Source organism: Amphiprion ocellaris, chromosome 14 (genome assembly GCF_022539595.1).
Source record: "Amphiprion ocellaris isolate individual 3 ecotype Okinawa chromosome 14, ASM2253959v1, whole genome shotgun sequence".
Taxonomy (NCBI): Eukaryota; Metazoa; Chordata; class Actinopteri; family Pomacentridae; genus Amphiprion; species Amphiprion ocellaris.
Window position 1 is genome coordinate 10,670,603 of NC_072779.1, and position 61,149 is coordinate 10,731,751.

Genomic DNA, 61,149 nt, shown 5'->3' on the forward strand with positions numbered 1-61,149 from the left:
GTCTCGACGGGTTTTCTCCAGTTTCTGGAGTTTCCACGAGGTCTGAGGCAGAACAAGTTGTCATGAAGAGGTGTTGAAGTCGGCCAGGATGGACTGACTTTTTACAGCGACTAGAAGGAAGACCACTAGAAGAGCAGGTCTTTCATCACCATCCATAAAATCCATGGAGTCGGCTCCAGAGAAATGAAGGGAGGTCAACTTTTATCAACTTCCATCCAGATGTTCAACTTGATATCTTTGACATTTTTAGCACCAGAAACCTTTAGTATCACACTTTATTATCATTTATTAGGACTTTAATGGAATCCACCAGCAGATTTAGTTTTTGTTGAGACACTGCAGTATTTAAAACTCTTCCTTCTATTTGACCTCATCTTTATTAGTTTTAGTGAAGAAACTTATTTTAATTGTCCATTAGTCTCTTAAAAACCAAATAATAAATTGGATTAGTCAAGAGCTTTAAATTTCTTACTTTGTCATATTTTAAAAAAATACAAAAAATATAAAAATAAAGCGTTGTTGAAACCTAGGGCCAGTAACCTCCTAAATTAATCAAATTAATTAATTAACTGTCAGAGAATTACTGGACCAGCTCTCCATCTAACAGGTCCGGTTCCTGCAGCCCAGAAGGTCTAACCCAGATGGGATCTGAGGAACGTTTAAGCTGGTTAGCGAGAAAATTCGCCTAGCTTCTAACTGCCTCCATCCGGACGCCTATCCTGCTTCCTCTGATAACTAACTCAACTGAGTAGCCACTTTCGAATGGTCAAATTAATTACCAGTCATGTCTGTTAACGGCAGCTTTTCTCTTAACGGATCTTGAGACAATTTGACCTGTAATTGGCGTTATATAAATAAAATTGAATTCAAATTGTATGTATCTTGTAATGTTGGAGTAATTCAGCCATATATGTTGGAAAACACATTTTCTTTGTCCATTAATCTGTTGATTGTTTTCTCCACTAATTCATTTCTTGTTTTGGTTTATAAAATGTCAAACCCAAATATATTCAGTTTACTGTCATAAAAACCAAAAAGATTTACATTCATGATGCAGGAATCAGACAGTTTTTCACTTTTTATCTTAGTTTAGTCAGAAAGATAGTTGATAATGTGTGAATTGTTGCAGCTTGTGAGCCGTAGAAGGTTTTAATCTTTGGGCCGAGTGTCAGAAAACATTTCGAAACCAACATCAACAAAACACAAAGATTTGAACATCATTTGCATGACAATGTCAAATTAAAGGACATTTATTTCCAACGTAAATATGTGATATTCATCCTCTGGAGCTTTCTCTTCACATTGTCTTCCACCTGGACTGGTTTGGTCGGGAGCATGTGCAACAAACATTTGAAAAACTGCACTTTAACATCAATGAATGACACTGAAGTTTAATCTCTACATAAATGAGTCTGGATGTGCTGCTCTGTCATTAACTCCTAAGTTTAGGGAAAGTTCAAACAAAAGAGGACAGTTCAGATAAGACTTGAGAATGACCTTAATTTGAACAAACATCTCAGACTTTCTGAGCTTCAGCACCTCTAGCAAGATATTTTAACAACAAGCAACTCAAGAGATCCAGAAGTTGGAGAGAGTTAGCTTTAGCTGAGCCAAAGAACATGTGGGATGCTAACCTAGCAAACATTTCAGACTTTTCTCTGTGAATTCTGAGAAATAATTTCCTATTTAATGACAGAGCTACACATCTTAACTCAGTCTCATTAAAACAGACTCTAATTCAGTGTCATCCATCCATATTAAAGTGCACTTACCCATAATGTTTGTTGCATGAGCTCCAACAAAACCTGTCCAGGTAGAAGGCCACTTTGACAAACAGGAAGCGGACGATTCCAAGCAGATTTCTAGAAGGGGGAACCGGACTGTACTAAGTGTGGTCGAGTATAGAGGGGTGTTTTGTGGGTTTTTAAGGCTGATAATGATTATTAGTGAGACATTTGGAGTAGATATTCATTTGCAGTAAATGAAAGTATTTAAAATCTTGGAGTTAAACTCAGAAGAGCACAAACTCCACCAGAAAACTTTGTTGATACGTTTTTGTTTTGTTTACCCTCACATGTTGTGTTGTTGTAAACTTGCTCTTCAAATAAATACTCGTCTAACCGTCTGGAAACTAGTGTTTGGACTGTTTTTGTGTTGCTCCTCACCTACTTCAGACAGCCGGGACAAAACAACGTTTTGTGGACAAAAGGCTTTTCTATGACGTTTTTAGAGCGACATGCTAAATTATGACGTTTATGTGATATTTTGGACATACTAAACTATGACATTTTTGTGATATTTTGGACGACATACTAAACTATGACATTTTTGTCACATTTTGGACGACATATTAAACTATGACGTTTTTTCCACATTTTGGACGACACCCTAAACTATGACGTTTTTTCCACATTTTGGACGGCATACTAAACTATGACATTTTTTGATATTTTGGACGACATACTAAACTATGACATTTTTGTCATATTTTGGACGGCATACTAAACTATGACGTTTTTGTCATATTTTGAACGACATACTAAACTATGACATTTTTGTCACATTTTGGACAACATACTAAACTATGACATTTTTTGGATATTTTGGACGACATACTAAACTATGACATTTTTGTCATATTTTGGATGACATATTGAAGTAAGACGTTTTAGTGACACTTCGGACGACATACTAAACGGTGACATTGTACCAGTATTTTGGATCTAGATTATTATGACATACTCAACTGCCATGAGCGGGACTCGAACCTGCATATCTCACAAAGCCCTGTTTATAAGCCACCCTCTCAACCAGTTCAACTACTTGAGCACCTTCTTTATGCTTCTTGGATGACATACTAAACTATGATGTTTTGGTGACATTTTGGACGACATACTAAAGTATGACACTGTGGTGATATTTTGGACGACATACCAAACTATGACGTTTTTGTCATATTTTTGGACGACATGATGTTTTTGTCAAATTTTGGACGACATACTAAACTATGACATTTTTTTTCACATTTCGGACGACACTACACTATGACATTTTTGTCACATTTTGGACGACATACTAAACTATGACGTTTTTGTCATATTTTGGACGGTATACTAAACTATGACGTTTTTGTCATATCTTGGACAACATACTAAACTATGAAGTTTTTGTCATATCTTGGACGACATACTAAACTATGAAGCTTTTGTCATATTTTGGACGACATACTAAACTATGACGTTTTTGTCATATTTTTGGACAACATACTAAACTATGGCGTTTTGGTGACATTTTGGACGACATACTAAACTATGACGTTTTAATGACCTTTTGAACCATATACTAAACTATGACTTTTTTTCTAAATTTTAGACGACATAGCAAACTATGACAGTTTTTTTCCACATTTTTACCATATACTAAACCAGGGGTGGGCAAACTTTTTGGCTCAGGGGCCACATTTAGTTTTGAAATTCGACAGACGGGCCAGGCCAGCATCAGATGGATGGAAATTGTGCAAACTAATATGAATTACATGTTAAAGACATCACTGACAAAGTAAAGAATACTCACATTCAGTTTCAGTGGTTACAGTGTTGTTGGTCACCCTTCCCTCCCCCCCAAACTTAACCAGCGGACATGAGAGTGGTAAAGCAAGTCCTGGTGACCAGCATCAGTTTCTTCAAGAAACTTAATGAACTAACGATGCTGAAGCCCTCTCGTTTGTATAAAGTGAACGAGTTTTACGACTGGCTTCACGACATGATCAAGATGCAAAACAGACTTACAGAGCGCATCCTGATGGATTATGCAGTGGAGGAAAATCACATCCAGCTCAGGGTTTTCCTCCTTCACCTTATCCTGGATTCTTTTCAGCAGCCCGATGCTTTTTCCTGTCAAGTTTGGCGATCCATCCGTAGTGACACTGGCGAGTTTACACCAAGGCAGCGTAGTTAGCATGCTTCGTGGAAAAGTGTCGGCTGATATTAAAAACCGCAACGGTGTCATTGCAAATAAGACATACAGTCTTTGAACGGACTTTAGCGAAAAAAAATTTAGTAGTCCACTCCTTCTGAAACACTCGACACTCACTATCGACTTTTCTTTGATCCACTCACTGTAACAGCAGGGCTCAATGCAGTTGCAAAGTGGAAGAAGAGAGAATAAACCAACAAAGGTCACTTGTGTCTGGAGAGCGCCATCTAGTGGGGTCAACAGAAACGCCGAGTTCTGCAGGAGAAGGCCAAATGAATGTGGTCTTTACTGTAATTTTGTCAATTCTAATATTGACCAAATTATTTCGGCCCTTTGGGCCGGATTGAAAAGCCCAAAGGGCCGTATGTGGCCCGGGGGCCGTAGTTTGCCCATGCCTGTACTAAACTATGATGTTTTTGTCACATTTTGGCCGACATACTAAACTACTAGAAAAGCACTCAGAGAGCGCAGTACTCCACCAAAGCTGCTCAGTTGACTTTTCCTTTCTGACCGTTGAAATATTTTATAAAAAATGGCCTTGTGCTGAGCACAGGCATGTGTTATGAATGTGCACGTTATGGATGCCGAATTGCGTGTAAGTTACTCTTAGAAAGGTCTGTTGATCAGTTCATCACTTTTGGCAAGCCCTTGTTTTGCTAGGGTTAAAATAACCGTTCCCTCCATGCATTTATTGTTTAATGTTACAGGCGGCTTTTATTTTGTCACCATTCCAGCGGCACAGGAAGTGTTTATCTAAGAAGCGGTTTCTTGACATGACGAAAACGCTGCCGAAAAGTCCGAAAATTCCCTAAAGATGAAAGAAATCGGTTCCACGCTGTTGCTGTCTAGCAAAGGATGTGCATAAACTTAGAAGCACCTAACTGGAATGGGGACAAGCTCTTATGGTGATTCCTGAAGAAAGGAGTGAAGGACAGACTGGTGAATATGTGTTAAAAATAAGGCTGACAGCTGAACGTAAATAAAGGCTTTGGGAAACATCAGAAGCTTCACCAGTGTCTGGCTGGGGTTTGCTACATTGCATGACCTAAATATGTAGCGGACGGCAGGAATTGATAGGACTCAGAAACACCCCACAGTTTGATAATTTGTTCCTTGTATGATTTCCAACTGATAACTCACAGTCAGTTTGTAGCGGGATCGCAATCATGTGATCCAGCAGGTAACTGACACAGTGTTTACTTGTTGTCATGGTTACAGTGACACTGTGCCCTCAGCTATATCTGGCAATGGGAAATCCTTCACAACGCCGTGGATCTAGATTATGAGCTGCATCACTGTGAAAATTTAATGAGGTGGTCCTTGTGTCATTTCTGACTTCCCTTGAAAATTTCATCCAAGTCTGTTTGTCTGTTTTTGAGTAATGGTGCACACTGACAGACCGACAGACAGATTCACAAATTCACAGACAAACGTACGCCGATTGTCACATAACTCCGCCGTTCTGTCGCGGAGCAATAAATGCAGGTATAACAGCAATGATTAAATAATATATTGCTTGTCTTCTTATGAAAAAAATAGCAGTGAAATAAGCATGCATTTCTTCTTTTGGCCACTAGGTGTCGCTTTAGCACAGTGAGTCAATCCAGCGAAGAAGACGAAGAAGAAGGTCCTCGTTATTGAAATACAGTGTGTAGCGACCAGCTAAACTAATGGAAGTATCCCGGTAGCCGCTTGTAAATCTCAACATTTCTTATCAACTTATGATCTATTTATGACACACCGCACTCAGAAAGACGCTTAACGTTTGATAAAGGAAACTAGGTGGGAAAATGTCAGAGAACCGCTAGCTAAGTTCGCTAACGTGAGGCTACTGCAAAGGGATGCTAGTTAGCTAGCTTGAGCACCGCAATCATGAGCGAAGAAGACAACTCGGCATCCGCAAATAAAGACAAAGACTCGACTTTCCTGCTCACTAAAGACGGACAGAGGTACTACGTGAGTAAAGGCGGAGTCGTGGACAGCAGAAATGTGATAACGCCCCACGAACCGGAGAACAACGTCTCCTCCTACGACATGGACGATCCGGACGAGGAGAGCGACGTTCTGGACACTTCGGATCCCAGAGACAGCGCCGCCAGCCCGGAGGAGCTCAACGACGAGGAGACCTCGGAGGGAGACAATGCCCCCAAACAGTGCACCTACGAGGGATGCAAAGAGACGACGACTCAGGTGGCCAAGCAGAGGAAACCCTGGATGTGCAAAAAGCACCGCAACAAAATGTACAAGGACAAGTACAAGAAGAAGAAGAGTGATCAGGCCATGTCCAGTGGAAAACTTGATGTAAGATGATGCCTTATAAATACTAGGGGCAATACTTTGAATCCGTAATGACAGGATGGACACATTCCTTACAGTTATTTAAGTACACTTTTTTTGCACCCAGGCGTGTGTGTGTGTAAATGACCTGAGAAGAAAGAAGTTAGAGCATGGAAGGTTATTTATATAGCTCATTATCATACACTACATTATCATCCAACAATTGAAAAAAAAGTTAATGCTTCTACTTTTACCTAATAATTGATTGCCCAAATGAATGGTACATGCTGGACACCTCCTTACTGGGTTCAGTTCATGGGAGGTTGACGAGAGATTGATGATCAATTGAATTGAATAATTTTATAAGGATGATTTTTCTCTTCAAAATGTATATGTAACATTTTGAAGATGAACCCTTCATCTGCCCTCTGTGAGTCAATCATCTGTTCATGTCACCACATTAGTGGTCTGACCAGTATTTTCAAAGAAAAAAAAGAAGGGAACCGTTTGACGTTATTCAACGTTCTATGCAAATAAATGTTAAGAAATAAAACTGTGTTAAAGTTAATATACAAAATACAGCAGAGAAGCATTGAAGCAAGATGAAAGTGCATACAAACTTTATAGTATGCTTAAAACTGACTAGAACAGCAAGAAACACAAAAAATGTGTCAACGATAAAGTATACATAAAATGAAAAAAAATAATTCAAATTAAGAGACTAAAAGTGCAAAATATAAGTACAGGCAATCTAGGCTAGACTTTATAAAATTCATCTGATTTCTTAAGAATAGTGGCAAAAATAACTGCCTTTTACTAACCCTTAAAATGGGGCAAATCGAAGTTCACATGAGAATTGCTTCTAGCAGTGGGCAGCAAAATGACTAAATGCTGTTTCACGTCGTCTGGTCAGAACTCACTTCCATTCTTTCACTAGACAGATAAAACTCTAGGGTGGTTTGGGGTGCCAAAAACTTTACCTCAAGGTTCATTCAATGAAGCTTTAATACAAATATTTGCACAACATAAACCTGCAATCAGTGTGTAACAGCTGACTTGACAGATGTGTAGAAAAACCTAGAACATAATTTACTGTCAGGCCCTGTGGTAATGACGTTACTGCTGCCGTTTTAGGTGTGTAAATGCGCAAATTGCTGTCACTTTAAAGATGAATTTACCCAACTACTGCTGCTGTAGGATGCTGCATGTATTTGTTAAGATCAAAGTAAAGATTCTGACACACAACCAGCTGTGGGGAACAAACAGGACTTTGGCAGGTATATTAACATTTTTGCAAAATCCTGCACTAAATGTTTTCTTAATAAACAGAAACTTGATTGATGAAAATAACAACAGATGTATCCATTGACAGGGTTTGTGAAAGGAGGGTAGATTGACAATATTTTGTACTGTATATTTGGGGAGGGGATGGGCAGATTGGTTTTAATCTCCTCTAAAGAATGCGTGCTTACACCCTCACTACCAGGGCTGAATTCATCCGTTCCCTGGGCCTGTTTTTACACACTTTACTGAGCCACGGTACAAACAGCACTTCCACTCTTAATTGCCTGTTTTTGTTCTGTTTCCCCCTCTTTTTTTTTGTGCTAACCAGGAGAACTCTGAGGAGCGGCCTGTGTCTGTTAACAAACAGCGTCTGGGTGCCATGGGAGACCGTCCTGCCAGACCTTCTCTGATAGAGCAGGTCCTCAACCAGAAAAGACTGGTAAGGCATGCAGCTGCTCAGGGTCACTGATTGTGACATAATGCTGAAGCAGATGGGCCAGAAATTAAAGGATAAAAATATTTAAAACGTCTTTGCACGCCTGACCACAAGCCTCCAGAACAGTATGTCTTGCTGGTCATGTATTTACATCATTGTCATTAAAAAAAAATGCCCTCTACTTAAAATACAGTGTCTGCTGTTATTATGTTTGTCCTGCCCCTCCATTGAGGTTTCTATTTTATCACCTGTCAGTGTACTTATTCTCAAGTAGGCGGATCTACACTACTGTTTTTTGCATTTTGATTTTTAATTAGAATGTCTGTGTCCTTCAGTCTCTGCTCAGGAGTCCGGAGGTGATCAGCTTCCTGCAGCAACAGCAGCAGCTTCTGGCCACACAGAGCCGTAGCCAATCACAGCAGCAGTTCCAGGGCTGCTGACGCTGGCGGGACAGTGTTTGACATCAGTATTTGTAATGCAAAGAGAGCACTGAAGAAACACACAGTCTGGCGCCTGATGTATAAATGGATAACAACCGCACATTGTAAGCACGAATTCGTCCAATCAGACAGCCACAAAAGAAGAAAAAGGTAATCGAATGGTGTTTTGTTTTTTTTACGTGTTGAGACTTATGCACTAAACTAGGTTAACTTATAGAAATGCATCTCAAAATGTGGATTTCATGAAGTAGCACACTGACCATGTAATTTAACCATATCCGGTGCTGTTTGGGGGTTATATTTTTCTAAATACAAGCCAACTCTTTTAGCCATTGTCAGTTTACGTTTTAGTTGTGAAGTCCTTGTCTTTATGTTAGTTATCTTGATAATAACGAAGGCCAAGGTTTAAACTTGTCCGGTCAAAGTTGTTCGATTTAGTTCTTGCCCAAATAATCCTGAGGTCAGTTTGATCATTGCTGAAAAAAACTTGAGTTTCACTGTGTTTAAGTATCTTTTATATGCTACTTTTAAGGCCATTTCACCTTCGTTCTTGACTAATGTTTGCTCTGTTTTCAATGTTTTCTCTTTAAGTGTTGTTACATGTGACAATCAATTGTGTAATGCACGTCTTTTCAGCCGAGTGGAGCTTTTAGGACTTGTTTTTAACACATGGTTTTGTATGTCTGTTGCACAAACAGTAAATCATGACTGAATACAAGCTAAATTTTGTTGGGATGAATGTTACGCATGTCAGCTCTGTTTGCTTTGTATTTAAGTTCCAGTGTGTGTCCCCTACTGTGAATATGAGATTAAAGATATGTTACCATTTAGCAATTTCTCACATTGTGTGTTTGTATTGCAGTGTAAGCTTTTTTCTTTGATGAGCTAAAGATAAATATATAGAAAATTAAAACCTGTGATTCATAAAGAAAAAGACAACTTTAATATATCAAGTAAAAAGCAAACAGTACACGAAGTCAAACATTGGTCAACACATTGAAATACTGTTCTAATAATAATATTTATAACACATAATTCTTTGAGTACCTACAAATATATCCCATTCTGTCTTGTGCAGTTAACATGTCCCATTGGAAACAGAGGAGGATAAATGCTTTTTTATACTGAAATTAAGGATTTTTTTTTTTAACTACACAAGCTGCAAATGAAGCTAAATGAAATTCAGTCATGGGAGTTGTATGACATGATGTAACTAAACTGTAATATATGTGGTTGTATTTTGTATTGGATGTCAAGAGCGGGACCCTCGGACAGAAAATCTGGATGTAGCAAAACATACAGAATCTACGACTACCTGTGTAAAAGACTGAGAACACACTAAAAAAGTGTGTGCGTGTGTGATGATGTTACGACACTGATGAAATAGGGTTGTGCGGGGAGCCCATCTGCGTAAGGACTTTGTCCAGCCACTGCAGGGGCCCGTGCAGATGCACTTCAATCCAGCAGGGGGTGCTGGTGACATCTTGACGGTGGTATTCGGCTCCCCAGCCCTGAGGAATGGACATGAGCATAAATCTCAGCTGGGTATGTTGGCAGCTCAGTGAAAGCATTAAAAGTAATGGTCGCTAAGTGAACAAGTGTAATCCCACCTTGTATATAGTGGGATATGTCATGCTCGACAGCACATTAAGATTTACATAACGGCATACTGAGTTACACTAAGTGGATTTCCAAACCTCTTTAAAAAAATGGATGATCACAAACTGATTTCTGCCACTATTACCCTCAGATGTTTACTTTTAGAAGGAAGTGTAGTAACCTTGACGAAGCTCATGCGGATGGTGCACATCTTGGTGAGCTCGTAGACAACCTCGAAGCCATGGTTGACGGACTGGGCGAGAAGCTGAGCAAACAGCTGGTTGTTGAAGATTTTGAGGCTGCAGCCGCTGGGGATTTTGCACACGGTGGTGGCGTGGAAGCCGTGCTGGAAGTTACAGTTACGGCTCTGGACGAAGATGCTGCTGTCACTCAGACACTCCGCGTACACCTCACCGCCCACGTAGTACAGGTGTAAACCTAGCAATGAGGGGGGGAAAAAACTCTTATCTGATAAAAAATACTAAATAAATCAACTTCAGCATTGCGAAAACAAGTGGAGTGCGTTTACTGTGGTGCAAATGCAAACCTTAAAATATCACAACATGTCAAAGGAGTGTAAAAACAGCATCCATCCAAGAAAAGATGTATGGCAAGTGTATAATCAATGACATAGCCAATTCAATCACTGCTTTGTAAACAAACTGAAAAAGCAGTGTGTTTCTCCTATTTTGCCACAGGGCATGTCTGAGTGGTGAGTGGTGTCAGTCGTGTCTGTGAATTGGGGACCAGCTACCCTCAAGTCTTTGTGCTCCCTCCATCGTTCAAAACCACACACATCCTCACAGTGCATAGCTTATTGTAACCCACAAAGACGCTTGATGTCTGTCCAACAACAGCAGGCTTTGTAAACTCTTAACAGGAGAAAAAAAAACACTATTTGGCCTGAAGGACTCGTTGAAATCAGACACACTGAGTCCGACTGCTTTCAGAGGCGAACACACACGCACTGGGTTTCGATTGCAACAAATTTGTGAGTAGATTTACTTCCGCAAACAACCGTTGCCTCAGTGCTTGCTCTCACTGATGCATGTTGGGTACAGTTTGAATAAAATTCATAAAGAAGTTATGCAAGAGAATATGTTCTGACTAGGGCTGGGACTTTAACGCATTAATTTCGATTAATTAATTACAACGAAAATAACGCGTTACTGCTAATAGCGCAATTACTTGCACCCTCCTCAGTTCCCTCATTTCTGGCACACCGGTAACTCTGATGAACACTCCAGCCCAGTAGGTGGCGGTAATGAACCTAAAGTCTGTTTGTAGCCATGAAGAAGAAGCACAGGAAGCACTGAGTGAAGATGAGATTGAGCTTGTTGGGCAGAAATTTTCCTTTTAAAAATCTTCCCGATGGCAGCTTGGATAAATCCTGGTTGTGTGTAAATTGTACAACAAAGAGTTTTCTGATCACTGCGTCACTTCAAGCCGACGGTATCACCTCAATGTAAAACATGTTGCTGTTAGCACCAGAGCTAACGTTAGCTACGAGTCATGCTAACGGTGTAGCCATCCCATAATAGACCACTTTTCTAGATAGTGCTTGAGTTTACAGAAAGTCTTAAAATGTTGAATAAAATCGCTATAATTGCACTTAGATTTGCAGTAATCTGTGAATGTAGCAGACAGATGAAAAATGCAGATGAATAGAAATGAAACATTTTTGTGGTTTAAGTTTTTACTCCTTCGAGGCTCTGCCTCCTTGGAGGAGGAATAACCTAAACAACAAAGATATCTCTTTTAATAACTTAATTATAAAATTTTTGTTTATAAAAAATTACATAAATAAAAATTGATATTCCTATAAAAAGAACCATCAAAATTACACCATTTATAAGACCCAGAAAAGATGAAAACAGAATGAATCTCTGGATTTTCAACTTTCTGAAGCTCCTTGAACTACTTATGCTGATTTTATGTGCCATACATTGGAAAAAACAACTAAATTCAGGCTTTAAGCCATCTAAATCACTTTTATCTATATGTCCCATTTTCCTTTTTTTTAAAAATAAATTTTAAATTCTAAACACCTATATGTCTATTCATTGATTCAACTGTCAACCACAATTTTATTTGACTTGAAAAACTTCACTTATTGTGTCAAATATTGCTATTTGTCAAAACTGCATTTAATTGTGATTAATTAATTGCAAAGCCTGTAATTAATTAGATTAAAAAAAATTAATCACGTCCCACCACTAGTTCTGACACAAAACACCCGCAAGAGCTGTGGAGCCTACCTTTGCCTATGTGTCTGCGTGTGTGTTCGATGGTGGAGTTGCGGTTGACGTTGGAAAGGAGGCCGAGGCAGAAGCGGTTCTTGTTGTTGGACGGATCTGTGAAGCCATCGACCAGGACGCTGCGGGATGAGGCGTGGAAAGTCTCGCCGACCCGGTTGTTGAGCTCGTAGTAGGCTATGGAACACCAGTACTCGGGTTCCTCGTAACAAACGGGCCTTAAATCTAAACAGGATCACAAAGGGTTGATTTTGAGATGCAAATCCAACATAAACCTCTATAGGCACATGATAACAAGGCTGCTTATGCCTCCTTTGAGGAAGATGCAATGTTGCAATGCATCTTTAAGCACATCTGCAAACTGCGAGCTTAAACAGCCCACAACGTGGTGAAAGTACATCAAATGGATAAATACTGCTTCTATATAAATGTATATCTCTGTATTGTGTGAGGTTGTGTTACCTCTGTGTGGAGCGGAAAATGTGAGTTTAGTGGTTTCTGTGGAGTTGCTGGGCTTCACGTCCTCCTGAGTGTTTGTCTCCATCATGCTGTACGGAGGTGGGGGAGTCTCAGCTGGAAAACCACGTCACAAATCACACAAGAGAATAAAAATCTAATTCATGTGCCCTCATCAGAAACTGTGAGGTCACACATAAAGTCACAACCTGCTACAATCACTGTAGGAATTCCGCACAAAGCGGCGACACTTAAGGTATCAGCTTGCATGTTCGGATTCGTACCTGCGATGTGATACGGGCTGCCAGGTTCTGCCGAGCTGTTGGGGGAATTGGGGTAACTCTGCGAGGTGGGAGACTGGGCGAGGGATGAAGAGGGGGAGGAGGAGGAGAAGGAGGAGCAGGGCAGCGGAGGGAAGGAGTCCGGGTAGGTGGCGTTCTGGGGCATCAGGGGCTCGTTGTGCAGGGAGGCGTTCCTGAACTTAGCCAGTAAACTGTGCTGAGGGTTGAACTCGCTGTGGCGCGGAACCAGAACGGGTGGCAGCACTGAGGAGACGAGAGCAAGAAAAAAATAAAAAGGTAGAGAGCGCACAGAGACAAAGAGAGAGCAAGAGCCAGATGCTGCTATAAAAGATCACATTACCGCAAATGCTTATGGCTGGGGAGCATTATTAGATCAGATGCCCTGTATCTATTTAGGAATTCACATAAGCTTTGAGTTATGATTCCAAAATTCAATAATGGTTTTATTTTTACGGCAAATTTAGCGTGTGTTCTCTGCTGATGTGTGCACCTGGAGTCTCCACGCGTCTGTAGTGGTAAGGGTTGACACAGATGTCCTTCTGCTTGGAGCCGAAGGGGAACTCGCAGCACTCGAGGGCTTTCAGCTCGTGGTGGGACTGCAGGTCGGGCCAGCGCCACACCCGGCAGTAGATGACGTGGGGCAGACCCTTCCTGTGGGACACCTGCAGCCTCCCATCCAGCGAGCGAGGAATGGTCACACACTTACCTGAATTAAGAAAATGAAATGGTACAGTGCTCAATGCAGATTTAGAAAACTGGAGTCTTAATCATGAGAGTCCCATATCTTGCATTTTCTAGAGTATGAAAACTCTATCAAGTGATACAGTTATTGACCTTTCATGCACTTTTAAATGGAAGTCTGTTGTGCTTTTGCATTTACTACAGTATCTTAGTTAAGCTAATTACTGGGAATATCTTTTTGTGTCAAAAGTGTATCTGCATGTAAGTTAATAGTGTTACATGTGAATATGAACAATTAATGCAAATTTATTTCATGTCAACTTAATGTGTTTAAATGATAATCAGACTAGTATAATTTCCCATTTCAGGCTTTAAGTAATACATTTTTTCCCCTTGTATTGGTCCAGCAGGTTTCTAAAATGACATCTTCTCCACTATGAAACAACTTCTTTCCTGACTCAGTCGGTGGTTCTCAACATTTATACCCTCTAAACTCCAAAATCGAGCTCTTGTGAACTCCTTGTAACCCCTCATCGCATGTGGCATAACTGCAAAGAGTTCAAATACTCACATTTTTTTCACAAGGAACAAGCAAATAAACAAATTCCAAATATTACAATTTTTGCATGCATTCTTTCCTGTCATTGAAATCATCTAAAGTCAGGAATTACTACGTAAGCCACTCCTATGTGTGACACTGTGATACTCACTGGGCTGTCCAGGGCAGCTCAGGGCTCTCTCCAGCTCTTCCATCGCCCCTTTCTTCTTCTTTAATTTCTTCACTAGAGAATCTACAGCCTTTTCTGCCCACTTCTCCTCCTCATCTCCCTGTTTCCAGCCGAGCAGACGCTTCACCGCCGGGCTGGTGAAGGAGAATAGGGACGTAATGGAGGTAGAGGAGTTCATTATGAGATGGATAAATGGGTGGCGAGATGAGCTGATGGGTGCTGTTAACGGGATAAATGTTCCCTTGAGGACAGGAGTAAGGATGCAAATAATGACTAGCCAGGACACAGAGGGGTAAGGATAGGATAAAAGAGGTAGCCTGATGAGTGTGTGTAAACAGAGGCTGTTTGTGTTGTTTTTTTTTGTATTCCACTGTTACTTCTGAGCAACTCTGGTGGAGGAGCTGGACTCCTGCCAGCGCAGAACAAACTCTAAATCCCCTCTGTGTTGGCACAAGAGGGATCCGGCAGCACTGGATCCGAAGCCTCCTACAGGGATGGTTATTCCTCACGCAGCCAGAAATCCAGGTCAAGTTTCAATCACCTGGCAAGAGAAGTGAGACATTGTATTAACTGACATATTCAGCCAAAACAGATGCATTGTTGGAGAGAAGCTGGGAGGTTAGGGGGGAAAAAAAAGCAGACCTCAGGGTTTATTTGTAAGGAGAATTAATCCAGAGTCACTGAGGTGATAAGCCGGCCTGGCTGGCCAGAGCGAAACCAAACACTGGATGCCACTTCGCCAAAAATTGACTAATATTTAATGAACTGGGCTTTTGAGGTGGATTTCCATGATAAGGAGGCTGTATCAGCAGGACACGAGCTTGAACAACAACGTTATTATTCTCCATGGAGAAAATGAAAGAAAACCCATGCAGAAAAAAAAGAGCAGGCCAAGATGGCCAGGCTCATTTCTAGATTCACCAACAATGAGGAATGTCCTTTCTGGCCTCTGTTTCTATGATCATGCCACTGACGCCCAGGAGCCATACTGTCTGGCCAGAACACATCACAGGACAGGAGGGGGAGAGAGAGGGAGGGAGGGAGGGAGACAGAGAGAAAAAGAGCTCTGCCTCTGTTTGTGTCTTTCTGTCCATCTAGATAGTACTGAAAATCACCAAAACCAGCACTGAGGAGTATAAAAGTATATATTTCACTTTATTTAGGTAGCCTGGTTGAATACAAATAACAACAGAATCCTTTGCATCACTCCAGCAGCATCATCTCAAACTTCTCTCAAATATCCTAACAAGAAAATCTTAAGTTTACTATGATCTTCTTTCAGTCCATAGAGCATCATGTCTGACACTTTAGGTAGAAAAATGGATTGGATGGATTCACTTTTTCTACTATTACTGTAAATCACACTTGCACGCCAGATTACAGCCTTCCTCATTTTTTCCGCCGCGTTTGTTTGTTTATGTGCATCTAAAAACTATCTTGGCAGACTTCAGAGTTCACAAAGGTGGCTTGGAAGCTCTTCTAACCGCAGCTTTTTTGGTAAATGCACCCAAAACACAGAACAAAACCACATTAGAGTTTCTTCTTCAATCAGTGGCTTTTCAAGTAAGATGGATGCGAGAATAAACACAGGTAATAAGTATTGTGAATCAGCATACCTACATCCTACTCTCTGCTTGTTGGCAGGACCAGCGCTGTTTTTTTCCCCCCGCAGACAGCTGAGGTTTACAATGACAGCGAAGGCGCACAAACTCAATGCGGCATCAGTCCTCTGCTGCTGCTTTATGGAGGCTGGCGTCACCCAGTCTGCAGGCTCAGATAGGCTAATTACCTAATGCTTTATCACCAGGACACCCCTTCCCAAAAAAGTAAACACGCCAGCTTCCTTTCACTACTACTACACTGCGTCCTTTGGCTGCTCCAAAATCCGGGTTCTGCCCTTTCAAACCTCCAGACGCACACCTTGACGGAACAGATGTGACCAGGAGCGCTGGAGCCAAAATCACACTTCAAAATATCCAAGTTTGATAACAAGTCAGACAAAACTTTCACTCAAGCAAGCACATGGGACAGAAAGACAACTATTTTAGAACATTCTTCAATTAATGCTAATTGAATTAGCTATAAGATTAGTTACAAAACTTATCACATAATCACAACAGAGCATTTGATGCAACAAAAGTTGCCAACCAGCGCTATTAACAATATTTTACTCACGTATTTTGGGCTGCAGCAGCAATATTTGATGTTGAACAAGGCTACAAATAAACAACAACATGTGAACATCCAAAATGAATGTACAATTTCTGGAGCATAAACAATAGAGTCTGGGTTTGTTTTCTCACCTCTGCCGTGATAACAAGTGCAGCGCAGACAGTCGTTGAGTGTCGGAGGCTTCCCTGTCTGGTGGGTCAGTCAGAGCAGCTCACTGAGGCTGCGAAGGTGTGTGTCTGTTTGTATGCGTGTGTGAGTGTGTGTGGATTGTGTCTGCGAGCATGTGTGTTGACGTTGAAGGGTCAAGGCAGAGTCAATGAAACCGATGCATCCATTTGGTTGTTTCAAAATAAAAGCAGAGCGTCAATACTTCCAACGCATGCTCATGTGATGCTCATTTAAGTGTCAGAGACAAACGCGCACACGCACACACACACGCGCGCACACACAGGAAAATCCTTCACTCAACAAAGCCATATTCAATCTGTGGAGACAAACGGCAAAAAACATTAGAGTTAATGAGATTTCCTTTGGTCTGGAAAAGGTGCTCAATGCATTTCACAGTGCGTTACACTGTGCGTAATTGTGTTTGTAGCAAATAAAGGTCTCGAACTTGAACTTGCTATTATTTGTGGCAGATGCCTCCACATTCACGCTATATTGACTAATGACTACCAGATTTAGCATCATAAAAGGGGTATGTTTTTTTTTTAAAAAAACTTAATATTAAATATACTTTTCCAATGTATGCTTATCAGATTTTTGCTTTTTGTTTGTATTTTTATTCTTTATTTAACATTTAATAGACACAATGTGGGATTATTACTTCAGCATATAAAATATGAAATATATTTTTTAAATAGCCTTTAAATGGAAATATCAGCTTCAAGATTATTGGATTCTCTTTCAATATTTTGCACATTCCAAATTGTTTACGTAATATACCGTGAGATTTAATACATTTCCACATAAATACATTGCACATTCCTGCACAAGCTGTACAACTGTCTCACTTAATAAATATCATTGTGGATATTTTTCCTGCTTGACTTATTTTGCTACACTGACTTTTTTTCACTTGTAACACTTACAAAGAAATCTTTTATCCCTCCTTACTACTTTTCAGTGTTTATTGTTATGCACCATAAGTAAAGGAAAAAGCCACATTCCTCATACATGAAAACCTCCTTGGCAATGAAAGCAATTCTGATTCTGTAAAAAAAAAAGTAAAATAAGCATTAATGCATCTTTTAATAATTGTAAAACTTAAACCTATGTTAGAAATCTAAAACAAAATGACTAAGATATATGAGGAAATGCTCTTAATGTGTACTTTGTCTTGCAAGGGTTTGGTTTGGTGAATGTTGGTACCAAACAAACAAAACAGTTGCTTTTTAAAATTTAAATCTACTAAATTAATTCAGTAAGAGTAATTCACTTACAGTGATGTCCCAGAGCAGGTAGGATGGAGAACATAGGTCTACATGAAAATCTAAGAACTTATTATTTAAAAAATATAATGTTTACAAGTCTAGCTAAGAAGCTTAAGTTTCATATTTATGATGGGAATTTAGTGATAGATAGATAGATAGATAGATAGATAGATAGATAGATAGATAGATAGATAGATAGATAGATAGATAGATAGATAGATAGATAGATAGATAGATAGATAGATAGATAGATAGATAGATAGATAGATAGATAGATAGATAGATAGATAGATAGATAGATACTTTACTCTTCAAATTCAAGGTACCCAGCAGAAAACCTATGTAAAAAAAAAAAGAATGTGCAATTAACATGCAAATAGTGCTGATCGACAAAATAAGGTGCAAAAATTGCTGGTATCTACAATAAACAAGACAGTATTTAAAAAGTTACCTTTTACTATTGCAGGTTACAGTTTAATGCCAAGACCCTATAGTAATATTAAATAGGTTTTCCTATGAATAAGGAAGAACCAGGCTCAGGCAGGGTGGACATCTGCCTTCACTGGTTAGGGTGAGGATAGAGAGAGAAAATAATAGTAGTGTCAAATAGACAAGAAACAAGAGATCTAAACACTAGACCTATGTGTGTGACAAGCAGACTCAGACTCCTGTAACTCCAGACCTACAAATGCCTGCAGAGAGGACAAAGCACAAACCGCAGGGACGTTCAAAGCTTACTGCTGCCAGACTTCCCGCTGTTATTGTGAAGCTTCAGTCGCAGTATTTTCCTGCGTTGACCTCTGCGGTCGGATTGACGCAGGTCTGAAGCGCTCGGAGGCTCCACTCCTCCAGCAGCCCCAGCCGAGCGCCACACAGCCTCGGCGGCGTCAGCCTGGCTGGAACCGCAGCGCCTGCATGCGAGATCCCTCCGCCTTCCCCCTCCTGGAACTTTCCCAGGATTTCAGGGATTTCACATCCACGGCTCGCGGCGGCGTGCACGCCTGCGTGTGCGTGGCCACCTGAGCCAGTCTCCCAATCGCCACTAATTAATGGAGAGCAGGAAGAAAAACAATCACACCTGTTCTCCTGCTCCAGACTATTTTAGTGACTTTCCTCTGACAGATGGTGTAGTAGCCGAGGAATGTTTCTTCTTACAGGATTTCACAGCGGGTTTGTGGTACACACCTCATTACATTTCTTTCGTGTTGTTCTTTCACCTGCAGCTTTAATGACATTATTTGCGTTTACGGTAGATCATTTCTTTTAATCATATATGTGTGTGATTCAGAATCAATAATTATTTATAAATTGTAAACTAGCTGTTAAGTTAAATAGAACATTTATATCATTATGTCCATACAAATCCTAACTGCAACCACATCAAATTATTATTAAATACATATTTTAGTTACCATTACTTTCATGTGGCTGTGCGCAAATACGCAAACACACTGCACCTGCAGTCCAAAAAAAGTCAGAATTGTCCAGAGCTGAGACTCTCCACAGTCTCCCTCCTCGACTTCACTCACTTTTTCAAATCAAGTGACTATTTTTTTCCCCCACTGACAAGTCCCAATCTGTTTCATTATCTACTGTCGGGAGCCACACGGAGGTCTTTCTCATTGCGGATGGATACGATCCTTTATTGGGAGTGCCGTGACTGGTCCAGTTAATGACGCAAGCCCGGCTGGCGACAGTGAGTCTACAAGTTTGACATTTTCACAGTTTACAGCAACTGCTGCGGGACGTAACAATACTCCCAACACGAAGTCAAACCACTCTGTGGCTCATGCCAAAAAAAGATGAATTTTTCTGTACCCCCTGAAACCTCCAGGTAAATCCACTCAAACGCACCACCAGGACAAGCTGCCGGTGCGGCACTAAATAGGAAGTGATCTGTCAAAAGCAGTGGTTACCAAAGTCTGGTCCGGAGACTCTTAAGGAAATAGCACTTTAACAACCTGTTTATTCCCACTTTATAAAGTGAGCGTAACACCATCCCCTTCTTGTGTGAATCTACGAATCGTCACCTTTTTTTTTCCTTAACTGGAGATCTTACTCCGGGGGCAGGAAACTAGAAGTGGGCAGATTGTGATTCACCGCTTTAGTGTCTTGTCTGGGTGCAGAGGGCAGACAGGCGGGCAGGGCGCAAACAGGATGCGCTCCCCGGGGCTCCGGGAGGCCCCAGAGACATCCGCATCAGCGCGAACCCAAGACCTCAGGCTTGCATAAGAAAACAGCACTATTAAAGTTCATTTGCTCCGACCACAAAAACGCTCGCTGCACTCTTCCCAAGATGTCCACGAGGTTGACGAGACAAACAAAAGGATGGATAACGCCATAAATAACGCAATCCAAGTCCCCCCAACCCACCCTGATTTCTATCATGTCAAGGAGAGGCCAAACTCACCATAATGTAGCTTCCTGTAACGCATCAGATTTCATATAGCTGATCCCGGATATAACTTCATCTGACAATTGAATTTATTGTAAATGAAGTGATCTGTAAGTGGAGTTGCATTGTGCAGATTTCCAGTAATATTTCACAGGTATTTCCTGACACAGTACTCTAAATATGATGCCTGATCCCCAGTTAGACACCCGGTGGTCCAAGTTCAATCATCATCCATTAAACTGTGCAGGAAGCATGTATGGGTAGTGCATGTGTTACATTTTACTGTAGGATATCAAGCACATGGCGTGCAGAAAGGCTAATGGAAGACCAAAACACAAAAAATGTTTTGAGAAAGAAAAAAAAAAACCTCATCTGACTGCAAAGTTTGAGCTCCAAGGGAAATTGTTGGTCTTGGTTTTAAAACAAGCAACTCCTTTAGTTAAAGATTTGGGAAAAAGAGATGCCACATCTTCCCAGAAAATCCTCTGATGGTCACCTGTTACTGGTTAAGAAGGATTTTAACAAATTCAAAATGCACAAGGTTGCAGTTTCAGCTCCTTTCTACAAACTTCCTGTTGCATTGTGATTGATTTTAGATTGAACATTCACAATATTACATCCCCTGCACTGTAGAGCTGCTGTGTCCTCTGGCTGCTGGTCTTCCGTTCAGGAATCAGGCTTTTCAATGGTGAAGATAGAAAAAAAGGTAATCATGCTTTTGCTGTTCTCAAAAGTAAACCTCATTAAACCCCCTTTTTCAAAGTCATTTGTTTTCGTTGCCTCTTCCTGATTTATAAGTTTAGATTTTGTGGTTTGTGCACTTAACCTCATTGTTTTCACATTTCCTCAATCTTTATTAATTCTCTCTCTGTTCTTCCTCCTGTTAAGCACTTTGTAAGTTCAATTTGGAGAAGCACAGTGTAAAGTTAGTAGGTTATTACAGACTAATATGAAAGTGATAATGAAGATTATCCACTACAATACCCTACAGTTTGAGGTGACGTCAAATATCCATCAAAAAGTAAAAGCAGATAATCCGAACACCTGAGAACCTAAAATAATCAACTATTTGGCATTTTTTGCTTGAAAACTGATTGAAAAATCACCAATCAAAATAGCTGCAGTACATTTTTGTTCCTTTTACTAGTTGATTAAACAGTTGCAGCTACAGTCAGGAGATTAGTATTAATGATCAAATCATAAATAATTGACTTTTTTAAATTTTATTTTGGTTCAAGTCATTCAAGCTAACCACAGCCATGTTTTCTCCAAAATAAAACCACCTCCCTTTAGTAAATTTCATTCTTCCTGCGAGAATCTTGACACACAGATTCCTCGCATTCCACTACAAATCTTTCTCACTTACAGCTGATTGGGTACAAAATAAACATGAAGTAACTTAGTACATGAATCAGTCATACATTCTGTAAACTGTGGCAACAGAGATGTAAGTGTAACCGTGGCCGTAACGAGCCAATATTCACACAAAAAAAGGCAGAACCACGAGGAACCCACAACTGTGCAGTAACTTCATGTCCAGTGATGTCAGGAGAGAAAACGAGCTGATAAACTGAGATTACAGTGAATGATGGACACAGTTGTAATCCCACCTCATCCAAAGGCTTGACGGCTGTATCACAGGCTGTCTCTGAGACACAAGGGCTTATCTGATTGGCTAATCAGTCTTTCGAGGCTCCTGCAGTTTCCAGGCTCCAGTGATGTAGCGCAGGCGAATGAAAATCAGGTCTCGTCCCATCTGCAGCCAGCTCCAAAACGGCACCAGCTTGGATCCTGGCAGAGCAAAAACCACAGCAACTCACTTTTCAGATTATATTATTAAAGGACAAATAACGAACATGTGCTGGTTTGCTGATATTTATCATTAATGGGACAAAAGATAGACAAGACTTTATCACAGACAGAATTCTCAATTATTAAAATGCTACAAAGAAAATAACACATCCGTAGAATAAATTGATAAAATCAGCCAATCAAACTTGCGCACACATACAACAGATATTTATAGAACTACAGATAAGTGCCACAGACAGAGAACACATGTCCACATATTCCACGAAAAACCTACCTTCTATTTCAGTCCAGTTGACCGCCACCTCTGCTATGGGGATTTTAAAGCACTGGGCAATATACAGGAGCTCCACATCAAACGCCCTGGGAGACGAGAGATTAAAGGGCACAACAGATGTTCAAAAGTTGCATTAAAGTTCATGTTTTATTGCAGCTAAAATAAATAAATAAAACACAGCGGTCTAATCATGAGCGTTAGGTATGAAAGCTCAGTAGGCATCACTCTTCTGCTGGCGTAATCGCACCTGTTGGGGTGGTAGAACTTACAAGGTTATCATTTTTACTGGGTTATAAAGATCCGTGATATACTTTCCTTAAGCTGCATTCCATGTATTTCCAAACTGGGAACTCAGACCTCAAAATTATGTAATTTTTGCCCCCTTGTGCATTCAATGGACAAATTGGGGAACAAAAATACTTCTGCCTCCAGATCTGTTTTCTTGACCTGTACTTTACTTAAGTGAAAAAAGCAGAAAAGGGAACAAGGTGACATTTAGCAATTAAATAATAATAATAATAAACTCATTTAAAGTAGAGAAGCTTTACTTGCATACAATTTTTTCAGAAAGCTGCTATTTTGGTGAATTATGATGAGTAGAAAACATTGATTTCTGCCTGAATTTTCTTTTTCTTTTTTTTTTTTTTTTGCAGGTGTGGAGTGTCCACTTCCCACCAATTATCTAAATTTGACTTGACTAGAGGCCTAATTAACCATTTTTACCAAAAAACACCTATTTCAGATGGCTTGAATGAGGCATTTTGCTTCCGTTTCTCTGTTGTTTTGGAACAATCACTTCATGAATGATGCGTTAACTTCTGATTGGTTCAATCGCGCTTTAAAGATCATACATACAATCATACACTGCAGGTTTTACTGCATCGTTACGCTCAGTCATAACATGTTGATTCCTTACCATCGCTCAACATGGAGAGAGGAGAAGGTCTTGAGTGCAGCCTCACGTGTAAAAAGCTTGAAGCCGCACTGTGTGTCTTTGATCCCTCTCACACAGAAGAACCACACCAGGAAGTGAAAGCCATACATAAGGAATGTCCGAAACATAGATCGCTATGGAAGCACAAAAGTAGTTGTTAGAAATTAACTATAAAGGCACATTCTACAATAATTTGGTCTCAAAAGACAACCCCCCCCCAGAAAATCAATTACCTGAGCTACAGACTCTTTCTCTAGATGAGCTCTGGAACCACATGAAATTGCCATGTTCTCCTACATAAAAGAGAGCATTTTTAATATGGTCATCTAGTAACAGCTCTTTGATTAATACAGGGTTTCTGCAGAAATCAGCCACTCAAATTGAATGCTTTTTAATGCCATTTTAATGCTAGACTGTAAACATTTTAATGCCACAACCGTGAACTCAACAAATTACACAGGTTTGTTTTTTTGTAAAATATGATTTTCATATGAAAACTGTCCCTACATTTCACTATTTCTGAATCCGGAAACCACCCCTGACCACCCATGGGCTGTAGTCATTCTCTGAATTCCATGTTTTCTAGCCATTGTTGCTAGAATTTGCATTTCCCAGCTCTCCTCCAAACATGCAGTTTTTGGCAGTTGTACCCAACTGGCTGGAACAATTATTGCAATGCTTCAGCATGTTTACACAGATGCACGTATCTGACGAATCGCAGTCTATAATTACATATTATTATATCACTATTAACAAATATTTTTCTTGAAAACAAAGAATTTTTAATGCCACTGAGAATCAGATTTAATGATTTTTAATGCCATTTAAGGCCTTAATTTTCACAAAATCAATTTAATGACTATTAATGCTTTTTAATGCCCCGCAGAAACCCTGTAATATATTTATGTGAGGAAGAACAACAGAAACAGAACACCACCACACCGGTCTGGGGTTGAGGTCATTTAGTCCAGCCTCCACTTTCTCAATGTCACAAAACTTTGTGGCTCCGTCAGCATCTGCCATCAGAATGAATTTTCCTCTGGAGCTCAGAGTTCCCTTTGAGACAGAGCAAAGATGGGAGAAGTCAACTCCATACTGCTGCTTCTGTGAAGCATCCAGACATATTGTGTTCTCACATCTACAGTCTTACCATCCGCACAGCTCCTCCTTTCCCCCTGTTCTCCACCAGTGTCAGGACCCGCACTTTATCTGCACTGTACTTCCTAGTGTACCGTAAAGCGACCTGGCAGGACATCACAACAATGCTCACTTGGAAAACAAGTGTCTACTGCAATCATTTCGCAATCTTTATCAGAGCAAAACATAGTAGAGCTAAAATAGAACATATTTTGGGAACATATTTCCAAAAGAGGAGGTTTAAAATTGTTACCTCGGTGGTTTTGTCTTTGCTGCCATCATCAACCACGATGACCTCATAGGTGAAAGAAGGGTTTTGTTTCTGTAGTGAGGAAGCAATGTGAGGGATTAGTTTCTCAATGGGCACTTTTTAAGGTCAATGCTGCCACCTACTGCTAACTTTGAGAAACATTTTCAGCAACTACAGCTGACTTTGCTCAGGCAGTTCTCAGAGGATGCTCCGAGAGGTATGGTGATTTTCTTATTTTTTTTAAAACTTTGTAGACCATTAATTAATTTAGGCTTAAAATATTTTAAATGGGTGGCTATTTATGATTCTCAGTCATCCAGGTCATGGTAATTCTGGAAGCTTCAGTAGAAAGCAACTGGACTTTTCTTTTAGGTTCTTGAAGACATTTCACTCCTCATCCAAGAGGCTCCTTCATTTCTAATTGACTGATGGGGAGTTTCTGAGGGGTAACTTAACGTAGTGACTATATACAACCAAAACTCCCCATCAGTCAGTCATGCCTGAAGAAGCCTCTTGGATGAGGAGTGAAACGTCTTCAAGAACCTAAACGAAAAGTCCAGTTGCTTTCTACTAAAGCTCATACGAATAAAATCCTAAGACTAAATTTAACACCGCACATTTGAGCTTCAACACTTACTTGTCTATCTTCCAAGTACTCCATAGCTTCATCCAGCATCACAGGCACTGGAGAGACACACAGTAACACACATACACATTAGCACCTACAACCAACTGCAGCTGCCCAGGGAAATTTTAAACTGATTGACAACTGATGATGCACAATTAATCAGTGATTTTCAGTTCAATGAGCTGATTCGTAATGCTGTTATTTGTAAAGTTAGGCTAGAATTAACATTAGTCTTCACAGACTGAAGTGTTTGCATTCGTAGGTAGGTAACTGTGCAGATGTTCCTGGTAGAAAAGCCGTCGTCACTCACTTCGGAGCTCCTCGTTGTAGGCCGGGATCACTACAGAAAGCTCCCTGGAATGGGGATCGTGCAGGCTGGGGAACAGTTCCTTCTCCCCTTTTTCGGTGAGGAAGTATTTCTCCTTCTCGTGGCGTACCAGGTTCACCATACCTGCAGTTAAATGTGCTATTACGAGCACCTGAAAAGGGAGAAAAATGAAGACGACACTGTTGGTACTCCTTCTGTTTTAAAAGTATTTAGAGACAGGTGTACAAACTTTATTTAACCAGATTAACAGAGGACAGCTGTACTTTATTTCATACCATAGAGAAGGTATTAATTAATCTACATTGCACAGTGGCTGTTGTTAACATCACTTGGGATGGGCTACATCGATGCAACATCAATGCTTAGTGTTTTTATAAAGGCAACTTCCTTCCATCCATATGCTGCTTTGTGTCTTAGTTGCATGTTTTTGTATTACAGAATGCAATCAAATCAAATGTTTGACATGTTTTCATGACATAAACTGTGCCAAGCTTTATACTTTTCAGAATTCTGCTTTCCACCTTCAAGTGGACCAATCCAGTAGCAGACAGAACAAGAAGCATAATTAAATTAAAATACGAGAGGTACAGTAACAGAGTGGAAAATGGAAAACGTGCAAAGAGAAAACAATCCACATTGTCACCGTTACTGTCAGTCAGTAGGTGCAAAAATGTAGTCGAACAGCTTTTTCTTTACTTCCTAAAACAAGCTACAACAAATCTCTGTCAAAGTAATATTAACTAAATATAATAATTACTTACCACAATCAAACCTAAAGCTGCTAAAGCGACAAGGGCTTGAACTATTTCACAGAGACAATCCATTTTCCATCCAGGTTTCCTGCAGCCTCCGACAGACCACCAGTTCGAGGCTAGCTAAAAAGCTAGCTCGCTCTCTCCTTACTTTGCTTCGTGTCCAGCAGTTTTTTCACTGACCACCCAGGAAAACAGAAAAAAACACAGGTTTGACAGATTGTTTAGAAAGTGGGAGCTGCAAATAAGAGCCCTTATATTTCCATTACTCTGTGGGCAGTTCACTCAACTCCACTTCCAATCACAACTGAACACCACGGCGACGCGGAAGTAACGGCGTCTTCTCGACACATCATCATATACAAGAGTCTCCTTGTCTCCTGCAGCGACATGAACACTGCCGACTAGTGGTCAGGAGTGGAACTGACGGCAATGATAAAACTGCAAATAAACTAGGGAGCTACAATTAATAGATAATACATTCATTTCCTATACACTTTATAAGATAAACATCAAGCACATTTTTTTACAGAACACAGTTTAACATGTCAGATCAGAAAAAACACAAGTAGAAAATGTTTCACAAGTAATAGTTTAAACGTATTTTTTTTAAATAAAAAAAACATGCTTCAGGAATTTTAGCAGCCTTATTAATCCTGATCATACTGCTTTTTAAATCAGTGTGTGGGTACTCTAATCTCAAACATGGTAAATTCAGCATAAAGTGTGTAGGCAGTTATGATACCAAGAAAATATTATTATATAGAAATTGATTTATTTTCTTTATTCTGTATTACATTGTTTGATTAAAGAACGAAAAGAAAAATATGTGTGTACATTTGCAACTTTAGACATCCGTGCCTGAGAAAAATAATTAAAGTAGAACTTCACTTTAATGAAAATGGGATTTGCCAAAAAATGATTATCTGACAAAAACTGATTGCTAGAATCGGGATCAAATAGTCATAGCATACAAATCACTTTGTCTGTGGCAACTGTAAAAGTGTGTATTAGTTAAACTTCAGTGTTCCTTGTAGCGCTTGTGTTTGTACTTTATAGCATGATCAGGAATGACATTCACGATTACAGGCAAAACTGTAGCATTATTTCCAGGTTTAGAATGTAGAGTGGTGTTTTTGATATCCTTATTCAAATTGGGTAACTACAATTAACTTTTATTAACAATATTTCCAGATGGGTTTGATGCATAAAATAAAGAAAATCTCTTTTGCAATTGTTCATAATTATTAAAGTATAATCCTCATGAACAAAATCAAGTCTTCTTTGATGCATTATATGAGCTGAACTGGTCCTTTAAAGCTGTTTCAATCGGTATAAAGAACTGGATTTGTTAAAATGCAGGACACAGAGCAGAAAAACAACGCAGAGACATGAAGATAGTTCGTTTCTTCCCCTTTTTCTTTCTTTCTTTCATGTTTTTTTTTTTATATTATGATAAATCAGCTGACCCTGAAAGTGTAGCAAGGAATCGTCGTAAAGAAGGACGTGTCAGTTTTGGCGCAATGTTCGCTTTTTAGCACCACACCGGCGAGTTTCCTCCTACCGGCTACCGTAGGACGTACTCTAAACCCACGTGGTTAATCAAAACATCATGGCGGCCGGTTTCAAGTAAGAATGTAGAAATTGTAGTTATTTTACCGAAAGTAGTACTTTTGAATTGATTTATTATTACGCATTAAATAAATGTAGCACTAGCGCTGCTATGAATCTGATTATTTTGTGCTTTTCAAAAAATAAAGGACATGATACGTAGATAAACCGATAACAGCGCTCTTCATTCAGTTCATGTGTTGATTCTCTCATGCTGTAGCTCAGAATGAGTTCACATTTACTACAATCCACGTGTATATATCAACTGAATAGTCGATTTAAGGCCATAAGCTACCCAGTTTCATGTTGTGTTGCTGTCGTTCATCTGATCTCAGTAGTTATCTGTCATATCCTTCATTCCTTGTTGACTTGTGCACCTGCAGGACTGCTGAGCCTCTGGAGTACCACAGGAGCTTTCTGGTTAGTGATCACAATCCTTTCAGTCCACTAAACCTTGTTCTGCTGAGTCAACGGGTGCATATTTATTGTTAGTGTCAGTATCAGCTGTCTCACTGTGTTCAATTATCTCCTTCTCAGAAAGAAAACTGTCGACCTGATGGACGGGAGCTGTCTGAATTCAGAACTACAACACTCAACATAGGTGAGAATAATTTATTCCTTACTGTATCAAATGTGTCGCTGCATTTTGTCAGATCCCAGACATTGTTTCGTGGCTCCTGTTCTCTCTGGTCAGGGTCCATATCCACGGCAGATGGCTCAGCCCTGGTGAAGATGGGAAACACCACGATCATCTGTGGAATCAAAGCGGTAAAAGCTCCAGAAGACAGCTGTTAAAAACCTTGTTTCAACAAATCTGGACCGGATTAACAGCTAATTATGTCATCTGCAGGAGCTGACGAACCCGACAGTGGAAGCACCTGGTAAAGGTTACATCGGTAGGCAGAGCGCCAAGGTTGATTCAAGACAAGATACGCACCCTCTCCCTTTTCTATTACATGAATATAATATCAATACTAACTTGAATTATACAACACTTTTAAAAATAAGAGTTTGCAAAGTGCTGCGATAGTGCAAAAGCAGGATACCCACAGGGCAAAAATAGCAACAACTAAGATATGGTTAAAGCAAAAGTACACAAAAATGCAATGCACAGTATGTCAACATTAATTAATAATTTAACTCTTATGATTAGGACCTTACAATATTATATATTCAAACAAATGACCTGACTGATTTAGATTATTAATTAAGGTTAAGTCTCTACAAAACTATTAATGGAAAACTCAATGAATCCATAAACTCCCTTTGAGTGTACATATCGGTAACAGTTCCTTTTAACTGGATCAAAAACGAATAAACAGATAAGTTTAGTTACTGAACTGTTTATTTTTGTGTTTGTCTTTTTTCTCCTGTTGTTTATTATTAGTTTACCTCTTGTGGATGTCATGCCATTCTAATTTGTGACATTAACAATCACTGAGTGCAGTTCTCTGTGTCCTTCTTAGTGCCCAACGTGGACCTGCCGCCTTTGTGTTCCTCTCGGTTCCGGCCAGGTCCACCAGGAGAACAGGCCCAGGCTGCCAGCCAGTTCATCGCTGATGTAATTGAAAGGTGTGACAGACTTTTATACATTCTTCTCAGCTTTCATCAAATGTATGTTAACTGTCTTCATGCCTGTTACTCCTTTTACTCATTTTTTTATGTGTTGCAGCTCTGAAGTGATTAAAACAGAGGACTTGTGCATTGACAGAGGAAAGGTAAATCCAGAATCGTGCACACACACTGATCTGTGCTATAGATAGTCACATAATTTAGTTTGATAAATAGGACTTTAAATTCACGGACTTGTCGTTCTTTTTGCAGCACAATATTGAAAAGTGATTGATGCCACAACTCATACATCAAAGTGAAGATTAGGATCTGTAGTTGTTGGGTTGATGTGTTAATTTCTTTCAATAAAACTGGCAAAATATTGGGAAAAAACAACATTGTGCTTCTTATTTTAGTTGATGTTCATCATTTAAGATGCTATATGTATCTGATAATGTCTTCTATGCACTGTCACAGGTGTAATGCCTTAAAGATAGATATTTATTCACTGGTTGTGATTTCTGTAAGTGTTGAGTCATTTGTACTAATTCTGCTGATTCTGCTTGCAGCTATGCTGGGTTCTCTACTGTGACATTATGTGTCTCGATTACGACGGGAACATTCTGGATGCCTGCATCATTGCCCTGCTGGCTGCCCTGAAGAACAGTAAGTGCTGTATAAAGTGACAGCAATGGACTTCATTGTGACAGAAAAAAAAAATACAATTGTTCGCTTTAAAGTGTTTTACTTGGTGAACTGTATCATTCAGCTGTACAACACGAGGGTCATTCCAGAGCTGGAGGACATTTAGGCTTCAAAATGTTTGAAAAATAGACCTTCTCTTTTACAATTTTCTGCTCCATATTCATCCATAATAGGCAGTAAACTATCAAAGCCTTGATTGGCTCAGCTTGCACTGAGCCAATGGCACAATGGTACCATTTTTAGTCCATGTTTTCTGTGTTGTTTGCTAACCCTACTCTCATCACAGTAACAGGGTTGCTAATCCATGCTAATGTTAGCTTTTTCTCAGCAGTAGAAGCTAGATATTTAGCTAGCTGTTACTGCTGACCAAGAGGACAAACTTACTGATGTAAAACAGTTTTTTAAAAAAGTAAAGAGAATTTGTCTTGTCCTGATAATATGCATAACAGGGTTGCATGAGGGAGAGTGAGACATTCAGTCAAGGCTGACAATGTTATGAAAATATGAAAAATAGAAGAGAGGACATAGCTTTGCTCTACCTATTCTTTAGGAAAACTGTTTGATGGTGTTAATTTAAGCATATCACGTGATTCACTGTTTTCTTCTTCTTCTATCAGCTAAAAAGGATACGCTAACAGGGTTGTTGTGGGACACACATTCCATGCATAATATTTATTATTTAAAATACTAATTATTTGAGATTCAATTTGGTCATCAGAGAGGTGTGATGAGAAAAATTGCATTTTAGGGGGAACTACAGACTTATTTGGTATTTTAAAAATATTTCCAAACATTCTTTTCTCCTAGTTTGTTTTAGATTTGGTCTCATGATTTAGATATGGTCTCAGATTTGTTGGAATGAGTGAAGATAATTCTTGTGGCTCTATACAAGCAGTTTCCTGGTATAGGTCACTGATGGTGGAAGCAAAGTTCCTGTGATTTATTTTCCAACTTTTCTCTTCACCCTTTGTAGGACCTCCTGGTCTGAGGCCTTTTAATCCATACCTAGTCACATAATATAAAGCCAGTAATTTGTGCCTGTCATGTAATGTTGATGTTTTTGTGTATTGCAGTATTGTTGCAGCAAATGCAGCTATTCTGCCTCTAATATATAGGTTTTGTTTTGTAAGCTGTGTTTTGTCAGTATATTAAGTGTCACTGGTCCCTGCAGCACAACTCCCAGAAATCACCATCAACAAGGAGACGTGTACACCAGAGGTGAATCCAGCAAAGAGATGTGGGCTGCACATTCACAAACATCCAGTTGGGGCATCTTTTTGCGTCTTTGATGGGTAAGTTTGTCGGACTAGAATTACAAACTGTGTTCATAAATGCAATGTGCGTTCTTTTGTAATCCTGGCCTGCTCTATGTGCAGCTCCATACTGATCGTCGACCCCACAGCTGAGGAAGAGAGTCTGTCGACCTCACAGCTCACCGTGGTGACGGATGAGGCAGGTCGACTCTGCTCTTTACACAAACCAGGTCAGAAACAGCCTCTGATGACTCCCCTCTCTATTTATGGGTGATAGTTGGCTAATTCGTCAGTGATTACACAAAGGAAAACTCATTAGGAATCCCCCATTGTCAAAAATATAGGGCTGGAGAAACGCTGAAACTTCAGAATCAGTGTTGACATCACGAATTTTGCATGAACTGCGCTTTGACAAAACCACTAAAAGAATGAGGTCTAAATCCCAAATATAACTGTGAAACCGACAGGGTTTGAATTGCGTTCTTGCAGTATTAGCCGATTCCAAACAAATCCTATAAATTGTGACACTTTGCTTCTAACAATCTCCTCAGGCGGGACGTCATTGTCAGGAGAGAAACTGCAGGAGTGTATCAGCCGAGCAACAGCACGACAGAGAGAGATCCAGAAACTCATTGACAAAGTTATACAGAGTGTGAAGACGGCACAATGAAGAGACCCAGACAAGGCCTTTTATCTAAAAGCTGTATTTTCCACTGTCAATATATATTCTTTTTTTAATAACAATAAAACTGCTGACAAAGACTGCTTAAAAAATTATTTCTCAGTGTCCAGAAATGTCTCACACACACACTCGATGTCTCGTAAGAATACGCTCATGGCTCCTGAACTAATTAAAAGGAAATGCCTTTTCAAAATGTGCTGTACAAAAGCAGATACACCGTCTTGCATGTTGATCTTGAGTCCTCATTTTGAGCCCTGTGCCGGGACCGCTAACAGAAGAAAGACTTCCAACAGACTGAGAGGTAGAGAGCTGCCCCCAGGCACTACTCCAAGATCAGATTTGCATTTTCACATGTAATGGTTATATGGAGGATTTGGTGTCAATAAACTCAGCTGGGATCCGTGCTTAAAGGGCAGTTTCTACCAGGGACAACCAAGCAGAGGCAGGAGGATCGGGCAGCCTTACAAACCTCTGAGAATGTGCATTCATGATCCTCTCAGTCCACAGGAGCCTCCATAGAGAAAAAGTCTTCCTGAAGGGGCAATGCGTTAACTGTGGAAGCCCACTACCTACGAGAACCATCTTCTTCTGTTTCACGTCAAAAAAATATCAGTAAGGTTCTTTAAGTTTAGGGCTCCCTGTTCTAAAAACCCCATCCTCTATGGTGGACACAGTTTTGGTTCTCCAAAACCTCTGACAACCATTACATACAAATTTGTCAGCTAGAAAAAGACAAACAGAAAGGACAAAAAAAGTTGGTTTTTTTTGTCTGCAGTCTCCACAGTGAGGCAGACAGAGAGCACAGTATGGATCATTCACATCCTTGTGTAGCTGGGGGAAGAGTTTTAGTGTGATTTTAGTCTGTCACGACTTCGGGAGGGGCTGTGGCGTGCTCCTCTTCCTCTTACTTCTTGGTTGGCTGGCGGTATGTTGCCGTGGTACTCCCCCCTGAGGAGCTGCTGCTCCCATAGCCATTTGCTGCTGCTGCATTTGGTGCTGCAAGAATTGCAACTGTTCAGTGCAAAAGGAAAGATGGGGAAAAAAAAAAAATCAGGAGATTTCAGTACGTTGTCAGTGAATCTAAGGTATCTGTAAGCATCTCCAGTAAGGTTAAAAAAAACATGAACTGGCACCGGTCTTAAGCTGGCTCCCTCACTCGAACTGCAATTACACAATATCTTGAAAACACTTTGTGCCGTAAGTACGTCTATCAGTGGCATGGGTTAGTGAAGCTGAACTAAAGCCTGGTACATACGACATACAAGAGGAGTGTGCGGAAAATACGAAAGAGTGGTTAATGGGTTGCAGAGGGGAAGGAGGAGGAAGGAAGAGAGAACGGATTCGGGGCAGGTCAGGGTGTGTTGGAGGAGTGAGGCAGGATACAGTCAAGCAGCACCAGAGGCGTCTGGAGACACAAATTACTGGCTGTGGTCCTGGCAAAAACAAACATGCAGCTTAGCAACCGTGCTTTCTGCTCAGAGTAAGTCAGCAACTTGAACTTTGCAAAAAAACGCTTTTCACAACTTGGATTCATGCTTACAGTGTAACGGCCTATCATCTCTGTCATGATGTAGTCAGCAACTTTTCAGACATGTATGTAACCAATGACAACATTTCAGATCCTGGAGTTAAGTGCCGTCTAAGAACATGCCTGCCGGTTCAACACGTTAGTTGCTGCCATTGGAAGTGCCACGAGCTCTGCTGTGGGGATTGCTGGGACCACTGAGGTCTTCTTTGTCAAACAACATAGTAACCAAACATACAACACAAGATGGAATGAATGGTGTAGATCTACAACAAAAAAAAAAGGTAGTGAAGAAGGATTTTGATGAAATCAGACCTGATGTGATGCAGTTTAAACTGCAACTAGTCATTAGAATTAAAGAAAAGCCAAAGAATATATTTTTCAAATGTTGTTTAAGATGTTTTTACTGTATATAACAAAAGTCTTACTATATTAAATGTGTTCAAATTTTCAACGCCCTCAAAATTCAGCATTTTGGAGCCAAAAATACTTGGAAAGTATTTTTAAATTAAATTTTATGCAGATCTGATGAAAATACTACAGAATGATTAAGATGACTGATTGATTCTTGCCTGCATCAGACTTACACAAAGCATAAAGTTAATTTACTCAGTTTATGGTTTAGCACAACATACACCTGCCTGCTAAATAAAGGCATGGAGAGTTGGCTGATGAATCTAGTCTCGGTGTTTAGCTCCTACAAAGATTATATATGTGTATATGGATGTTAATGTTGCTGTATTACTTGGATCTGTGGCTGGTGCTGCTGCTGAAGCCTTGGAGAAGGCAGCGGGGGCCCAGACCCGTCCAGCCCACAGCCCAACTGGGACAGCACTAAGGGGGGGAGGAGGGAGAGAGGGAGCCCCAGACGGAAGGATGTGATGGCAAGAGGGAGAGAAGCAGAAGAAGGAATGTAGTAAAGTATGAAAAGATAAGATGCACATACAGGCAAATGGGGAACATTGACGAGGATGAGAAGGGAAGGATAGGAGGAGCAGTGATGCATAACCACACATGGAAAGAAGTGAAACAAAAGAAAGGGAGCACAGAAACAGAGGACATTTCAAAGAGGCCAGCAGCACAGGTACATGACCATGTGCATGGATTGTTTTAGGAAGGGGATTATGGAGAAATAGCATGAATAGGGTGAGCCGGAAAAGTGTGAGTGAACAGGACAAGTTGAGAAGGGAGACAGAAAGACAGCGCAGGAGGAAAAGACATGAGGGTGGGGGCAAAAATAAAAACAACAACAGAGGAAAAAGAAAAAAGGAGAATGTAGCAGAGAAGAAGGGGAAGTTGAGTCTCTCCTGTCAGTTGTTACATGCTCCACTGAGAGGAACAATGGCTAACTTCAGTAAAATTATCATGTTTAGTTACAGACTATGAGTCCTAATGAACAGTAATTACAATAATGAATACATTAGTAAATCTTATCTTATTAGTACTAGTTAGTGGCATGGTGACATTTTTGTTTGGAAACAAGTTAAAGGACTGAATGAGGAAAAATGTTTTAGAGCAATTTGTGTGGCTTTAATGTGCATTTGTGTGTCTGTGTCCGTTTGTGTGGCTCGTACCTGCTGCCTGTGGAGACATGAAGCCTCCTACTCCCAGGTTGATGACAGCTGTTTGCTGGTTTCCTAAACTTTGATCGGAGCCCGGGTCACTCTGAAAAGAAAGTCAAAAGTAACACAAGCCATCAGGGCAATTGCACATAATTGCCACCAAAACATAATCTGTGAACTACAAAAATGTAAGCAGTAATGTATACAGAGCCTCACCACGTGTAATGTCCTATACTGTGTTTTAAACAACTTCTCAAGATAGTTGCAAAATTTAGAAAAAGTAAATTTAAAGCATGTGTGTAAAGAATGTTACAAAAATTGCATCTGTTCAAAAAATGGTAGAAAATAATGACAAAATCTGATGTGAGAAGAAACAGTATCAACACAAAGCTTTTAGAGGTGATTTTAAAAGATGATAGTAATTTTGTTTGTCTGAAGGTTCAGTCATTAGGCAGCTGCAATGTGTTTTTGCAGTGCTTACACCTTCTCCAACATCACTACTGCTAGATTCTGGGCCTTTCTCCCAACAGCCATCACAGGTTTGCTCAAACTTGCCATTGTACAATAAAGAGCATCTCGAAAACTGTCAGATTTTCTAATTTTCCACTGTGACTCAAGTCTGGCCTTCAGCAGGGTCAGCCAAGTACATTCATAATCTTTCATTATGTGTGAATACACTTTGGTCATCTGGCTTTCTTTTGTACTTCTGGCTCACAGTGGTCCTCGGCTCATGTATCACCTTTCAAATCAAGCTAGTTACTAGGAGAGTCTTGGGGAATACATATTTTAGGTTTCTGTATTAAATGCATCTCTGTGCCTTTGGGAACTCCCAACAATTTAAATACACAGTTAAATGTTTACTCTATAAATATTAAATACTGTTAAGCTTACACTTTACAGATTTCATCAACACAATTTGTAACATCTGGCAGTTGCTTTCCCAATTACGGAATCATCATAAATGGTTCTTGTGACTGTTTCGGTGTGTACTGTATGCACGTGCATGCTAATGTGACTGTGTGTCTCACCGTTTCCCCCTGCTGTTGTGGACTGGAGGTGGCTGACTGACTCTGCTGTGGGGAGAACTGGGACAGCTGCTGCTGCTGCAGAGAGTTAAAGATGAGAGGACCAGTGGGGATCTGGAGATGTGAAACACAAACACACCAACAAACAAAAAGCGGGGGAGTAAAACACAGGGAGATGAGGACGAATGAAGGGCAGGACATGGAAAGAGGAAAGGCAGAGGGAAAGGAATAATGCACATGTAGGCAAAAAGTGGGGAAGAAGGAAATGGGAGTTAACAAAGCAATCAATTTACCACTATCACAATATCTGAACTACAAGGGACTCTAAAGAGAATTGCTACCCCCTTTACTGGTTCTGCCACTGTTCTTCCAGCAAAGGCCTTTGCTAAGAGACTCTTAACAGCTCGAGAAAAAGAGGGGGTAATAATGTTGTCACAATGAGGATTTAAAATTCCATTGAGGGCATCACATACGAAAGATGCATGCCCTGGGGGCCTGAGAGAAGTGTCATAAGGGGTGTTTACTACATTGCATATGCATGATGAGCAGGAAAAGGAGGTGTAAGGAAATGTAACCTGCACCTCTTACTCACACATCCATATCCCAGATGTGGTAACATAGGTGAGGGTCAGGGCAGAGTTGTTATGCCAAACAAATATCCAGTGCATGCTACTTATAGTGTCAGAGAGTCATACCTGCAATGCAAGATTCAACGGTCTCAACCCAGCACTGCTGTTCAGGCCAAAAGGACTCCCTGCAACACAAATTACAGTTGCATCAAGTACAGACCTGTGAGACAAAAAAGGACTGACACATACATTGGAACTGGATTTTGTTAAAATTGAAATATTACTGTACTGTGTAAAAGCCCTGTGTTCTGATGACCTTACTGTCACAATAATTGTTCGTGCTGTGTCTTTTTAAAAATACAATTCCTGTCACACACTCTCCTTGAATTGTTTCTTCCAACGTTATGTTAGATTTTAGAATATATGCTAAAACACCTTTCCCTAGTCAGGCTGCCCAGAGCCAGGAAATTTTATTTTTGTGGGCTCATAATCATGATGTACTTGGCTTAAAAGATTTACTTCACTTGTAACTAGTTGGAACAGTCACCCTGTAGTCACATGGATAGACTCTTAACTGCAAAATTACTTGTTTAATCTCTGGAGCAGCCAATGCATATTCAACACCCACAAAATATCCTTGAGCAATACAGCAGCTCCTCATAATTTCCTAGTCAGCTGCATATTGCTGATGGCGGTTTGCAAAACAGGCTTCGATTGTTTCCCTTTCCACAGAGAATCAGACTTCACAACCATGGACAGCAGTTTGGATGCAAAAGAACTTAGGTAGTTAATGTAAAGGAGAGACTCTATATAGTCTTTGTAGCATTTTATATGTAAACTTACAGATCATATCCCATTGCCATGATGCACAGGAAGACATGACAATGAAGATCTTACCGGCTTGGGCTGCAGACTGCATGGTCGGCATCAAGCCTCCAGGTGGCAGGATTCCACTCAGGTTAAGGCCTGGACCCAGCATGGGATTGGAGCCACTCATCAAAGTCTGGGGGCTACTACAGAAACAGTACAAGATGATCAGGAGAAAGGACAGTGACTTGCAAGTGATAGTTTGGCATCAGAGACTGTTTATTTTCTTACCAGACAGAGCTGACCACATTGATGAAATTGAGGCCTGCTGGATTGGCCATGACCTGTGACGAGGTGGTTCCCGTGGTGATTGATGTACCCATGGTGGGCAGGGGAATGGTCATGACAGGCAGGGGCTGGCTGAGAGCCAGTTGCTGCTGGGAAAAAGGCGTAAGGATGGCCGGCTGCGACTGGCTCTGAACCATGGGAGGGTCTGATGGTGTTGGGGTCACAGAGAGAGGGGCAGAAAGAGAGTCGACGGGATGCGGGGTCGAGCATGGCGTGTTAGTGGGGGTGGGGGTAGATGGCTTGGGGGTCCCCGATCCTTACGAGGGAAAAGAGGGTGAAAAGAGTAAAACAATTCTTTCAGTGGGTGATGCCTTTAAAGCCAGAAGTCAGTTCAATGCTTGATTAGATAAAATTTTTTTTGACAATGATGGCTTTTGGGTCAAATGGAAGCTAATGTAACGTGAACAAAAGCTGAAAAATTTAATTAAAATTATGAGGCCCTAGTCATATCAAAACTCTGTCTGTGGCAGCTGGTTTTAGTTAGAACACAAGAGACCATAGAAAAAAGTGCTTGTGATGATGCAATAGTGTGTGCTCTTGTCGAGTTCCAGATACGTCCCTGTAGTTTTTTGCTTTTGAAATTCTTTTCCATATTTCTTAAGAACTGAACCCTTGTCAAGGTAATTTATCAGTTTGTCAAAAAAAATTCCAGCTCTGGAAAACCTGGGAGCTGTGAGAAAAGGTGATGTAAGACAAACCATTACAGCTAATTTTCACAACTGTCCAATGAAAGCCAGCAGTCCAGCAGTTAGTAAGAGTCAGCTGTACTCACTCTGTGTGGAGCTCATAGGCGAGAGGGAGGCAGGCGACAGCAGGCCCACCTGGCCCAGTTCCATGGAGTGCTTCCTGTTCAGAGACTGGCTTTTGGCTGGAGGGGGCGTAGGACACTTAAGTAGACCACTGGTTTGTGAACTATATGGATTACCTGAAAGAAAAAAAAGACTTAAGTATATGAGGTTTCCCCTTGGGCTTGCTCCGTGGATTTTGCAGGGTTAATCCTTCCCCTGTAACTTGATCTCAACAGTACAAAGCAGGCAATATGAGCCGGAAAAATCCAACACTAATGCATTTACGCTTAATCAAACTATGATGTTTGATGCTATATTTATGTTGTTTTTTGTCATAAGCAGGCCTTAACCCAAGGAAAATTTGTCTGCCTGAAATGCTTTCAAGGGTTGTGAGAAATAATGCATAACTTGCTAAAAACATAGCCTTGCAAGCCGTAAGCTACAAGTCAGATGGATGACAACACATTGTAGAAAGACAAGAATATCCAATGTCATTTTTCTACATGTGAGTCCTCACATGGACTTTAAACATCCAAATGGCAGAAAAGCATATTATCTACTCATTTTTTCATTAGTTGGACACTGTAGAGTGGTACTGTATGTAAGTCTAGGCACAATTTTTAGCGCCACAAAAAACAACCTAAATGCATATTTATAACACTTTTTCTTATGTTGGTCTATAAACACTGTATGTGGCATGACAGGCTTACTGTTGTCAAATGACTGCTTTTTCAAAGACACACAGCCATAAGCATTCTTTAGCTGACACATCGCTGAGCCACAATATAAACAAAGGTTTCTATTAATAAAACAGGTCTACTTTATAAATACAAAATGCAGGGTTCCCTCTGACTGTATACACACATACATACACAGCCATATTCTTTTTACCACAATATGCAAAGACATTTAACAATAGACATTTTCTAATCTAAAATGATTCCATCCCCTGCGCCAAGCTGGAATTCCAGGACAGTCCTGTGCATCTTCAAGCCATGCATATGATTTGTTTGCATCCATTTTCCACTGGGATTCTTCAATTAGTGAAGAACCCCATTTTCCGTTGTGAAGAGCACTACAGAAATCACAGAGAGCAACATGGGGGGACTTTCTATAAATGTGGCTATTTCCCCCCTTTCCCCCTTGTGTTTTGCCCCATTCAGGAATCATGTAGAACCACCACATGAATACATTTCTTTGCTAGAATTAGCAGATGTACCTGAGGAACTGCTGCCTGATCCTGAAGGCAGTTTGATAGGAGGGGGTCGGTGCTTCACTCCCTTTCCCAACATTGACGTCTGGACCAGTGGAGAAATACCATCACCCTGTGGATGACATTTAAACCTGTTTAATAGCCTCTGCACTTCACAACACTTGGACAAAAGTAATTTCCTATCATTTCCTCTCAATCTCTATTCAGTGAGAGTAAATTCCTCTAAGCTACCTCACACTTTTCCTACATCCAGTACTTACCTCATCTTTGCTGGGGGAAGGAGGCCCCTGTCCCACGCTGCCTGAGTTATGGGACATCTTGACCTGACACTTTACATCTTTCTCATAAACCCCTTTGTACTGAGTGAGAAACCTGTGAATCAGACAAAAAAATCCTATCACACTTGCTGACAGCATATTCCTGTAAACTCTATTTGGCAGGATATGTTTCTGAACAAAAACCAATACAGTGACTCACCGGTCTGCATCTATCTTTGACCCTATGAGGAAACTGTGAATGAGGCAAAAGAGATGAAGACAAATGAATTCAGAGTGACATTTAAAATGCTGTCACTGGGTTCTGAATTTGTCTTGAGTGTACTTACGGGGGATGTATGAGTTTTAGGTCTGTGCTGTCCTCCTCTGCTTTTGGTTCTTTAGCACAGTAAATCTTGCCGTACACCAGCGGGTCCCCCATTGACTGGAAGATAGACACCTTGGTCCTCTGAGCCTGACCCCCCACCTCACACTCAAATGTGTAGTCGTCTACAACCTCCTGTGGACACAAAGAGGACAGAGAGGGGAACTGGTGTCATTTTTTTTGACCAACTGCAAATGCGCCAGCAAGTTAAGAAGTCTCAGCATTAACTAGTGGTTAACTCTGTTAATGGCTGTATTTTTATTTATCTTTTATTTTTTTCATTTATGTGTGGGACAACGGATGGAAACTAGCCTTGTGCTAAATCCGGCGTATTTACTGCAACCTTGTGGAAACTATTATGAGATTGTATGTTCATTAATATGCACTGTCCCGTCCAAATAAATAAATAAAAATTAAAAAATTAAAAATAAACAAAAAAAACAACTCAATAAACCACAACATATGCAAAAGGATGTGTGAAATCAAAACTGCGTCCTCCATTTTACTCCATGAGTAGCTTTAAATTCTGTAGTGTTATGGATTTATGTAGAAACTCTATCTAATAACTTTAGTGTCTTTGGTTCCTGTGCTAAGGTGTGGTTCATTTTAACTTTACAGAAAACTGGCAGTCAAGTCACAGCAGACCGAGTACTTTTAAGATTTTGGATAAAATGTTGCTAACTTGGTTGCTATGAAAATAGTTGACTTTACCTAACATTAAGAAAAATGTTTATGACAAGGAGGCAGATGTGGAAGAGTGAAGGCAGGCAAGGGGCAGACTGCAGCTATGGTTTCATTTGTAGTGACAAACATTTATGTTCATTTAAGCAGCGTTGCTTTGTAACACTGACTGCGCTTTGCACCACCGGGTTCGGGGCCCAGCATCCATAAAAAAATATCTTTCATCTCAGAGACTTGCCATTGGAATGAAGTACGCTGGAAATATTTTTTAACCATATCCAGGACCATTTATGGAGAGGAAGAACATCACTGAAATGGTCTGTCTACAGTCCAGCATGGTCTATTCTTTCCAGAGGCATAGAAGAATGTATGATATTTAAATCTGTTCCACATGTACAGCAGCTGCAGTTATGCACAAGTTGTACTTACAGCTGACCATCACAAAGCAATCTATCTAAGGTTGTTTAAACCTGCAGCGTGACACTTTTGTCTCCCCCTTCTGGCAGTGAGAGTAATTACACAATTCTGTCAGAGTGTGCTCACGACCTATGCCTACTGTTTGTCTACGTTTTTAATCACTTTCTTTTTAAGACTGCAACATTTACTCTGAGCACATAGTTTCCTTTAAATCTTCAGCATCAGAAACTGTAGACTACTCCCTCTCCACTGCTACGGTTGCTTCTCTCTACAGCTCTCCCAAACAAATCCTTGCTAGATGACATAAAAAGCATCACTACGGTGTGCCAGTGCAAGAATGTTGCCACTGACAAAACATTTACCTGGTACTGATGGGCTTAATCAGAACTATGTAAGGGCTTTAATGTAATTGATGTTCATAAATAAAGTAAAAGTACTGCACTCCAGCTTTAACCTTTAAGAAGTTATCTTTTCCGTCTGCAGACATTTTTGCATCATTTACAATAAAACAGAGGCAGTGTGGTTATTTTTCATAATGCAGGGAGTCTACAAAGTCCACACTTACTTTATTTCTCATAGTATTTATTCCTCTGGAAAAGAACTCTCTAATAGATCAAACGCCTTAAAAAGTCTCTAAATGCTCATATGGGGCAGTCGGTTATTTTATGTATATATTGCTATTTATAATTTTTTTTTTGTATTTCTATCCAGTGTAACTTTTCTTTAAAAGATGCTATATAAATTATTTTTTTACTTACTTACATTTCAAACAAATACTCCCTGCTCATTTCTGAGAGCAAACAGCCATCACTGATCTGCAGCCTCAGGGAGGATTGATGCTGCTGCCAAACTTACCTCGGCAGGCCAGATCACAGTAGTGGGCTGAGAGTCCTCCAGCTGCAAAGATTTCTCAACCACAGCGTACTTTTCCACCTAGAGCAACACACAAACAATGTGACTATGAACAGAGTGGTTTTTAAGTAGTGTTGCCTCAAGTGTTTAAGTGACAGCGTTATAAAGGGTTATTAAGCTACTTACATCAATTTCCTTGGGTACAGTTAGTTGGCAGTTGTTCTGCTTCCACATGTCAACACACTGCCCATGACGACAGCAGCAGAGAAAAAAATATGGGTCAAAACAAGTGACAGTTAAGAGAGGCTAATAGATTTTCTTGGCAGTAGGAAACAGTAAACAGAAATAATACAGCACTAAAACATCAACTTCTTTTCACCTGTTATTCTAGTGACTATCTTGGGGCATTTATACACATTTTAACTTGAGGTCAGTATAAAGACATGAGCGGAAAAAGAAAAGGAATCAGCCACAGTGAACTGGAGTGCAAGTATAGTAGCTTAGCTGTTTCAATGGAAAGTTTGCCAAAGATTTTCACCCCTGATTGTTCTGTGGCTAAACACCACCATGGGAAGCAACATTGCCTTAAGTATCTATTTTCATTTGGGAGACTAATAAATAACAAACAAACTCAGGCTACTTCCTCTTTTCTGTGTTTATATAATGCAGTGCATATACACTGGGGTCCAAAAGTCTGAGAGCATCAAAATTCATTCATATTTTCACATAAATCTAGAAATAATGTGAAAGTTTGAGGATTTATTAAAAAAAATCAAAGCACAAGAATTTATTATGTAATAAAGTCTAAGATACCAAACTATTTCTAGGTCTGTAAGCAAATTTAAACTAATTTGTGGCACTGACCATGTGAACTCCTTTGTAGAAAGGTTCAGATATCCTTGAGTTGAATCCCTTCCATTTCAAGATACCAAATCATGGCTAGGCTGAAGGTTTTTAAGAGGACAGTGCATGGCACTTTCAAACACTTTGCAAAAACTATACCAGTCATATCCAAAGCACCATTATGCAGATAATAAGTGACCTCCATAGATCAATCCATCAAGCTATGGTTACTGAGAGATAGAAAAGCAACTTCATTACAGATCATATAAAATTAGCAAAATAATAAATGCACAACTCCAATGAGGAAAAACTACAGTCAAAACAACACAGTCTAGTGGTGGTTTCAGAGAACAATTGGGGAAAATTCACAACTGGGGGTGTTGCGCCCACTCCAGAGTTTAAAACCTGCACTGGATTGCCTCTATCCTAACCATGGAGAAGCACCACTCCACTCTAACGAGACTCTGCATCCTCTGGTTTGTGTCCTTGTGGAGATGGATTCTTACTGTAGCGGGATAATGAATCCAAACACACCTCAAATCTTCGCAAGAGCTACTTGAAGACTAAAGAAGACCAAGTAACGCTGAGTGTCACAGACTTTCCTCCATAGTTACCTGACCTCAACTCCATTAAAACTTATGGAGGCACTTGAAGACTGAGAAAGCTAAACACTCCTGACATCACAAGAAGTGCTTTGGAGCATCACCCCATCATGCTAGGATGGATTTCCAGGTTTTGTACAAACTTGCAGAGTCAATGCAGTTTAAGTGCTCCTGTCACTAAAGCTCAGGGGGTGGACCAAATATAATACATAATGTTCTGGAATTCATGTAGGTTGTTTAACTGATATAATCATTAGTAATTAAACATTTTCTATCAAATTTAAAACAGACACAGAGTTGATGTATCTTTAGTAGTGGTTTAAGATTTTTTGGACCCCAATCCACACTTTTATGAATGCTGACCACTTACGTTTCCGATCTTTGAGATCTTCAGGTCTATTACAGGAGCAGGTTTCCTCTCCTTCCTCCTCTGCAGGTAGTCGTAGAGCCGCAGCTGTGGTGGCATGGGTAGATGTGACAGCTCCTGCTGCCTGTTCAGTGCAGCTCGGGAGTGCCTCTTGAAACACCTATGACGCAAACAAACAAACTCAACGTGATCAAGGTGTTTGCTCCATTCATTTCTTTTCCCTTTTCACAGAGAAAGAGCTTTCATATTTGTGTTTTCCATTTCATACAAAAAGAAGAGACAAAATTAGATTCTGAGTGTATTCAGTACCGTTTCATGGAGCGAGTGTTCATTTTCTGTTTGTTGTAAAGCAGGCGGTTGGCTGTGCAAGTAACAGAAATGGAGGGGTCCAGGCACAGAGGTTCAGCGGTGGCCAAAATCAACTGGCTCTCCAGCTGTAATTTGTCATCCTAAAGCAAAGAAAAGGGAAACACTGCAGAATACCCCTGTGCTGTTTCAAAAGGACTCAAGACGTACATGGTAGAGTTGCTCACTAATAAAATGCAGTATCTGAGTATACTTTACATAATTAGATGCAACAAAATGTTTCATACTGTGATGAATGACAAAATGGTTGAACTAACAGAAGACAGAAACATAGTGAACATGACACTTTACCTGTGTCCACTTGTGGTGGTCACTGGTCATGGCATGGACATCGCAGATCAGAGTCTGTAAGGCAAAAAAAATGTAAACACAGTACAAATACATGTATTTTTGAGTTAAAACTCAGCTATAGGTTAAGATTTTCCACCCAATACTCATCAGAATTGTATATTTGTTAATATTACCTGCATGGTTGGCCGCAGCAGGACGTGTCTGCTCTGATAGGTGGGAATCTTGGTATTACCGGACTGTCTGTAGTCTCTCACCTCTACTACTACGCAGCCACAGTGGAAGATGTTCACCTGAGACACAATAATATATGTCGCAGAAGTCAACTAACAGATGGTTACAAGTAAGGAGTATTACCAAACAAAGCACAACTAAAAATTGATATGGGAAATCCAGAACTGAAACCTTGCATAGCACTGCTTTAAATAGTTAAGACATGAATGTGAAACACTTGCAAATGTTCTCCCAAATAAACCTTACAATCAGCTCATGTTTTACTTAAATGTACAGCTGATGCATTTCAAAATCCACTCCACATACACACCTGTGATTTCTCCAACAGATCCACCAGAATAGGAGGCAACTCCTCAGCATCTAGGTACTCCAGCAGTTCTCTTTCTTCATATGGCAGACGGATGGTTTCAGAATCTAGAAAGCAGCGTAAACAAGGATGTTACAGAGACTAGAGTAGAGACTAATGTGGTACACTTGTGAGCTTGTTTCATGATTGAACTTCTCCTACCTGATCCATTTTTGCCCCTGAGCATTAAAGAATAGCCTTCATTCCCAGGGTACAGGTTGACCACCAGACATGATACAGACTCCTGAGACACCAGCTTCTCCAGTAGATTCACATTTCTCCTCAAATTCTACAGCAAGCAAAAAATACAGAAAGCAAATCCTTCATATTAGCAATAAAAAGCGATACCAGTTACGTAGTGGTTTTGTATTTTAAAAAAAATATTTTTTAACAGAAAAGAACTAAGAATAGTTTCATCCTATAAAATTTAAGATAATGTGTATTTACTACTGTACAATTATATCAGCCAATTCTAACATTTTTGATAGATAATTAAAGAGTGGGAAATGCCTATTTGTAAGACTTGAGATGTGAATTATATATTCTTAATATGGATGAACAATATTTACAGCTTATGATTTGGGCAACATCACGGCTGATTAAACATCATGTCTTCCAAACTTTTCGGCAGCACTACTTAACAAATATAAATATATCAAGCCCATTGTAAATGTGTATCCTAGCTGATATACAGTAAACAAAAAGCAGGAAGTAGCTTTTAAACTTCAAAATCTGTACAAATGAAAAAGATGAACTGGTGCAAAATTGTTGCATATTTGCTCTTTCTGTTTATATTTTTATACAACTGAAATATTTTCATGCATTACAAATCAGTATCAAAACTGTTTCATGTACATTTTTCCCCCATTCAGTTCTTTCAGATTGGAGCGAAGAAGGATTAAAGGCATGTAATTACATAGTCATAAGTGGGAGTGAAGTAGTATAACACAAACCTTTAACTCTGGTTCTTTCTCACATTCCTCTATGTACAGCTCATAGAGCTTCTGATACAAACTCTTCCTCCCGCCTGATGAAATTCTTCTTTTGGCTGGTCGCTGTCGAGCACTTTCAACAATGTACTGAAGAACAGATAACACAGTGGATTAATGAATGATGGGACAGATAAAGCCTCACTAACATGATGGGACAAATGTAGCCTCACTAACAATGATGCATGCAATTTGTGCTGAGGAGCAGATATGGGTAAGTATGTTATTAATTTCTTATTCTACAATATTAGAAACACACAATACAGGCGTAACTACTTTTTACCTCGGCTCGATCCAATGCATATTCCAGAACTTGTTGCTTGGGAGGAATATGAATAAAATGAAACAGATTAGTCACAACTGCAAGTCACAAACTGCTAGAGAATAGAATAACCTATTGAAGTGCTGGTGAAGGCTTTAGGCTGGTTATCTTAAATAAACATCCCTGAGGAAGTCCACTGAATGAGTAGAGATAAATGAACTTAAAGAGATTAAACTTACCATTGTGGTCCACCGCCAGCTGCAAGGCGAGGGACGGTAGACGATGCTGTCCTTTCTGCCCCACACTGTCACCTTCCTAAAGTGACCATTCACACCCTGCACAGCAGCACAGCAGACGGATTGCAATCAATGTGGCAAAACATACGCAGATACAAGATCAATTCGTGTAGAGACACTCGGTGTGGCTGGCAGGCAGTTAAGACAGCGCTGATGCCAAATAGTCTGGCTGGCACTCAATCAAATGCCACATACAAACAGCTAAGAGGACTGACGAGCGAAACACTGTTTCATCCAAGTTGTTTCATCATTTTCTTATATTTGAAATGCTGCGGCAAAGTAAATATATGCATAAAATGCCTCAGAGTGAATAAAACAAGGTAGCTAAGCTTAGTGAACTCTGACGACTCTGCGCCCAGCCAAGAGAGTAGCTGAATAGCAACAAGCTCGTTGATGCCTGACCGTTGAGGCTAACATGGCTAACGTTAGCATGCTAGCCCGTTCCGAGTGGACAAGCTGTAAGTTACCAGCTGCGCTAACGGCCGTACGCCGTCTGAGACACAAGGCGACGGAGCGACATCGGTCTTAACAAAGAGGATCGACTTGCCTTTTAGATTGCATAGCGGTCGACTGTGGCTCCAATGCAAGAAAACGAAATGAAATTGAAATATCAGTGTCTTCATTGAAAAAAAGTCGGAGCGGCAGCCATTTTCTTCCAGTGTGACAACAACAGCTAAACTTCCGGTTTGAGCGGCGGTGGGCGGAGCCAAAGGGCCGCTGTTTTTTTTTTTGTTGTTTTTTTTTTTTTACAACTGATGATCGATATCTGATCTATATGATCAATGGATCCAACATTATTAATAGGATAAACCGGGGTAAGACGACCCCCCCCCTTACGAATTTTATTTGAAAACACATATATTTGAAATATTAACATAATAAATGCACAAGTGGACAAATTTAGAGGACAATTAAATCATACCAGACCACAACTTTGTTACTGTAATACAAAATGTAAAATCTTGCCAAGAAGTATCTTACCCCTTCTGGGGAAGATGCCCCCTCTACTGTGAAATGAATCTGAGCTAACGTTTCATCAATTAAACTCACTTCATTTTTTTCATTTTGATTTTGCTCCTAATTTAACTTAAATGTTTGATTATACATACAGAAATCATTTTTGATTAATTCAGGTAATTTCAAAATAATGGGATGAGGACAAAAGTAAAAACTTTACAACAACTTTATTATTATTGATAGATAAATTGCTGACATAAAAATTCTGTCACATCACCAATCAGTAGAGATACTTAGCCGACACTAGTGATGAACTGAAGTTATCTAGCGAGTGCCACAGCTAGATAATATGGCATAACAATGCTTTTACACAGCTAATTGTACTTTTTGTTCTACTAATGGCTACCTATCTTGTTACTATGCAAGTTATGAGTGTACATAATTCACATAAATCACAAATCTAACATTAAACAGGCTAGAGTGTTGAAAATAATTGATGAAGGACTCCCACCCTGGATCAGGAGGTTATTCTGGGGTAAGATGTCCTACTCCATATTTTCACATATTATCATATATTATCATTTTGTCAAACTAGGTAAGAACTAGATAGCCCGCCTATGTCTCTTATGTAAACATTTTGTGTCAAATATGAATTTCTTTTTTTTTTTTAGAATTCTCTACTCCTCTATTCCAGTAAACTTAATATCTTTGGGTTGTGGACAAATCAAGAAAACTGAGGATGTCATCTTGGACTTCTGGAAATACCAACTGATGCTTCTTTGTCATTTATTAATGTTTTATAAACCAAACAACAACTCAGTTTGTCAAGAAGCCAAACAACAGATTCATTGACAATGGAAATAATTGACCTATTGATCACATGGGCAGGATTAAAGATTCAAGTTAATTTTGTGTCAAATACTTTTTGTCAGGTTACCACATAGGAAATCCCGGGACAGATAATATTGTAGCATAGAAAAACTGTTGGCCCTGCACAGTGAGCAGGGAGAAAAGACGTATTTGATGGGAGCTCAACAATTCAAAGGACAAGGCATCATAAAGTGATTATTACATATGCTAAAGGCAACTGTAATTCCTCCCAAACTGTGTAAATGTGTTGACAAGTGCACAATGAAAGTATATAAATCATAAGGGAACAGCCACACAGAGGAGCAATGCACATAAATGCCCATCTATTCGAGTGTGTCTTTATGATGCAGTCTTATGCACGTTTTATTTCAACCATTTCTATGTTGATCTTGTACGCCTGAAGCTGTTGAAGCATACTGAAGGACGCTTTCTGCTTTTTGCAAACAACTGGCTTCCAGTGGTAATTAATCAAGATTATAGCCTTACTATCAGAGTATAAGTAATGATGAATATGCAAATAATTGGAAGCTAATTGGACTGCTGACTCAGAATTAAAGTAGTAGTCAGCAGACTCTAATCAGCTGGATGCATAAACGGATATTACACTTCACAAATACAGGATAAATGACTAAAAGGAACTGTTGTTCATAGTTTGCATTGTAGTTTAAGCTAATATGTGAACATCAAAACACCAACGTTCAAGTTTTGATTGATATGATCCTATCAGTGTTATATTAAAATTTGCATTTAGTGTTGACAAACTTCTCTGAATGAGGGCAATGAATAAGAAAATGGATGTAAGAGCCAGGTTTAGTTAGATGGGCTAGAAGGATGCTCATTTAAAAATGGTAACTGAGGAGGGAGCAGTGATAGATTTTATTATAGAGGTTATTGCTCAAGTTCAAAAGGTAATTATTCTTTAATGTGAGGAATATCTTTAGAAAATTTCAAAGAGGATATAAAAAAACTGCTTGAAGCCAATACTTTAAAGTCGTAGAATTTGTAATGTATAGATATTGGTTGGTTGAAATGCCATAATTGTACAGTAGGGGGAAGAGCAGGATAGCAGATTCATTAGGCTGTGTGCCACAGGCCAGCAGGTCAGCAGTAGCAACATGGAGGAAAACTGAAATCAGATGACATGTAAGAATCACAAATTTTCATTTGCAGATACAGAGCTGAGAAGAGTTTGAGTTTGTGTTGTTTACAGGTGAAATTTATCACAGTTTTTCTCTAAAATTTCCCATAAAAATGTGTGTAAAATATACATGAGCAGTGGATGAAGTTCAAAGGATTAGCACACATACACTGCTGACAAATTTTATCTATTATACTTGCCCTATAAATACTCAAAAACATAAAATGCTAATTTAAAAAATACTCCAGAATTTTGCTTTTGACCATCTAACTTAAGTTTGAATGCTGCACGTATAACGCTCACCGAGTGTGCTTAAAAACTTGTTAATAAAAACATTTGAATTTAAAAGACTGAAAGGAAAGGAATATGATGTTCTTTAAGCATGCAGCGTTCACAAAAATGTTGCATGAATATATTGCACCTATTATTTGTTTAGGCGCCAGAGAGCAGCTTTGATTTCTTTTTTCATGGGTTAACTGAGAGTTTTCTCTCAACATCAGTGTCTTAACAGTATAAGTGGTTCCTTTATGACGGCGGAAAGGTTCTGGGTGGGGCTCAGTTAGGATCAGTCCTCACCTGCTGCACACGCACACACACGCACACACACGCACACACACACACACACGCACACACGCACACACACGCACACACACGCACACACACGCACACACACGACAGGGCTTGCTTGAGGTCAGTCACATTTCACTTGTAAGCTCTTAAAGCTTTTCATGTACACAAAGGGCAGGATTTCGTGTGGCCGCAGTCAGCTGTGTTGTTGATGCTGCCAGGATGTTTCTGGTGTATTTGTCTAATTAAAATGGTTTACATTGATCGGTAATGAATGTTTTTCCATTCACTCAAATCCCAGTGCTATAGCTTTATTAAGTGACTGTACTTGACCAGAGATGAGGCATTACATCAACACGACTCGCTGGGCAGTAGTTGCCACAATCAAAACAATGGCTGCTTGACTGCCTGTGTGTGTACATGAACAGATCAAGAAGAAGAAGAAGGAAAATGTCTGTTTGGATAACAAACACCATCTATCCAGCGTTTTATGCTGACTTGTGTCTGTCCAGGGCATTACCAAAGATCCACGCTGCGGTGTTGGACTAACATACATCCTCACAATAATTCATTCTTTATGTCCTGACCAGCGGAGACTGACTGCTGGAACTTGGCATGAAAAATCATATAATACTGAACAGCTGGAGAGTTGGACAGTGTATAGAAGAAAAACCACAATGCACAAAAGGCATTATGAGATATGTGACTGGAGTGCATGGCAGCATTCCTGAGAGGTGTCTGCATTCAGACGTGTTTTTGGATTTGGACTGTGTGGCAGCATTTCAGCCTCATAGTTGGTACAATATATAAAGCTGCCAATGTTACTGCAGGAATGCTCTTTTTGAAAGCAATATTACAAGTGAGGTAGTGATAATGATGATGACAATGATGATTATGACTCCAGGCACATTGGAACTCTATCTTCTGCAATAGGGAATGTTTTGGCAGGCAGTCAGGTGTGCAATAAGCTGGCACAATGCTTCATCTTTTTTCTGTTTTATGGAATGTCATATCTAGACTGCATCTGCATCTAACAACAGAGGAGGATACTATTTGATTCAATTTAAAAACCTGTCTGCTGATTTTGACTTGTTTCTCTTACTGATGTTCAAGGTGCCCTGAACAAATTAACTACTATTACTGATTAAGGCATTAATATGTATCAGAGAGCTGCTCTCAGATCAAGACAATCTCTGGAAACTTCTGTCATGCATCTCTCCTGATAAATTAAAAATGACAGTTCAGTGCTTAAGAACATTTAATGCAATTCATGCATTGCAGCCATGTGGAAAGAGTTGCAGGATTTCAGTAAGCTCCTCTGCAAATTAGAACCTGCAATCAATTATTTAGTTTATCCAAGGTGCACTCCAGCAAGGTGGAGGTGCCAAGGGGCCACAGCCGATGACATTCTGTCTGGGATATCTATGTAAACAGCAATTTGACTGCAGTGTAAATGAAGCGCGGTTTTCATAGGAGCATCCAGCGTCAAGACTTCAGGGGAACAGGAATTGTTTACTAAGATTTGTCTGTGAGAACGTAGAAAAAGAACACAATTTATGTCTGTAATGTTCATTCTAGCAAGTTTACTGTGTTTTTTTTTAGCATGTACCTAGTCTGGTTTTAGGGTATCTTTTCAGACAAATTATCATGTGCTTTTGATGCAGCTTCAGTAGCATCATCTTTCTCTTTTATCTGCTGTAAAAATTGTAAAGATGTTAAACAGTAAACAGACTTACACTGAATATTTTAAAGGTCACAGTAAACATTCTCTTTAACTAACCCATTCTTTCCTGCCTCTGAATAACGAAACACTAAACAAAAATGCAGCTCTGGATTCAGGCATTGGCTGTTGATTAAAGGTACCAGATGGTGTTTATTAGCTGACTTTTATTTACTTGTACTTTACTTTTCCATTGCATTTGTAGTACAAATGTGCACTGACCAGCCACATCATTAAAACCACCTGCCTAATATAGTGCAGCTATCTCTAATGAAGCTAGAAAAGCTCTGAACCTTTGGACATGGACGTGAAACCTCTGGGGGTGTTGTGTGGTGTCTGAGATGTTTGCAGTGGATGCTTTGCTTCCTTTGGGCTGTAGGGTGGGGATTTTTACAGCATATGCCATGGATGCTTGATCGTACTGGGATCAGGGGAATTTAGAGGCCGTGTAATATCTGCATGAATGCAATGGCCTAAGGTTTTCCAGCAGAACAAGGGATTGTAATGAGAGGATCAGTGTTGTTCATTTCACCGTTCACTGTTTTTTTGTTGTTGTTGTTGTGGCCGATCAATGCATAAATCCATTATTCCAATAATAATCTGGCAACATACTAAGTTGAATAGATAAATGTATTCAGTTGGTGCTCCTACAGTAATTTTGCTGATCCGGAAAGTAGAAAGGTTGAAATACAGTTCATTTTCCTTGTGCACCTGCCAACATTTGCTTCCAAAATAAACCAGATAGTTAATTAGTGATGAGAAACCTGCAAGGAAGAAAAGAACCAAATAACTTTCAGGATTCCTGACATGTGGTGGGCGTTTGAGTCTAAATTGTTAGAGGATTGCAAATCCAAAAATGCGATGAGGTGTGGTAGATCACTCATCATAAAAAAAAGCCTTTCACAATAAGAACCATGCTGTTTTGTTTACAGAGAGGACAAAGGGTTTTTTTTCATCCCAATGCACCAACACTGTGTGTCATTATTTTGCTGTGCAGTGAACTCTGGTCCTGTTTTTTCCAGTCCAGGATGAGCTGGAAATAAGCACACCCTATTTAGAGAGTGAGGGTGATGGAAGATGACACTTTAGAATGCGCCAGCGCATCCTGAAATCTAGCAAAATGTGTTTGCAGCAGGACTGGCGGCAAAAAGTGTCTACAAGCAGTTGGAATAATAAATATATTGCATTTACAGTGTATCTGCTCCTACTCCCTTTTTATCTGCTCTTTAGTCTCCTCTGTCTCTCTCACTTTGATAGACGTGGCACCTTGAAACTGTGGGAAAAAAGACTTTTCCCACTCAGCTTTTTTCTTCTCTTGAGTGAAGCAGTGAGGACAGCAGCTGTGTGGGAGTTTACAACATCAAGCGCAGTGCAGGTGAAGGGATGTCATGATTTTCCAAAGGCCATACTTTCAAAGGGAGATTGTCAGATGAAATAATTCAAAGATTTTAAAGTACAAGGTATAAAAATGGTAGAAATGAAATTGAGCTGCATTTACACATCCATCCATTTCAAATGAAACAAACATTTTTTTAAAAGAGTCAATTGCATGGTTCGTTTATATTCAAATAAATGACATTACATTTCCTAAACAAATGACGCTTACACAATGCAATCATTACTACCGATAATTCACTCAATGGGTAGTATGATGTTACTGAGCAATCAAAAATGAGTATTGTGCGTTACAAATTACTCCTTATTTGCAGCCCAAAAAATGACAGTCTTCAGTTTGTATTCCCAGTGAAACCACTCTGAGAAGCGCTCATGCATTACCTTCATGCTGTCAAATTCCCCTCTCATCCTAACCTCACAGAGAAAGATTAACTGTTCAATCGTGTTTAGCAGAGAGCATGAGCTGTATATTATTACTTTATGAATGTGGGAAAAGCCAGTAACCTTGTGGTGCTCCGCACCACCAATCACTGCTTTATAGGGTGCAGTTGTGGTCCGGAGGGGATTATAGCTGTATATCTGGGCCCCGCACACTATGAGCTTGTGACTCAGCTTTTGTTCCAAACAATGAGCTATTCGGTCTTGTTGTGTAGGATTACACCGCAGAAGAAAAATCTCATGAGGTCACATGAGAGAGGAGCAACAGACTCACAGAGAGTTGGCCGGTAGCAATACAGAGACGAATGGTTTTCTCTTTATGTATATGGGTGAAATATAGCCCCTCACTCTTTATATTTTATTTGTGGCCAGAAACTCAAAACAGGGCCACTGTTGTTTTAATTCACTGTCCAACTTCTTACCCAGGCATGTGGATATGTTTTAAATAGTGTATTCAAGCAGTGTTGCTGACAAGTTAGACAAAGTGGTATGTTGGGTAAGTTACAATTATGCACCATATGGTGGAGGAGAAGGGTGAAAGGAATAGGTTTCCTAAAGGCTGTCTTCAATTATGCAACTAATCTTCAGTTCAAAGACCTGTGTTTCTATGACATTCTCCAAACGCTCACAGAAATTATTTCCTTGTTTTAAAAAATGTTTTTCTTAAGTCCTTCGCTCTGTGAGGTCTAAGCTGACCTCATTTATCACATACTGGAGGCACAGCTGAGAGAGCGAGAGAAAAAGAGAATTTCTTTGGTAATTTGCTCAAATTCAGTCTAACCATCTCCAAAGAATTCCAAAATTCTCAGCATTTCAGTTAATGTTCTGGGTAAAATCTGGAGATCTGCAGGGAACAATGTCACAGTCAGTTCTTAGTCCCACTGAGATCACAGCTGGATCTGTGTTGTGAGCAGTATGTTCTCAGGCTTTCTTGTTTTTGACTCCTGTTACAGTATTGACAGACCTTTGACATTTGTTAATGGTTTTCATGAGGTTTGGTCACGTTTTGTGAAACCACCCCTACTGCTTCCTCCTTTGTTCTTGATGGACAAGTTTAAAGTGATGTGTTGTTTTGGGGCATGAGCTGTTTTTCCTCAGAGGACAGCCAAATTGTTTTTGTAACTTTGGCAATCATTCCTATATAATGGCTGTGATTTGGGAGTTCCGTGACATTGCAACACAAGCAGCCAGACAATGATAATTAACTTTATTTCTATAGCACCTTTCAAAATCGCAGTTACAATGTGCTTTATTAAGCATTCAAATGTGCAAATCATTAAAATAAGACAATAAAACATACATAAAGAGAGTAGAACATTAAAACGGGCAATAATGAAACACAAGAAAAAATGTAAAATATTATATGAAACCATACTATGAAGAGATTTAAAAGTAATTGAGAGAATCTTAAATTGAATTCTGAAACGAAAATGAGAGCCAGACCAAAGCCATGATTTCCCTGCATTCAGTGTTTGTGGGTAGTTTTTAATCAACAAGCGAATAGTGAGTTGTAATAATACAGATGGGAGGAAATTGGCATGTGGATAAGTTGTTCAACAACGTTTTTGGAGAACATTGGTTTGACCTTGGCAATATTTCTGATTTGTAAATGGCAGGATTGAACCACAGTCATATTTCACTAATTACATTTGAGGTTGTGATCAAAAACAACTTCCAAGTTTCTGGCTGAATGCTTCATGTTAGTTGTTAGTGGTTCTTTGTGGGGAGTGATACTTGGTCAAATGTGGTTGGGACCAAAAACCAGAACTTTGGTCTTATCTGTGTTCACTGCAGGAAATTAGAAGCCATCCAGCCCTTAATTGGAGCAACACAGTATTGCAGAGAATCCAGATTAGTATAGCTGACAGGAGTAAATAAGACATACAAATGGGAGTCATTGGCGTAACAGCAAATAACATGGCCAAAGAGCAGGAGCTATAAAGTGAATAAACTGGGGCCAAAGATTAAGCCCTTAAGGAAAAATGTACATATATAATTGAAGCAAACTTATTTAGAAGGTTCCTGGTTCAACTTTGACCCATCTGTCTTACCAGACACCCTTTTCCATCATGTATAACTGACACTGTAGATGAGCTAAATTTGCTTATGCCTCAACATTATCTGACCGAATAGTGGATTTGTTTATGACCCACCTGATTATCTGGCTTCATGTTATTTGCCTAATCAGACATCTTAGGAATTCACAATCAACAGAAACAAATCCCCGAAAGGAAGATGAGGTTTTGGGTCCTGTCCTGATGCTCGGTGAAGAGCTGATGGCTTCCCATCTAAGATTTTAAGGAATGATAGAAACAACCATATGGAGTTACATCAAATAAAATTACTGCAGAGAGGGAGATGTTGAGTTAAGGCCTGAAGCTTTGGCAGCTGCCCCTCTTTACTTGTAAAAGCATGGCTGCAGACAATGTGTCTACATTTCAATAATGTGACCTTTCGTGACTCTTTGACACTCTCTGCGGTTGATGGCAGCTGCAAAGTCAAGGGGATTCTGTGCCAAAATGAGCTGATTCACTCCCGCAGAAGAAGCGCAAGAGCTGCTGGATAAGTGAACGTGAACGTCAATATTGGAAATCATCCCAAGACAGCAGGAGTTACCAAAGAATATGTGAGGAGGGGTCGAGGCAAGAACAGAGTGAGAAATGGATGGTATCCAAACCAAAAAAAACACTGTTTAATTTTAGTGGGTTAGCATGGTGTGGTTATTAGTCTTGGATGGAGTTCTCTTGTGGAGGCATAATAAACAGCAGCCTTTATTGATTTATTGTGTCATGAGGTCTTCACTGGCAAACAAAACCAGTTTGTCTTTATTTCCTTTCAAGTCTGTGTGTGTTTTGTTGTTTGTTGCAATCAAAAGAAATACACAATAGTCTTACCACACCAGTTATAATTCTGATGGCTTAAGTTTCATATAGAGTTTTATAGATTTCCTGAACTTAAGTGAGATCAAAAAGCTTGAGCTCATAAAAAAGCACCGTGATTATTCCAACATTTGATATTATATAAAGAACAGAGAGCAGTGCTGTGGAAATATATGGCTGACAACTTCTACTCTGGCACCACTGACTGAACTTCTACCTACGTCTTCCTGTTGTGCCAATTAGCAAATCAACACGTTGAAATTGCTTGGTGTTAAGCAAGCGGCTCCTTTCCCCGTCGTCTGAAAATGAGCCCAGAAAAAGTGTATAAACCTCCACAGAGAATGAACAGCACACAAAGAGATTTGCAGGAAATGACTGGATCCATTTTTCCTCAGCTCTCCTTATTGCTTCTAACACAGACTGAGCTGTTAATTTCCTTTGTCAGGAATGGATATCATGTGAGTGTTTTTGTCAGTTAAATGTTACCACAGTTAAATCTCCTACCACAAGAGTCACAGCTAAGTTTTAACTGACCTGTTGCCTACAGACACACAAATGTATGAAAGCAGGGACAAGCAAGAGTCAGTCACTATCTGTCTAAGTGACTCACTCTGTCTGTCTTTTTTTTAAACTGCTAATGAAAAAAAGACAAAAAAGAGCATGTACACACACACACACACACACACACACACACACACACACACACACACACACACACACACACACACACACACACACACACACACACACACACGGAGCTCCTGCTTCTCCTCTCAGATAAGCAGCTGGATGGGTGTTACATTTGGAGCAGGAATTAACTGGAAACCACTAGGCCAAGGTTCACATGTGTGGATAAACATCCAGCCATGGTGGGAACACAGCCACACAATAAAATATGAAAACAAAGTTCGACATAATGTATGTATGATCGTCAAAAAGACGGATGCTGCGATGTAACTGACAATCAGAGAGACACTGATATTTGTAGTTTGGATAGTGGGCCATAAAATAGATTCTAAACCACTGCAGAAGGAGACATTATCTCTTTATAACCTCTTACATCTTCTCTTACATGACTGGTGTACTTGTGTAACCACTTTTGTAATATCTATTTTAAACCAGACTCACTCCACACCATTACAGGTACACTAGTGTAGGCGTAACAAAAGAGTCAAACTCAACTGGGATGTAGTTACTCCTCTATCATTACTGTACTTCTTGAGATAATGAGAAAATTTTAAAATGATGATCCTCGTTGTCAAATAAACAGCCTAAAAGCAAAAACAGATATGAACACAAGCAAAAACATCTGCTTTAAATATTTAGTTGTTTCAGTGTCATGAACACAGAAATACCACCATCAACAAGAAATTAAATAAATGGAAGTGCTGAGTTTCAGAAGGAAGAGCAAAAACAATTACTCATCATCACCCTTGCTATGGAAGACTAAGAACATGTTTAATTTCCACAACCCGCTTCACAGTAATTGCCCAAATGGGAGAAATTACTTTTTCCTATCATCCGTCTGATGACTCATTTACAGTATGTGCTGTGAAATGCTGACAGAAAATAGAGAGTGATGGAAGTCAAAGAGATCAGAAACACGAGTTGAGAATTTCTCTTAACAAATCTGTTAGTTTTGTACTACAGGAAGATTCCAAACTGTTTCAGTTTTTTACCCTTTGACTCTTTTAAGGTGTTAAGAACAAAAACCTGACATGCAAAGAAATGATAAACTGCATCACTGTGACAAATTAAATTGCACATGAAAAGGCAAATGCAGCATAACATAAAATACACTAACTGTGAGCTGTCAAAAATTCCCCTTTCGTAAATGTACCCCGAGGTGATCTAGAAAACAAATGACATCAAATGACATGGCAATGAAAGACGCAGTAAAGGCTGGAAATGCAAGTCCAAGCACACTAAGTAGCTGTTCACCTTCAGGGAGGACGATCCATCTAGTAGTCAGAACTGGCAACAGTGGTATTTCAGATGAGCAAACACCTAAATCCTTAAAAAGTGTCTGAAACAGATTTGTCTTACGGCTTTCAGACACAGATCATGAATCGTGATGAACTGCAGCTCAACAGGTGTTCGTCTTTGTCCTTGAAGGTAAACATCTGGAAATGTCAGATCCAGCAAGTTATCAGGGAGTCACTGTCAAGTTTGAGTTGACTCTCATGACTGGAAGTGACTCAGATTTGTTCTTTGTAAGTCCGCTGCTTTGGATTCTAACTTTGTGTGGGCAAACTGTAGACTTTGTAGCAACACAATGCAGTGGTTCATGAACATTAGGCAGGAAATGGAGCCAGGTTTGCAATAGTGTGACAGAGGGAGAGAGAGAAGAGAGAAAGCCAGGAATAATTTCAGACAGGAACGGCCTGATGGGGCAGCACAGCATGAGGTCTTGGCCAAAGGAAACACACAGCGAGCCAATGAGTGAACACATGTCCTTAGTGTTCCAATGCAGTGACAAGTTTACTCCATTACCACTCTGCCTGCTTTCCTACAGCGATTGTCTGGGAGGATTAACTGGACATATGAGGCACACGCTTGTAGAACAACTGCCTTGCTTTCAACAATGGAAAGTGCTGTCGAGTAAGTAAAATTGCAACGAGCATCCGACTTTTAGCTTCATACAAGGTCATGTGATAAGATCCAGAAAACTTAAATCACCATTATTACCTCTAAAGGTGAGGGGAAATAATCACATCTGGACACCGGATTACATCGATTGAGTCTTATATTCCATTTTACCTCTAATAAGTGAAAAAGCCACTGATTAGACAGAGCATCAAATGCTGCTGATCACAGAGGCCTTACATTTTTGCATGACTATATCATGGCAAAGATTGGTAAGTTGTGTTCTCCTAAATGTCTTTCACAATTCAATCCCCACTGGCAAAGAAATGTTCCAGAGCTAGCCAAAACACATAGACGCAACGGCTCCATAAAGTTAAAACAACTGACATTGACATTGCCCCACTGACATCAGATGCTTTTGAGATTTATTTTAGTTTATGTTTCAGTGTTTGGCAGGGGAGAAATATTGAGTTTCCTTTTATATAGCTGCCTACAAGATGCATAGTTGAACACTGAATTCAAAAGCAGATACTTTTGCTAGAATTTTGAAATACATTCAGCTTCTCACACCTCCACAATGAATAGTTTTCCAGAAATCCCCCCAAAATCTGATGGTATCACCTTTTCTGTAAATGAAAACGGTGTTACATCTAAATGAAAACAAAATCTTGACAATTTTGACAAGTTAACTTTCACATTTCATTTTGTTACATGTATGAACAAGTAATACCCTCTTTTAGACACAACAAATAGTCTTATTTCCTTAAGTTCTGTTTTTAAAAAATGGACAAATCGCAGTTTGTGCCCAAAATTGATGTTTATGTAATTTATGTTTAATCCTCTCAGGTACATATTTTCATTGTATAAAAGAAGTTGACACAGTCTTACAGTCAGTGACTCTCATTAACATCAGCTTCTTTAATATCGTGCTTCAGCATGTTGAACCATAATTTACTTTGTACTTAGCTTCTCTGTCTTTTCTGGCCCAAAATGTTATGAACGGCTTCGGAAAACTATGATCAGGCAGACAAAACACCCGCTGAAGTGTAGCAAGTTCTAACTAGTTGATGATTTTTTTATTGCGGCTTTTATTGCAGTGAAATGAAAATAAAACGTGGTGAGCTAGACACTAAATCAATAAATCTATGAAGCTTTATTTGAATAGCACCTTTCATACAGCACATCAAAGAGCTTCACAGATAAGCTGTTAAGAAGCAGAGAGTAAAACAG

General features: G+C 39.8%; 5 protein-coding genes across 10 annotated transcripts; 2 read left to right on the top strand and 3 right to left on the bottom strand.

The window, feature by feature from the left end:
- The first annotated feature begins 5,579 nt into the window (after positions 1-5,579).
- On the top strand, positions 5,580-9,242 carry rfxap (regulatory factor X-associated protein). The gene is made up of 3 exons (XM_023266469.3): positions 5,580-6,276; positions 7,865-7,975; positions 8,308-9,242. Exons 1-3 carry the CDS (start codon positions 5,848-5,850, stop codon positions 8,410-8,412), a joined length of 645 nt encoding a protein of 214 aa, XP_023122237.1. The 5' UTR covers positions 5,580-5,847; the 3' UTR covers positions 8,413-9,242.
- A 90-nt stretch (positions 9,243-9,332) lies between these two features.
- On the bottom strand, positions 9,333-18,205 carry smad9 (SMAD family member 9). Of its 2 annotated transcripts, XM_035946457.2 has the most exons (9): positions 16,737-18,205; positions 16,609-16,649; positions 14,416-14,974; positions 13,515-13,730; positions 13,007-13,267; positions 12,729-12,839; positions 12,270-12,491; positions 10,193-10,449; positions 9,333-9,923 (listed from the first exon to the last, which is right to left on the bottom strand). In XM_035946457.2, exons 3-9 carry the CDS (start codon positions 14,609-14,611, stop codon positions 9,780-9,782), a joined length of 1,407 nt encoding a protein of 468 aa, XP_035802350.1. In that variant the 5' UTR covers positions 14,612-14,974; positions 16,609-16,649; positions 16,737-18,205; the 3' UTR covers positions 9,333-9,779. The 2 variants fall into 2 exon arrangements, with proteins under 2 accessions (XP_035802350.1, XP_035802352.1); XM_035946459.2 differs by lacking the exon at positions 16,609-16,649.
- Positions 18,206-21,640: 3,435 nt separating this feature from the next.
- Positions 21,641-28,913, bottom strand: alg5 (ALG5 dolichyl-phosphate beta-glucosyltransferase). Of its 2 annotated transcripts, XM_023266266.3 has the most exons (11): positions 28,783-28,913; positions 26,558-26,726; positions 25,779-25,947; positions 25,478-25,524; positions 24,844-24,912; positions 24,604-24,696; positions 24,396-24,509; positions 23,687-23,746; positions 23,436-23,587; positions 22,520-22,605; positions 21,641-22,224 (listed from the first exon to the last, which is right to left on the bottom strand). In XM_023266266.3, exons 2-11 carry the CDS (start codon positions 26,618-26,620, stop codon positions 22,109-22,111), a joined length of 969 nt encoding a protein of 322 aa, XP_023122034.1. In that variant the 5' UTR covers positions 26,621-26,726; positions 28,783-28,913; the 3' UTR covers positions 21,641-22,108. The 2 variants fall into 2 exon arrangements, with proteins under 2 accessions (XP_023122034.1, XP_023122025.1); XM_023266257.3 differs by lacking the exon at positions 28,783-28,913 and having other exon boundaries at positions 26,558-26,880.
- On the top strand, positions 28,124-32,430 carry exosc8 (exosome component 8). The gene is made up of 11 exons (XM_023266287.3): positions 28,124-28,177; positions 28,543-28,579; positions 28,697-28,760; positions 28,854-28,927; positions 29,010-29,055; positions 29,626-29,731; positions 29,832-29,877; positions 30,280-30,376; positions 31,587-31,707; positions 31,792-31,898; positions 32,220-32,430. The coding sequence occupies exons 1-11, from the start codon at positions 28,161-28,163 to the stop codon at positions 32,336-32,338; spliced, it is 834 nt and encodes a 277-aa protein (XP_023122055.1). The 5' UTR covers positions 28,124-28,160; the 3' UTR covers positions 32,339-32,430.
- supt20 (SPT20 homolog, SAGA complex component) lies at positions 32,354-47,980 on the bottom strand. 4 transcript variants are annotated; one of them, XM_023266235.3, is made up of 24 exons: positions 47,917-47,980; positions 47,313-47,408; positions 47,095-47,130; positions 46,776-46,901; positions 45,985-46,111; positions 45,787-45,890; positions 45,419-45,535; positions 45,246-45,299; positions 44,898-45,037; positions 44,592-44,748; positions 42,963-43,019; positions 42,780-42,857; positions 40,792-40,961; positions 40,665-40,697; positions 40,448-40,559; positions 40,194-40,299; positions 38,959-39,111; positions 38,130-38,442; positions 37,929-38,041; positions 37,158-37,216; positions 36,466-36,576; positions 35,450-35,540; positions 34,621-34,709; positions 32,354-33,361 (listed from the first exon to the last, which is right to left on the bottom strand). In XM_023266235.3, the coding sequence occupies exons 2-24, from the start codon at positions 47,313-47,315 to the stop codon at positions 33,215-33,217; spliced, it is 2,496 nt and encodes an 831-aa protein (XP_023122003.1). In that variant the 5' UTR covers positions 47,316-47,408; positions 47,917-47,980; the 3' UTR covers positions 32,354-33,214. The 4 variants fall into 4 exon arrangements, with proteins under 4 accessions (XP_023122003.1, XP_054873080.1, XP_023121995.1 ...); XM_055017105.1 differs by having other exon boundaries at positions 36,466-36,540; positions 37,929-38,044; XM_023266227.3 differs by having other exon boundaries at positions 37,929-38,044; positions 47,917-47,979.
- Positions 47,981-61,149: the final 13,169 nt, after the last annotated feature.

Excerpts from the sequence above, each read along its gene's own strand:
- supt20 (XM_023266227.3), bottom strand. Across the intron at positions 45,891-45,984 it reads CAGGGGCAAAAATGGATCAG|ATTCTGAAACCATCCGTCTG; the intron begins GTAGGAGAAGTT and ends GCTGCTTTCTAG. Across the intron at positions 36,577-37,157 it reads CGTTGAATCTTGCATTGCAG|ATCCCCACTGGTCCTCTCAT; the intron begins GTATGACTCTCT and ends TCACATCTCCAG.
- smad9 (XM_035946459.2), bottom strand. The coding sequence starts at position 14,611 with ATGAACTCCTCTACCTCCATTACGTCCCTATTCTCCTTCACCAGCCCG. Across the intron at positions 12,840-13,006 it reads CAGCCCGTATCACATCGCAG|CTGAGACTCCCCCACCTCCG; the intron begins GTACGAATCCGA and ends GTGGTTTTCCAG. Across the intron at positions 10,450-12,269 it reads ACGCAGACACATAGGCAAAG|GTTTACACCTGTACTACGTG; the intron begins GTAGGCTCCACA and ends CCTCATTGCTAG.
- alg5 (XM_023266266.3), bottom strand. The coding sequence starts at position 26,620 with ATGGATTGTCTCTGTGAAATAGTTCAAGCCCTTGTCGCTTTAGCAGCT. Across the intron at positions 22,606-23,435 it reads TCTCTCCATGTTGAGCGATG|GGCGTTTGATGTGGAGCTCC; the intron begins GTAAGGAATCAA and ends CTCGTCTCCCAG. Across the intron at positions 22,225-22,519 it reads CAACTGGACTGAAATAGAAG|GATCCAAGCTGGTGCCGTTT; the intron begins GTAGGTTTTTCG and ends TTGCTCTGCCAG.
- rfxap (XM_023266469.3), top strand. The coding sequence starts at position 5,848 with ATGAGCGAAGAAGACAACTCGGCATCCGCAAATAAAGACAAAGACTCG. Across the intron at positions 6,277-7,864 it reads TGTCCAGTGGAAAACTTGAT|GAGAACTCTGAGGAGCGGCC; the intron begins GTAAGATGATGC and ends TGTGCTAACCAG. Across the intron at positions 7,976-8,307 it reads TCCTCAACCAGAAAAGACTG|TCTCTGCTCAGGAGTCCGGA; the intron begins GTAAGGCATGCA and ends TGTGTCCTTCAG.
- exosc8 (XM_023266287.3), top strand. Across the intron at positions 29,732-29,831 it reads ATCGCTGATGTAATTGAAAG|CTCTGAAGTGATTAAAACAG; the intron begins GTGTGACAGACT and ends TATGTGTTGCAG. Across the intron at positions 29,878-30,279 it reads TGTGCATTGACAGAGGAAAG|CTATGCTGGGTTCTCTACTG; the intron begins GTAAATCCAGAA and ends TTCTGCTTGCAG.